General features: G+C 35.7%; 2 protein-coding genes across 2 annotated transcripts; both read right to left on the bottom strand.

Annotated features, from left to right (window-relative positions):
• Positions 1–728: 728 nt before the first annotated feature.
• On the bottom strand, positions 729–2475 carry Smp_037780 (hypothetical protein). The gene has a single exon (XM_018794162.1). The coding sequence runs from the start codon at positions 2201–2203 to the stop codon at positions 749–751; it is 1455 nt and encodes a 484-aa protein (XP_018648602.1). The 5' UTR covers positions 2204–2475; the 3' UTR covers positions 729–748.
• Positions 2476–17426: 14951 nt separating this feature from the next.
• Smp_142600 (putative capicua protein) lies at positions 17427–58843 on the bottom strand. The gene is given in 19 exon segments (XM_018794163.1): positions 17427–18265; positions 18913–19234; positions 21020–21141; positions 23426–23583; positions 26129–26427; positions 27706–27842; positions 28702–28952; positions 31648–31777; positions 34082–34339; positions 38061–38349; positions 40436–40819; positions 46712–46773; positions 49130–49492; positions 50259–50496; positions 50502–50587; positions 52271–52349; positions 54476–55056; positions 58138–58300; positions 58804–58843. Coding segments are annotated over 18 exon segments (4284 nt in total). The 5' UTR covers positions 58286–58300; positions 58804–58843; the 3' UTR covers positions 17427–17888.
• Positions 58844–72089: the final 13246 nt, after the last annotated feature.

Raw genomic sequence — 72089 nt, forward strand, 5'->3', positions numbered from 1 at the left:
TGATTTAGAAAGTTTGTTATGACGTTAATAGATGGAAAACCAGTTGATAGGATGCTGAACGAGACATATACAGTTCATTGATGTTAGGGTAACACACATGAGTTTTCTATTTACTGTATCAAACATATGATGAATTGATTCCTAGAAAGACTATAAGAAAAGTCAGGAAATTATCTTAACCAGTCGTAGCTATCGCCTTTTGTATGATAAAGGATGTTAAATATCGTGTTATTTCAGACTCACGAACTGGCTACATTAGCTCTTTATTAGTATCTGAGTTCCTTATTGCTCCATATTAACTTCCTCATCGGTCATTTATTTTCATATCCCTGTTCATTTCTACGAATTCTTCTTCTTTAGCTTCATTTTTCGTGCTGTTCTACAGTCTTACATCATGAAATAATATCTGACACATTTATAAACGTTAGTTCTCTCAAAAAAATAGGAGTAAAAGGTTGATCATAACGTCAAAAGCTAGGAAAAATAACACTCAAGATACCTGAACACTTTAAATTCGAATTAATTGGAAGTCGAAGTTCAGTCAAAGGCAATGTGTTTTCAATAAGTATATTATTATTAATGTAGTCCGGAAGTTATTAAATAAATTTCATCTTTTTGCATGCCGTGCATTGAGCGTTTTCTTCATTAGCCAATAAATCCAGGTCACTTATAAACTACTTTTGAATAAAGAACCTTTGGTTAGATAAAATATATCAGTAAGAAACAAATAAGTAATAAAAGGTTTATTTTACTTAGAAGAGTTATTAGAGAGAAAGTGTACAGAAGAAATGTATAAAAATACATTACGATAAAGTGATCTTTGAAAATCAAGAGGTACTTGTTCCTGAGATGATTTGAGTAGAGTTCTCGACCAACAAGCATCAAAATGATCCCATAGAAATTCGGACTTTCTTTTGTTAGATGTGCAACTGGTTTTACTGGCTTTTCCACAATCGACATCAAGATGAGACTCATTCTTCTGAATTCCATCAATCCATCTATTTACATTATCAATGTACCATACTCCAGGCCTTATACTTTCATGAAGTGACAACAAACATTCTTGTTTTGGAAACACTTCAACAAATGATTCGGCTCCACGCGGTATACACTGGTTTATTACAGTAACCAGACCATCATTGTCCCTTAATGGGTCCACATCATTGCTTATTTCCTGTATCTTATGTATTATTTTTTTCGTATGGTCATCAAGACAGTTGTCGTTAGTTCTATCCAAAAGGATAGCAGCAAATGGCCATAATATAGGTGACATTTCAGAGGGTACATTAAGAGTAGATGACATAGTTGCACTGGAAAATAGGGAAAGATAAAATGTACCACTGTGGATAAAATCCGGAACACGTTTCAAGGAGCCCTTAATGTTCGATGAATTGTGGAGAATCTCTTCAAGCTTGGAAATACCCTCCCGTGTATTATCATAAATTATGTTATCACCTGAACTAAATATTCCACACTTCAAACTAGAATTCAACTTATTCACAACTTCCTCCCCAGATAGAGATTGAGGACTATCACCAGCATCAGAAACCCAGTGACCTATGGACCAGTTTAAGGCTCGACTAAGTTGTTCAGAGTCTAGTTTCAGTTTTGACGTGGCCGCCCATATGACAGCTCGACTAAGTATTTTTGCTGCCTTTTGGACCTTTGTATGGATACAAGCTGGACAACCAAGATTTTTGCATTCTTTACACATAAAGTTTCCGTTGATCAGATGTAAAATTTCCTTATTAATCACATCTGATACAGCAGATTCATTGAGTGCACCATTAATGGAAGTAATTGACAAAATCCACTTAGCACTTGTTTCCTTATTCCAAAAATTGATTTCGAGAAGTCTTTGGAGAACTCTGGCTGTATTTATGGCAGTAGAATGACACACAAGGTGAATGGGGTTTGAGGGTCCCCATTCTAAATACAGTGGAGGTGTTTTACTATAATCCCTACCCCAGCGGGAATGTCCAAAAAATTTTGAATGTCCTAATCCATAATCCACCAATGTACCGGTTATCTGTGCAAATATTTCGCAAGCTCTGTCGTGATGTGAAGCTATAGGACTTGGGTCAACACATGAAATTGATAAATTGGTGGGAATAATGGAACTGTCTAGTGCACTTTCCCAGTACCCATCGGTCAAGCCCCAACCTGGTAATCCTGGCATCAATATTACTTTGCTTTTAACCATGGGCTATCTTTGACAGGCGGGCGTTTGGTTAAACAGTAAAATCAGACGTATTTTTATACTATGACAGAATGTTGTTAGGAATGATGCTGATAATATTATATCCAATAAAATGCTCTGCATATCAATAAACTAGATTTCCATGATTGACATATCATGTATAGGTTGGTATATATTGCATTGTTCTAATGATTTCTTGAGATGGTTATAAAACAGTAACAAGCAAATACAACCGAATTCGTGCCCCGTCAATAGAGATATTGAAGCGCTGCTTCAATATTCAATGTCTCAAGCTTCTGACTTCCAAACTTTATATGACAGAATTAGAAAAGTATGTACTGCATGAGATCTGCATCTTTATAAGATGGAAGCGTTTTTATCGATGGGGAAATATGATTCTTATAATGTTTCTATCGTTACTGAAGGGAGAATCCCAGTTAATAAATTGTTGAGATGATCACCCTTGTAGTGGCCTAAATCTGGTTCTGTCTATACTCGTATATAATAAATGACTTTATTCCGCGTTGGTGAACAGCGGAGTTAAATAAGTCAAGTACGAGAATGGAATTAGGATACATATATTTTCTACAGTCATTGATTTGGCCAGAGAATCAGAGTGATGAAGCGAACGAAGCAAAAATCATGCGCAATGGAGATGGCTGGGAAGCCAACTCGAGAGCGAGGCAAAAGATGATGCGTATCGGAGATGGCTGGGAAGCCAACTCGATTTAAGCAAGCGTTAATCAACATTTATAGTCAGACAAAAATGAGTGACAGACGTATGATGAATAAGATACGAAGTGTACACATATATGCTCATATAAAAGTATAGCCAAGGTTAATAAGCGAATAATGAACAAGATCAAAATATGACTCATGACAGGCGAATTGGCTTGGCCAGTAGCTAGGATAAAGTATATGGGCTTAACAAATAAACTGATACTACATAGCCCCCTTGTAGAAAATAGCACATTTATAAAAAAATGTCTGTTTTCGAAAAATAACACTGAAGCGGTATGTGGATAACGTCAAAATGTGGGAAAAAATGGTACAATACCTGATAAATTACAGTGTCATGTGAGGGGCGAGCGTATTAAACAAAAGTGTCATACTTATGTGAAAAGGTACATGAATATTGTCAAGATGCGGACAAAAATTGAAATGCTAGCATGTGATTATGAGTACATTAGTAAGCGTACGAAAAAAATTTAACATGCATTTATGTTGAGACTGTCCGGATGATAAAATAACATGTTTGTATGAGCGATTCGAAATATCGTGAAAATAGAATATAACAGTAATTGCTATGTGGTGCTGATTGAATATGAGGATGAAGAACAGTGAAATATGTTCTGATAAGCTGCAGTTGAGTAAATAGAGTTGATTGGCGATGAGTGGATTCGAATTTACACGACTGGAGTTTATGTGGGATAAAAAATAATCCAGCCGTAGGATGATGACTGCGTAAACGGGTGATATTTGTTGCTGTACTAATAATGATAATAAAATGCGAAGTCAGCGTACGTTGTCGTGTGCGTCGAGTTATCGTTAAATATGTATTAGTAGAATGACCAGAGGAACAGGATAGTGACTGCGGAGACGAGATTTGCGGAGTCGTATTCCTTTATGGTCATGCAGCCTATCGTGTTTTGTGTAGTTAGAGGGATATGCGCTCAACCTCGTTTGTTACGAAACCGTATAAAGGCGTGATAAAAATACCAATACATATGATAATCGATGACGGCGGGTGAGACTGACTTGAATGTGACGAACAAGAGTGTATCTTTGAGAGACTAGCTCTAAACTCTATGTTCTGGTGTACAGTGCAATGGGAATAGAAAATTAATAGCAGTAATCGAATAATATTTATGGGTAACGGATGATGCAGCATTCAGCTATACATGTGAATGAATAGATAATATGAACATAATCATTACAAATCGGCTGGTAATGCGGCGTGGAATACTTGATTTGTGTATAGACATTAAAGTATGGATCATCGTGAAACCAAAATTGCTGAAGTTCAGTTGAGGTTGTCGCGTAAAAAGTAGAAAATGACGATTGCTGAGTACCGATGAGATGAATGAATATTAGTTGTATCGAGAACATAAGTTCCTACTATCGGGAGTATGAATCCAAACTTATGTCTATGATAGAGTGTAATATTAGACCGAAAATGACATGAAAAAAATAATTGGAACGAACTCACTTGAATCAGGAAAATTGTACGTCAGTGGATAATAAAAATAATCCAGTGAGTTTTGAATATCATAACGTGTAATGTCCATATAATTATGATTTGTTCGATTAGTGATTCGACAGCGTAAATGCCATAGTTTAACGTTAATACGAACAAAAATAATAATTCCACGTTAGTTGATGATATGAAATTATTGTAATAATGAGCATATAGAGGTTATTCGAATCATAACAGAATATGTCGTCGACGGTTCCATTTTTGGTTTGTGTTCGCTCGTTGCGGTCGCCAATTATGTAGTGAGTTCGTACGCAGATGTTGTCGATTCTTGTCCGTGTTTGTTCGGCGAGGCCTCCAATTCTGTAGTGCCGCGATTCGTTAATCGTTCGTTTCGATAATCGATATAATTCTAATCTTAACGGCGCGTAAAATCAGAAGACAAAGGATAGCAGCAACTACAGTCTATTGTCGAATAACTCAGGTCAGAAAGTTAGCAACACCTGAGCGAATAATAACGAGCGAGTGAACAGGCGAATAAGCGAAGGAAGTGAGCGAGGCGGAAATGACATGCAGTGGAGATGGCTGGGAAGCCAACTCGATTTAAGCAAGCGTTAATCAACATTTATAGTCAGACAAAAATGAGTGACAGACATATGATGAATAAGATACGAAGTGTACACATATATGCTCATATAAAAGTATAGCCAAGGTTAATAAGCGAATAATGAACAATATCAAAATATGACTCATGACAGGCGAATTGGCTTGGCCAGTAGCTAGGATAAAGTATATGGGCTTAACAAATAAACTGATACTACACCCTCAATACCTACAGAACTAAAGTAAACATTGATCCTTCTTTTAAAAGACTCTCCTAAAGACGAAACTGCAATCGCTTCTCGTGAGAAATTTCGAAGTTCAGTTCCCATGGCAACGAAATGTTTACATGGATTGTGTACGGGCTATTTCGTGTTTTAGGATAAATAGAAGTCCTTATAAGTACAAATCGGTGCTAAAATGCATAAATGATCTTTTGTGGTAAAGAAAACTGTCAGTGATATGACATATCAAGGTTATATCTCCTTAATCCTTCTGTGTTCCACAAATTGCAGATTTAGAGCTTTCAGGCGAAGAATGTATACTCTATTTTTTTATTCCAACACCTTACTTACCTTTCGTTAAACACGTTTGAAGAGGAAAATCCTATTCTTAAGGTTGGGAGATATTGTGCGTATGTACTTCTCCAGGTGAGTCATCAAGTAAACAACAAAAGCAGTTCAACAGGCTACGTAAAATTCGGGGAAGAAACCCCAAGTTATCTTATGGTTTATTGCTGCATAATATCATTGGGAAGAAGTACCTAGAATACAATACAAAGTGACGTTCAATCCCTTTTTCAAAGCGGAGATTATGGTACTGTTATCATACATAGACAATGAGATGAAAAGTGTGTAGCTGTAAATAATTCCCTAAAATCAATAACTTTGTAAGTGTTCGACATCGGATGCTGACCACATTAGTTTTAGTGGACCTGTTTAGCTGAAGGCGTTCCGTCATGCATCCGTACCAGATCACGTTACAGCACAGCGTGGGAAACGTCTCCTACGATCATTAGGTAGATTAGATCAATCGCTTCTCGATATATTGATAACGCATCAAATATGTCTTCCAACCTTTTCGCTTCTGACTTCTGATTTTAACTGAGTGGGCACGATTCGATTATAGAAGGTGTTACTGGCTAATATTTGTCACTAATGCTCACTATTTGCACTCTATATTTGCCAACATTCAGAGGGAGAAGGTTTCTACTGTGTTTTGCCTCATATCCTATTCGAGTCTTTCTGACGAGACGAAATACTAATCGGAATTGGTGCCTATCTCGAAGCCTTGGGATCAAATGCACATAGCAGAGTTTGAGAGTCTATAATACAAGGTAACTTATTAAGGAACAATGAGAATAGGAGTGGTCCAAGGATTTACCCTCACAACATCCCACTCATAATTGAGATCGAAGTCATATAGAATAAAATTGGCTCTGTTGGCTTGTGGTCTTCTTCACAGGTATTCCGCAAGCCATGTCATCAAAGGCCGACTTATAGATTTTGGTCAGGGAATCTCATAATAAGCCTAAGAGGCCTATCTGAACAGGATACTTGGAACCCATTCATGGGCCCCGATTCCCAGACAGTCAATAGACTTGTATTACACGATCCAAATGGGGAGAAAGCATATTATGATTCAGAATCTGAAGATTTGTTGAGCAGGTGACTATAAAAAGGTCTGTTTCGAACTCTGTAAGTTAGAATATGATAAAATGTTTGTTATTCATCTGTTGTTAGCTCTGAGTTGAGCCTTCAGTTTTTAACGAGAAGTGTAATAGTCATATTGAGCCTCACTAGTTCTGAAGCAGTAATCAGCGCGAAGATGGAGTTTCTACTTTATTCTGTCTGGTGATAATGTATGCAATACTTATACTGGTAAGAAAGTACAATCGCCAAACACAGCATGGGAAAGTGCAATATGATGTGGTTATACTTGATTCAGATATTCGAAAGACTGTCTTCGGGTATTCACATAATGTCAGGACACTGAAGCAATGTGTTCGAAACCAGTTAAGACTGGTACTGAATGAAAATAAACCAGAATATTTAGAAGACCTATACCTCTACAAAATATGACTGCCACTCTCATTGATAGCCAACGGAATCATTTCCTGTTCACGCTGTTTGCTAATAACTGTAAACCACGAGTTACCAAGATTGACTCTGAACATGAAATAATTTCCTTCGTTGGAGAAGTAACAGAAAACTCAAAATTTGTGGTAGCCATCATCATACCAAAACAGAACCATCATTCGATAGGTCTAACTGTCCGTTGTTTCAATCACAACATGCATTTGGCCATCCACGTACAAAGAGCATGCAGAAAACGTCCTGGAGTCATGTGAAGTCGACGATAACGCTCAAAGATTAAATCGCAGGTCAAAGTGTTCCTTAGCCTACACTCTTTTGCAGCATGTACTAATTTACTCTATAAATAACGTTTTTCTATATCTATACTTCATATGCCGAACACATTTCATGATATTGGCATCTCCACCAATTTCTATACTATAACCAATTGGATTACTTTTTAGGATCCCACCTCTGAAATCCCAACGTTGAATCCGACGTTTGTTGGAAGGCCCAGATTAAAAATCGACAATGAATCTCGGAATGATGCATATTGTGTTGACCACGTTACTAAGACATCGAGCGTGAGTATTTTATTGAGTAGCTACGATCTCATTCTCTTCCATGTTTTTTACTGGTGTTAGCTGCAAGTGACAGAAAGTCAGCCCTAACTTGTCTTCAAAAACACCGGGTGCTAGAAAGGAAACACTCAACACCACTGACTATACCTCATGCTCTTCACTGGTTACAACAAGCTACCTGGCAATTTTTCCGCCGTTGGGTCCACTTTTGTTGTGTCAACTCGGTACACAAGCAGTACCACAGATTCATGGTGAGCAACTCATGCTCTTGGTCCTGGTATATATAGTCGTGTGGTGTGAAAAGCACTCCTTAATTAGACATATATGAGAGAAATACAAGGTCTGACAAACAAAGCCGAAGTCATTATGATCACGTTGTCAGAGCGACCGACGTGGGGACTATCAGAAACGTGACCACAGATGTCAGTGCAGAAATACCATCCACAACTCGAATAGATTGAAAAGCGGAAAACGTTTACTGAAAGCCTCATAACTATCGGCTACAAACAATGGGAAGGAGTAACGAATAACTGTTATGACCAATATTAAGTAAATAACATTAACCGTATCAGAACTTGGAGATCAGGTAAGATACCCAGCGCTATTGACTGGACGTTACTTTTGGCCGAGGCCTTCAGTTCTCTTTTTCTAGGATTCTCACAGAGCTGGATAGGTTATTTTTCTTGGAATTACGGAAGATAAATCAATTCTGAACTACATTTCATACCCTATGATAAGATCTCAGTTTAACATATTCATGGTTTTTATGATCATATTCATATAATTGATTATTCATTTCGCCTATCCAATAGAACCATGCTCCATCCTTTTTAAACCACATATAATCATATTTGACGAAGAATTGCATTTCATACTTGCATAATAATCCTTATATCGTATTTCAATGCTATATCCTACGTACTTTAATTATTTACAAGATCTATTAAGACCTCTACCTAATATTGAAAAAATATATATAATCGTGTATGATAAAGCACTATACTCACTACTTTATGTACTATCCTTTAAATTGTATTTGGATATCATAACTCATTTAACTTCCATAATTACCTGTTCGGTTCAGTGGGTCCGTCATAGATTTTGGTCAGTAATTTTATCCAAAAAGCCGCTTCATATATTTGATCATAAAGCATCATAATAATTTTATATGGCAAAAAGCTTCTGAACTACTTATTTCTGCACCACCCAATTTTAACTAATGCAGGCTTTCGGTTTATATATGTACCTCATACTGTACCCATTTCGATTGTTTGATACTAATTATTGACAGTTCTAAATTACTTTATTATTTAGGGCTATCTTCCCCTGTAAAATATATGTCAAAATTCACACAATGTTCATCTATATGTTCTGTTTTGCCTCCACACATACCTACCAAATCTCTATTACGATATTCCTGCCATTCTCCCCTCGTTTTTGACACCTTCACTAATCCTCACGACACATTCACTCTCGTTTCGAACATAGATTTTGACTTCTGAACTATCTTGGGCCCTCAGCCTTTGTTTTTTAACCTATTTCTATTTCCATCATTTACAAGCTTATATCAGTTGTCTTCATTCCAGACATGTTGAAGACTCTATTGGTAAACAATGATGATAATGACAACTTCAACCATATGGACGATATAAGAAAGTTGCAAGTTGACATGAACATTCTCAATCCGCTTAAGTATCCTACCAACCCTAACCTCGTAGAGACTCCAGATCAGATGAATGACAAATACTTTCCTACATCATGTCGCTTCAGAGGTATTTGAAAGAATAAGACTATCTAGCAATGCAATTGTGTTTAACATAACGGACACAAATGCCTTTAAAAATATCAAGTCTAATCTGATTAGAGGCAGCAATATTGCTCATGTACCTTGTGTGTACACAAGATTAAAAGGAAATCCCCCTGGTACTCACCCACTGGTTCTGTCCAACGTCAACTCGTCTGTAGACGCCAGTGAGTTTCCGACTTCCACTGAATCCATGAAAAAACAACAGATTATCAAAGACATTAGGATTCTTCTAGATAGAACACCATGCCAGTGAAAAGCAGGTAGAGCTGGTTACAGAACACCAGCGTCAAACTCCCAAACGCATCATAATCCTAATGGTCATAAACGTAAGCCCGATTCTAAGAGGACATCCAACTTTGCAAATATACCAACATTGATAAACTCTCCTGAATCTCTTTAGGTTCAAAACCCAGAAGAAAGCAACCCCGATGAACGTTGTGTCCATCCTTCTAAGAATGTTGACTCCGATCTAACTGTAAGTAGTTGTGCTGATGATGAATCGGATAACACCATCTAAATTCCTGTCAGTGTTACACGCAGTTACAGTAACTGAGCAATGGATAATAAAGAAAAAATAGTTATAGCATTTATATAACTGACCATGCACTGAACGTCGATATATTCGAACCTTGCAAACCGTCGCAAGTATGTTTAAAAACACTCGATTCTCCGCAAATTACGAAGAAGCTAAAACAAACCACAAACCATGGGAAAAAGCATATGGAACATGTCACACATACGTCAGGTGTAAAAGTAAAGCTAATTTAAATGACCACTTGGCTGCACACACAGACCTGATAGCCTTCTTGGTCTGTTTGTCAATATGTACAGTATGCCTCCATCAGATGTTATTATCAATAACAATTAAGAGACTTTTTTGTAACGCTGGCGGCTTTTCTGCCGGCAACGGTGAGTATATTACAAATGACGACAAAGTTGTGGAATCTACTTTCTCTCGCAACGCAATTCTTACCTTAGCCAATTCTTCGAGTATTCATGGAACTACAAATTGTGATCTATGCTCTAATCTGCTTCACTATGATACCTCTCAGTTTCTTATTTTTTCGTACAGTGTCCGCTCTCTGTCTAGTAAAATTACTCATCTTAAGAACTTTGTTTTACTAAATCCAATCATTGTACTTACTACGAAAACATGGTGTAAATCATTCATAACTGATCACTCCTTGCATGTAGATAACTACATTTTCTTTCAAACCGATAGAGGTCATGAAATAAGAGGGGATACAATTATCTATGTCTAAGTGTGTAAACTTGAAAATGACTCTTATGATGCTATACATGACTCCACTTGGATTACCGTAAAGTAAGGATCGCAAAATTATCTACTGGTGGGATGCATATACAGACCACCTCATGAGGATATTAATTTTGATAGATTAATAACAAACATATTTTTCATTGCTTTGCACCAACCGCGTACGTTTAAAATCATCAGAGGTGATTTTAATCTGCTGAATACAACATGGGGTTTGACTTCGGTACCAGGTCGATATAACAAATTAGGTGAAACATTAGAACTTTGTGGATGGGTCCAACAAGTCTGAAAACCAACTAGAAGGAATAATATGCTTGATTTACTATTTACAATCAACATAGTGAGGATATGACTAGTATTCTAACTTTACAATTAGCTACCAGTAGCACCTCCTATAATCGAAACCCTTTTGGCCAAACAGAAGTCAGACGAGAAGAGGTAGGAAAGATATATTTGATGCGTTACCAATATATCGAGAGGCGTTCGTTCTTAGCTGACTATTGAAACGTAGGAGCTGTGTCCCACGTCGAGTTGCAACGTGATCTGGTACGGATGCATGACCGAAAGTCTTCAGTTAAACAAGTCCACTTAAACAACGTGGTCAGCATCCAATGTCGAACACTTAGAAAGCTATTGATTTTGGGGAATTATTTACAGTTACAATAGATTCTATCTCATTTCACATCAGTCATGAGTATTTTGAGTGATCATGGAGTTTTATTGAGTAATATTCATTCTCTAAACACCATAAAATTGAACTCTAAAGATGCAATAATGTACTGGAACAGACAGTTTGATCAACAAACCTGGAAGCGCATTAAAACTTTTATTCGATGCTTACCATAAGAACCTAATTTACTACAAATAATATGAACACTGCATTTTCCGATTTATACCACCACCTGACATATTACCTTCACTGCACTGCTCCAACTATTGGCCGTGTGATTTATAACACTAGTAGGGGCCAGACTACTTTTAAAAGAAAGCTGAGGAAATTAAAACACCACTACCACGAGCATAACAACTTGTATGCACTTCAGAGTATACTTAACTTAATCGACAGAAATTTTCATCTAAACACAAGTATTTTATGAATCAAGAAAATAAAGCCCTAGATAGTAAAAGCCCAGAATTATCAATACTTCGGCTTTTAAAATCCCGTGTGAAATCGAATTCTCTTGGCACTACCAACTTCTTCATAGTGAAAGGAAGCACTGTTGACGACCGTGATACTATTTGTGAACTATTCAGTCAGCCTTTCTCGCAATGCTACAACACTGAAACTGAAGTCTTTATCAATACATTCCCAATGTTGACAGCTAGATATCTATCAAAAACTGACTTCATATCCAACAACATCAAACAGGCCATAGCTACCCTGAAAAAGTCTGATGACAGTGGACCTAATGAGATCCCTTCATCATTTGTGAAATATGGTAGTAAATAATTCCCACTATTCTGTTTAAAACTGTTCAACCTGTCTATGGAATATGAAGCCTAATCATTTTTATGAAAAATCTCTAATCACTCCTAGATTCAAAACGGGATCACGTAGTGATATTGTTAAATAAAGGCTCATTAACTTGACATCTGTGGTATCAAGAACCATGGAAAAAGTCATCCACTAACAGCTTTTATCATTTTCACTTTCAGCTAGTCTGATTAACTAATCCCAATACGGGTTTATAACTAAACGTTCATGCTTCACATTGCACCTGGAATTTTTTGATCAAATTACCCAGAGAAGAGATGTTGGTCAGTCGGTGATAATTCTATACTTCGATTTTAGTAGGGCTCTCGACAGTGTCTCACATAAAATTCTTCTTCTAAAACTCTCTTCATTTGGCATACAGAATCCACTGTTATCTTGGCTCAAATATTTTTAAACAGAACGTAGAAGAATCGTCCGCTTTGGACCTTGCTACTCTAAGCCTGCGAATGTAACTAGTGGGGTTATATAAGGAAGTGTGATTGGTTCATTACTCTTTCTCCTTTTTATCAATAATGTGTGTTCTCTCTTTCAATATAGTAAACCTTTTTTTCTTGCCGATGACCTAAAAGTGGTTTATTCATTCTCTTCTCCCACCGAATAAAGCTATATTTCAGCGGTAAACCAAGAAGAAATAAACAAGTTGTACGAATAGACTGTTTCGTGGAATTTCCCACTTAATGTTGACAAAAGTGGATTTATTCACATTGATTATTATTATTATTATTATTATTATTATTATACCGAAAATGTATCTTACCCATTTTTGAATATGATATTTTAGTTTCCAGTAGTTGCAGGCATAATGACCTGATTAAGATTGAAGGTGTTCAAAGAAGGTTCACCAAAGCTGTTTTGGGGTCTATCACCAAAGATGTTAACAACTCAAAGTAGAACCTCTTTGGATCAGTCGTATCAAATAAAACCTTGTCTTTATCTATCGTTTATCTATCGACTTATTCACGGTATTTCTTACTCTTTGGCATCCACCCCTTTGTATCCTATGATATCATCCCATAATCTATACAATAAAAAGTATTCTAGCGATTCCGAGAACCTACACAATCTTGAGCCAGAAGTTTTTTGATATTCGCTACTTAACCATATGGAACAGACTACCAGTGAACCCCTGTTGAAGTGAAATTACGATCCGGTTCCAAAGTCTCCTTGATGATTTTCTTTGAGAAAGTGGATTGTGTCACCTATTGAATATCAATGTCTTTAACAATGATTTATACAAACAAGGTCCATTGAAATTTTTATTATTTTCTTTCTAATCATCTTAACGTCTGAAGTTCGCTTATTTTCATATTTATGATAATAAGCATTATTATGATTGGTCCCTCGACACCGTAGACACTCTTTTTGTCCCTTCTTTTTCTCCTAAACATCCAAAGTATGTAACTAAAAACAAATTATCTTATGTTGCTATTAAAGCAACTAACTTCTCAGATTCATTTTAGGTTCACCAGATATATATATATATATATATATATATATATATATAACACAGAAATTTATATTTGATTATCCTTTGCAATGAATCATGACATTTATAGCATCGTTCTAAATTATTATTTCACAAGAGTTTACACTAATATCAAGTTTTACTCGGTATCCTATCATATAGATTTACGTGTATTTACCCAAGTGGAATGAAAAAATTTTTTTTAATTAATGGTTTAGTTCAAAGGTTGATATTATAGCGCTTGAAACGTTTCACTAGGTTTTCTTTTTCTTTAAAAAATGGTTCTTCCCTCTTTGCCTTCCAAATAAATATTATTCTCAAGTATCCAAAGTTTGTAATTAAGACAATATCTTATGATATACTCAAATTAACTACTCAGACTCGTTTTATCTTCAACATATATATATATATATATATATGACTCATATATATTGTTTATCCTTTGAACTTAGTTGAGGCCTTCATAGTGTCACTCCAAACCATCACTGCGTAGACACTTATTCTACCGTCATATTTTACTGCAGTAATAAGTTATTTTCGTATTCATTTATTCACAATCTTTTTTCCGTCTTTTCTTTCAGTTATTCATTTGGCGATACATACATAGTCGTTTATTCTTTTTCTGGATTCACAAACACGCTTATTAAAATATTTACGTATTTCGGGTTTGCTTCATTTCTCTTCCCTTATTTTCTCCCTTTCCGTCTTCAAAATCAATTCAATATTCTTCGCAATTACACAGAACCTGATTTATTAATATTTTATAATGATAATTTCTCTTTCCTTTCTTTTTCTATTTTTAAATATGGAAAATGTTATGCTAACATTATTGAAACTTGTGTATTATTGTATTTCTGAAGAAACCCGGAATGGTTTCTTCACAACACTTACGTACCTATAAGATGTTTGCGAATAATAATTGCTGAAATTCAAAAACAAAGGAACAAATGGGTAGAACACTTAGAGGAACTCTTGAATAGACCAGCTCCACTGAACCCACACAACATCAAAGCACCACACAAAGACCTTCATATAGATGTCACTCCACTAACGATCGAAGAAATCAGGATGACTGGTCATCAGACAAATCAAGAGTGGGAAACAGCAGTTGGACGGGACAATATACTAGACGAAGTGCTGGAGTCACACATACAAGTAACTGCAAACATGCTCCACACTCTATTCGGGAAGATTTGGGAGGAAGAACAAGTGCCACTGACAGAATGGAGAGAGGCACACCTCACCAAGATATCAAACAAAGGAGATCTCAGCAAATGTGAGGATTAAACACGCATCACACTACTATCGGTACCAGGAAATCTCTTCAAAACTGTTGCTGAACCAGATGAAAGATTCAGTAAACACCCAAATTCGAGATCAACAGATCAAATTCCGTAATGATTACTCGTGCACAGACGAAATCACAATACTACGGATCATTGTTGAACAATCAATTCAATGGAATTCGTCACTATATATCAACTTCCTTGAATATGAGAATGCGTTTGACAGTGTGGACAGGAGAACATTATGGAAACGTCTTCGACACTATGGAGTGAGTAGCTAAGAAGATCGTCAATATCAAACGGAATTCATACAGCGGACTACACTGAAAGGTCGTGCATGGAGGAAAGCTGACGGACGCATTTCAAGTGAGGACTGGAGTCAGACAAGGCTGCTTACTCTCTCCCTTTCTTCTTGTGGTTGACTAGATTATGAAAACCTCCACACCTCAAAAGAACGGAATATAATGGACAGCTTGCAAACAAGTAGAAGATTTGGACTTTGTGGATGACATGGAGCTTCTATCCCATACACACCAACAAACGCAGGTCAAGAGAACCAGTGTAGCAGAAGTCTGTGCATCAGTAGGCCTCAATATACACAAGGAAAAAAAGAAAGATTCTCAAATACAACAAGGAGAATACGAATCCAATCACACCTGATCGATAAACTCTGGAACACGTGGAATCTTTCACGTATCTCGACAGCATCATTGATAAACAACGAGGGTCTGGTGCACATATGAAATCAAGGATTAGCGAAGCAAGGGCTGCATTCATACAGTCGAAGAACACATGGAACTCGATACAACTGTCTACCAATATCAAAGTCAGGATCTTCAATATGAACTTCAAGACAGTTAGTACTAATGTATGGAGTTGAAACCTCGAGAAATACCATAACCATCATCAGAATAGTACAAATATTTATAGAAAAATTGTCTACATAAGGTTCTCAATGTCTGATGAACAGATACTATCAGCAACAGCCTACTCTGGGAGAGAAGAAACCAACGTCCAACCGAAGAGGAAAAGATGTTGGAGATGGATAGAACATACATTGCGGAAATAATCAAACTGCATCATGAGGCAAGCGTTAGTTTTGAATCTCGAAGAGAGACAGAAAAGAAGGACAGAGAACACATTGCGTTGGGCATCGGAAGCAGACATGAAAAGAGAGAATCGCAACTGGAAAGAACTGCCCAGAAAAGAGTTGGATAGAGAATGATAGTGGGCAGCCTATGCTTACTCCATAACATGAGGCAACAGGCGTTAGTAAATACTTTATAATCGAGTTTCTTTTTATACTAAGAGTATATCACCCTAGATTTTAAAACTGTAAAAGGTTATAATACTTAAGATTCTACTTTCTTTTCTTGGATTCTTAATTTGCATCTTATGTGATTAATTCGTATTTATAACTCAGTCATAATTATTCTAAATGTAACTCTTTCGGTTAGTTGATCAACTCTAAGAATCTGTCATTTTATTTCCAATCACCAATTGTTATCACATAGCAAATAAAGTTGTTTATAGATTGGGAGAGTACAACACAACTAAGTAGAAACAATATTGTGACTAATTGATTGGAAGTCGTATAGCAATAAACTTACAGTACGAATCACTATTTCTGGATCAAATCGTTCTTTTTTAATGTTTAAACTTCATTAGAAATATTTCTACGATTTGTTGCCTTCAGTTTATTTATTTCGATTTTAGATCAGAGTGGGTTTTGTGGAGAATTTAGTATTTTCATAGTTGAAATCATGGGTCAATTGAAGCTAGACCATCATCGAAAACCTGGAAGCACTGGAAGGCCGTTTCGTCCCATCATGGGACTCCTCAGCAGTGCGCATCCACGATCCCGCACTCGCGAGATTCGAACCCAGGACCTACGAGTCTCGAGCCGGAGCCCTTAACCGATAGACCACTGAGCCGGCATCCAACAGTGTTAATGTCTAACTTCAACCAATCCACGATTTTGAGCGACCGTTCACCAATTGTCTTCAGTGAGTTGATATCTCTACAACAGACTTGATAGAACTCCACTGGCCACTGCTTCCCACTAGAACTCAAGGAAATATCTCTTGAAGTTAGTCGCTAGTGAGCATATGATTATAGATCAGAGGGAGTTTTGTGGAGAATTTAGTATTTTCATAGTTGAAATCATGAGTCAATTGAAGCTAGACTACGATTTTAACAATGATATAATTAGTTATTCAGTTCTATTCCTTTAGATCACTAATTATATTCAACTCATAACAGATATCAATATACATATTTTCATAAATAACAATAAAATGAGAAAAATAAAGCTTAGATTAATAAAAAAAACACCCCGGTAGCATATGTATATATATAAATGTAATTAAACAAAGCAGTGTATTATAGGAAATATATATATTTAAGTAATAAAAAGAAAAGAAAAAAAGGCATTTTACGGAGATAATTTAATTGCATCCATTTGAATAAATAAAACTTTGGTATAATAAGCATAAAAAGATTTAAGCTAATTTAAATGGAATAGCATAATATAATAAGAAAACAGAAAAAAAGAGAAATCAAAAAAACAAAACAAACAAAAAAAACGATTCGAAAACAAAAATAGTGAAATATGACCATGATGGGTAATGTTACTAAGTAGTGTGTTTATGCAAAACACAATATTAATATTAGTATATATATGAATAGATATTACGTAATAGAATAAATAAATAAACATCAGAAAATATAAATAAATAAAACATAAAATGACAAATTAAAATCCACTGGAGGTTAATATTAGTCAATAAATTTAATAAATTAATGATTAAAAATGAACCCTATTAAAGAATATATGAAATTGATGAAAAGTTTCATGATGGGAAGATGATAACTAACAATAGATTCAAGTATAAAGAAAATAAGTACTTTTAAACTGCTAACGGACTTGATAAAGATGAATTGGTGCCAGTGTTATTGTTGTTGTGGTTATTGTCATTGCAACATCGATTTGTATATTCATGTAGGCCGTTAGTTGATCTAACAATAGGTATAGAATGTTTTGAAATAGTTCTTAATGAACATTTTATTTTTGTTAATTCGATCTCGTCATCATTATCGTCCTCATCATTGTCAGCATTCTTTTTATCATCTAAACAATCATAATTATCTTTGATGATAGTTTTTTGAAATGGATGAGAATCGGTTTGCATAATTCGTCGACGAATTTCACGTATTTTCAACTGTAAAGCTTGACGACTAGGAAAGTAGCAAGCATAACATTGTTGAAAATGAGTAATCACTGGAACTGAATGTAAAATTTAAATAAAAACAAGAAGAAAGAGATGAGAAGTTTAACTTAGAAAACAATAACACACGAGCACACATGAAGAAATATATATTTCCTAACGCTCGAGATTTAATGTCGAGGATCATTTAAACAAGAATAAGTGTTAAATATTTCTGATTTAGTACTATCGAATTTCATGTGATGCCTATAGAATGTAAAAAATTATGTTAATGAAGAATATATATGAAAACTTTACCTGGTAGACCCAATAACCAGCTGTTTACAAACGGTTTGTAGCTGACATCAATTTGTGATGAAACTCAACTTCAATACAGAAACCGCAGTCGTTAAAACTGACCATTGTTTATGAAAAAAACCCATTATAGTGCTAATGGCCGTACAAAAAACGTATAAGCACTTTTACAATGATATGAAAACAATCATTTTTATTATCGTTTTTTTCTCTTAAGAATTTATCATGTATAATAAATATATATGAGTGAAAACCAACTCTGCGATCCAGGGACATCCAGCTGATGAGTCCCAAATAGGACGAAACTAGAGTTCTGGATTCCACTGCTAGCCACTATTCATCCCTGCTTACAACTATATATGGTTATAATTACATATATACTATACATGTTTCATAAGTATAATTCACGTACTTGATGGAAACAAACCATATTCTTGAAATAATTGTAAAACTAATTTACGACGTATATGTAAAACAGATCTTGACTTATTTCCATTAGCTTCAGACAAATGAGAAAGAGTTATCAATGATGAATTTTCATTTGTTTGATGATGAATAATTTTTGGAGCAATTGGATGATTTTTAGATAAACGACCATATGAAGTTGAATTTGATGAAGAAATGCGTAAAGGTGAATTCAACGAATCGGTAGTCCGTTTAACTTCTTTGATATTTGGAAAGTTTGCACCAAAAAATACATTATCTTCTAAAGATTGATTTGATTTATCCATATTCTGTTAATTTAGTTTAAATAAAACGAAAAAATGAAAATTTTAAAAAGATAGATAGTTGAATTTAATATGATATAATTTTTAGAATTGATAAATGTTATTATTGTGATAGATAGAAAATGCTGGTGAGCGGCCTATGGTCCTCCATGGGGGGAGGTAACATGTGTAAGTAAGTAATTAAGTATTATTGTGAATAGGGAGATAATCGTTTACAACATTTGAAGTGAGAGAAAAAAAGAATTCAAAGTTGATATCAGTCAATCATGAAGAATTTTCTTGAAGTAAATTTGTAGGGTAGGGAATACACCATTTAGTTTACCTACGATTGAAAAGGTATGATATCTATCATTTCAAAATATGCACTGTGTTGTGGTTATGTCACCTTCTTGGCGAATTCAGATTTTGTTTATACGGTAATTTAATAAACAAAACACTATGCCTACAACACTAACAAACAATACGGTGCATTTCCAAAAACAATGCTGAATCGTAAAATGAAGCCATCGCTGATAATGCATTTTATTCATGTCACTAACATCTTTGTGACGAAAGCATTCTGTAGTCCTCATTTTCAGAACTACATATATTAATTTTACTATACTATACGACAGTTTTCGACCAGTCATATATACTGTCACTATTCAACGAAGAGACTATATATATATATATATATATATATATATATATAATTCATCTTACATGGTAATAATAATAATAATAAATGGAATAATACCACGATCATGCGATAAGACGAAGATTATCAGAATTACGTGATATATTTGTGCAATATATTTCGAACAATCTGATCCCATATATACTTGTTATGACATCATATGTGAAAAACAAAAGGTCAATTAGACGAAGACAACGTGAAAACTACTCTGGATAATAGATCAGTATTAGCAGAGTAGGTTAAGAATAAGAATAAATTGTTTTTGAACACATAAAAAAGGCTTCAGTTTTCGTATAGCCAAGGCTTCAACAAATCTCTGTACACGTGTACATATTACCGCACATAAATCGATAGGTACAATGGGATGTGAAACAATCGTTTACATGCTGTTTAGGTTTTTCCTGAAACATAGACCTTGACGTTCCCGTAATGATGAGTTGAGCTGCACAAAATTTCCAACTGTTAGATAATTTAAGTCTTCGTTTCCACATGAGACTTTGAGTTAACTTTGAGTGATAGGATAATATAGACTAGTTTTTCAGGTAACAAACAATTAGTAGGTCCATTCATATTGCTACCTTTCCAGGGATTAATAAACCTCAATGAATAACCATTATTCATCAATGTTTCAGACATTAGCTTTGGGTTTCCCACAATAGTATCACTAGTACAAATACGATTGCTCCTATTGAATAAGCCCTTCATTGATCCTGGTTTGTACTGGATTGGACAGTGGCTATGGAAACTAAGATACTGCACTGTCTATGTCGGCTTTAATATCATCCAGCATGATTTTCACATTGTTTTCTTGGTTATCTTTGTTACCCCTTACCTCTTAATTTGTCTACTTGACCTTTTGTTTTTCTTACATAATGTCTTAACCGATATATGTGATTAGATTGTTCCAAATATATTGCGCAGATATACCACATAATTCTGATAGCCCTCGTCTTCTCATCATATTGCCCAAACTTACCAAAGGGACTAGTTGTTTTAAATGTCAAGATCCTTAAAATAGTTATTACAAATTTTTAAGAATAAAAATTGATCATTATACAACATATAAAATATTTAAAAATAGGATAAAAACAATTGAGTAACCAAAATCTACTTACAAGTCTTTTGGGTGACAAATTTTGATGAATATTTTCTGAATCACTAAGATGAGAACTTGGAGAAGTAAGCGTACATAATTGTTGACTGGTGTCTATACTAAGTGTTGGAGTAACTGAACCAGCTAAGATAAATAAATGTAGAAAAAAGATTGAAAAACAGAATAATACGAACGTTTAAATAAACTAATTGCAAGGAAATTATAGTTTAGTGTTAAATGGTTAAAAGAGATCGGGTAGCAAGTTCTGAACATATATATGTGGGATCCCCGTATATACAACCGATAAAGGGCATATTCTTACCATCCATATAACATTACATATCATGTGTAAGATGTAGATTCACGTAACCTAGTGACTACATTGGAACTTGATCCTTAGAATACGATCACAGTTAAAGACTCCTTAGAAATAACACTGGTCACTAGTCAGTAATTAAACATCGAATTGCACTTTAAATATAGCACATATTCACAGAAGAGGAAGTTTATTATTGATTTAAAAATTTCGCTTCTAAAAAACTAGCACAGATTTTACAGATAAGTGGTTGAGCAAACGAGACTAAATAGAGTAGAATGTCTCAAATGGTATAATCGCTTAACTTGCCATTTTTTGTTTCTGTATAAAAATGGTAAACTTTCAGTAAAATAAAGTACTTGTAAAAGCAAGAAATATATAAGTGAAAAGTTACAAGACGATCAGAATCTAGAGATATCATTCAGTGAATGTATCTTAACTACTGTAACTCATTTACAATTATTTAGGGTCACCAAATATTGCTTCCTTACATTTTAGGGACCAACAACAGAAAAAATGTGCTTATGTAAAGTAATTGGATAGAAGAAAAACAGTCAGTCACTTCTTAAACTAGTGCCATATCCTATTTCAAATTATCTTAGTTTGCTCAACATATAACCAAGCCATCATAAATGCAGCAGATTTACAACTACACAATTTACAATTACATACAGAAATCGACTTCTAACCTTGACATTCTTCACCTTCTACCTTAAGGTATGAATAAAGTCAAATCTAGCGGGCATAAAATCTGACACGCTTGAGGATGTGAAATATGTGGTTAATAAGCTAGTGATAGGCATTTCCAATCTCTATAAGGACGAATTATTAGGACATTTCAATCTTTTCCCCTTATTTTATAGTTAAACGCTACTTGGTATTAACATTTTATGTCTTAAGTAATGATTTTTTTCTATTATGTATTCATATAATAAATTTATTACACACGATTTTTATTCATGAAAAATTCCCTCATAATTGTAATTTTATGTTATGAGTGAGTGTTTAAACGAAAAGATGCCGACTCAGTGTTCTAGTGGTTAAGTGCCCGCGCGAGAGACTGGTAGGTTATGGGTTCGAATCTCACGAGGTGGGACCAAGGATTCGCACTGTTGAGGAGGCCCACAATAGGACAAAACGGCCGTCCAGTGCTTCCAGGTTTTTCATGGTGATCTAGCTTCAATTGACTCATGATCTCAACTATATAATGATTTATATATTGGCAGGTTTTTTATCCTTTTTACTCCCTCTAGGACTGTTCACCTCTGAGACAATCACAAAAAATAATTCAAAAACCAAGATCGAAGAAATTCAGAGTGAGATCTTATTTTCCTCATTGTATAATCAATTTAGTTCATCTACAATTATAATTCATCAATGTTCCATTATTTTATCATGTAAACGCTAGATCCCATTCCATATGATCTTTTTGTAACGATTACTACGTTGATATTCTCAAAACTTTTCATTGTAAATGATATTTCTATAGATAATATTTCTAACTTTACGTGATAGACATGTCATTGTGAATAGATGCTAATTAATTTTAGTTCATATTGGGTATGTTTATTATGGGAAATAATACAGAATGATGTAGTAAACAATTGAATGAGTAATTTCAATTGTTGTTACTGCTCGCATAGAGTTGATAAACAGAAATAAATATGAAATTATTATAGTTTAATTAAATGTTGAATGTAGTAGATAGTTACCTATATTGAAAATTTTTTTTCTCTTTTTTTTAAAAAAGAAAAAAATTGATTGAATCAATTATGGAAACCTTTTATTAGACAAATCTTTATAAGAAAAATGATTAAATCTTTGCATGCAATCAATCAATCATACCAGTGTTTATCTGTTTGTTTTTTTAATTTTAAAACAAAAAAAATATGGACTCGTAAACACACATTTTTATTGATTTAAGCACTTAAATTTCAATAATCAAAGGATCAAAAGTGTTTAAAGGTTAGGATAGTTATCAGTAACCTATACAAAATGAATGTGACAATTATCGTGATCGATTACATGAAACTGTACACACGATTGTAAGATTGTAGAATTACAAGAAAACTTTTATTATTATCTGACTGAAACTTGTTTTTATTAACTTACTCTGAGTAGTTTCTGAGTAAAAACAAGGCCCTGCAGAACGTACAGTTAATTGATCGACAGATGTTGGTGATGACAAGCCTTGTGTATCTGAGACGGTATTAGGGTTAAATTTCGGTAGATAAGAAAATCGACGCCGAAAGTTTATTTGAGCTAAAATACTAATAATAATTGGAAGAAAAACGATGGTTTGTGGACAACTAATAGTAGAATTTTGTCAATCGAAACAATAGTTGATATCATAATGACAAAATAACGTAAAAAAGGTAAGTTTGATATAAGAATGGTAACATGTAATCACATTCATTTAATTGTAGGCGAGTGTATTTCATTTAACTCTGTTTTAAAATAAAAATGTATTAGTTACGATTGATCAGCTGATATGTCTCAAAACTGAACTTAGTGACAGTCAGTTATAAACGGCGATATGAGCTGACACCAATATGTATCAATCTAGTTAGCACAATTTACATAAGGATAGTATGTGAGGAAATTAACAAAGTGAAAATCAAAGGAATAGATATAATAGACTAATTTGGAGTGGAAAAATAAACTAATTAAATGTGACTCTAAAAGAACAAACAAGATCGAATAAGATCAAACTCAGGATTTATGCAATTACTTTACTGAAACTGATTTTAATCTATCAGTTAATATCTCCAACTATTTATAGTTATCAATGACCAGGGATACTAAAGAGGGAAGTTTGCGTCTTTCGTCTAGTTCAGTTCAGCAGTTGGTGACTGCAAGTCTTCGTTTAGTTACCACTTCTTACTTTTTTATGACCTACACATATGCTAGTCAGAATTTGACTTGAAAGGAGATGCTAATAACATTTCACAGCTTTGAAACAATATACAGAGAGCTACTGAACACTCAACTGATTCTTTGGATTGGGAATGAACATTTTATTTGTGCCAATAGTGGCTTACGTTTGAAAATCTAGACCAGCTTTTCTTATTTGTGCTGAGATTTTTTTTAACCAACCAGGGAAAGTTGACGGATACTTCAAACTAGGTGAAATGTCAAAACTTCCGATTACTTTCTCTTTATACTCAATGAGATTGATATCATCAGTCTTGAAGTTCTTAGAGGTGTGAAGGCAGAAGTCAATCCCCGGTTGTGGAAGGATATCTCTAGAAGGACCTGAAAAACGAATTAGGTCATCAATTGTATTGACTACTTGGAAGCGTCACTGCAGGACGCAAGAGATAATTGGTTGAAACCAAACATATAAAGTGTTTCTGTGAGTAGTTTTTAATGTGTTAGGCTTTACTGTGGGCATTGAAAACCCCTGTGGCAAAGAGATGTTTGCCATTTTTAGAGCTAACCCACCCCCTTTCTTATGCGAAGCTTCATTGAGGATTCTGGTTGTTTGAGGGAAACATCTTGCAGTGAACACACCCCAGTGAAGTCAAAAATAAGACTTCACCCTCGGATTACAATTCGGTTACTTATAGTTTAACCTCTCCCCAGCCTATCTGGTTAAGACCTGAAAGAACTAATGTTCAAGACTTAGATATATAATTTTCTTTATCTTCTAAATATAAAGCATAACATTATTATTTCATTTATTTCACTTGTACTATATTCTCTATGTTTGGAATGGATGTTATTGCTTCCAGTTTTATTCATTTCATTTCATCACAATTAACCTCTTATTGTATTTATTTTCAATGATGTCAACCTGAGAAAGTATAGACATTTATCCAAGATCATATTCTTTTGATGACTGACTAACATTAGATGTATTGGTTACATTATATTTTGAGAAAAATTGAATTTGTTTAGTGGAATTTTTATAAATTAATCATTTTGTCATTTCTAGATAAAATAACTATAATTATTGATATTTAATTTCATTGAGCTTGTATTATGTAATAGGACTAAGTGGTCTGGTATGGGTTTTACCGTATCACAATTAGATAAACATACACTTAGTTTATATCCAATTTATAATCAGTAAACAATGTTTGATAAATCATTTGAATTCAAATATTATGAAAATTTATGTCTAAAAAGCAAACAAACAGTTTTGATCAATCTAACAAGACAAAGTATTTTATCTCTTTATTTATTTCTAGCCAATTAATCGATATTATATATATACGTTTCATTGGTTCTCTTGTTCTTGTAAAGGAGATCATAATGGTCACACAAAGTATTCACTTTCCAGACGTACGTTCGAGGATAAACCTGTATGAGTATTTAAAAAGAGATCCAATTCAATCGCACCGACATTGGCATCATTTTGTATTATGTATACAGTCAGAGAACTAATTCGAAAGGGATTTGGGTTTGTGCGCGACTTAGGTTTTCATAGTTTACCATTTCAAGTTTGATCTATATTCAAAAGAGATTGTTCGATAACTTATTTGAAAAGTTGTTATTACCAACTATTTGTTTCATTTTAATCTTCTTCATGTCCACCAAAAGTTTAACTGTCTGGAGCACTTATTTTATAAAATGTTATTTAATATTACATTGAAGACAATTACATATCCAATATTTTAAAAAGTTTAATTATTTTTTGGTATCTTCGATGAATTATACAACACTCGTCTCCCTTTATTGAAGGCTTTAATGTGTAAAAACTAGCAATAAGTACCATTGTAGAGCATCGAAAAATGAGATCATTGAAAGGAACAGTCTATTCGCTGAACCGTCTTCATACACATACAATAGTTATTATTAAAAAAGACTCACTTCTCTGTAGTCTCATCAAATTTCCGTTTAAAACATCGATTAGCTGCATCAGCTGAAAATGGAGCACGAGGTGTACTTTTTTCAATTGATTTATTGGATTGTTCAATATCTTTGTTTATGATACTGTAATTAAACACATCACTTTGTAATTTCAACGGAGGAGGTTTTGATTTAGAAGAAACAGTTTGTTGATGATGAGAATTTTCACTGGTAGATGATTGAAATTTATTGTCACAATTATAAATTACACAATTCTCTTCTTTAAGTGAAACAAGTTGATCGTATGAGTTGTTTATCGGCTGCTTTCAAACATGAAAAAGGATAAAATTACTACTAATACAAATCATATCTTGTTAAAATCAAACAGCGATATCTTGGAAACAGAGTAAGAAATCGAAGTCTGAAGTACCGACTAGAAACATCACGAATAATCTGATCAAGTAATTACTAATCTAGGTATTGTTTGAGAAAAATGCAGAAGTATTAGTAAACTCAATCAAAATGATAAGGATCGATCATTCCATTGTAGACCTGGGTTAAGGTGGCCACTGTGATTTAATTGATGGCATTCTGTCTAACAGATAATACTTTAGCATAATCTCACAGTCCGTTAAGTCTGTTAGTGTCTACTTATATACATACAGGTATCTCGAAAATATTGATACTCACTACAAATCAGTATTTCTTGTAACACTTGTTAATAATCGGTAGAATTTGTTTGGATGCTATAATTATCTTCTGAAATTTCTTCAAAATCAGTAGCAACTGAATAAAACGAGATTGACCTCTCATAAGCTATAGGATTCCATAATCTTTGAAACGAAATTAAAATGAATCTTGTCTTTCATTTATTTATTATTTATTTAAACACATAAATATTGGTACAAGGAAGCACCAGATAAATAAGCGCCGCACAAATCTCATTTGATTTGTGTGAGAGCTGTGATACTGCCCAGGTGCCCGAACTGAAGCAGGTGGTTTTCTTAGGGGGGCCACACCCAGAGCCTTTGACCCAAAGGTCTAGTCCACAAGGCAGTGGAGCATCTTAAGGAGATGCAGTCCCATGGTAGCCGGTGACCATTTGTTCCCATTTGTTCCTTCAGGATACTGGAGTCCATGTGCACCATTGGTTTGGAATCAGGGTTTCCAAACTCCCCTAGGTGAACTCGCCGTGCCCACCAACCAGGTTAAAGCGCCGGACATTCGCTTTTTGTCCTCTCAATTTCGTAAACAACACCCCCGCCACGAGAAGGCAGTGAGTAGGACTTCCCTGGCAGAGGCTATATATTCGCGTGGCCGTGAGAGAGCATTTCAAGAGGGAGAGCGGACTCTCCCCACTCTCGGCCGTATCAGGGCATTTGGGGACTGTCTTTCATTTAATACTACGGTTGCCATTATCTTACTAAGGTTACAAAAAGAAACTATCAACATGTAGAGTTAAAATAAACAAGCTTGAAATATATTACTTATCAAATTATTCTATGACAATAAGTCAGTCAATTTGCAAATAATTTTAACAGTTGTAAATAAAAATTAACAACGTAGAATAATTGACAATGAATATTGATCAAACTTACAACTGTAGAATTCTCTTGGTTAGATATATGAGTATCAATATTATTTCCTAAAGAAATTTCATTGAAATATTTTAAGGTTTCATAAGTATTTTCTATAGATTGTTGATTGATTTCAAGTAAAGAGGAGTTCTTCAATTCTAAAATAGAATAAAAAGTAATAGAGATTAGATATAATTGCAACCATAGATAATTACACGTTATAATCCAAGTTAGCACATATCGAAAGCAAAAGTTAGGGAATAAGTAAGGTGATACACTGCTCCAGTAGACTTTAGATCTCTTTCCTAATAGTTGTAATCTGTTTAGTTCTGTACCTAAGAGCGAAACCATAAGTTATTTAGTGCGAAAATATCGATTATAGTTAAAAAACAACTCAGTGACGTCTTCTCATTCATAATCCAATTGTAAAATGTGGTTAATGCAAACAGACAATAAAATATTACATGTTTTTGTCAGTCGATCAAATCGAACCGTCAATAGAGCAGTAGAGCCTAGTGAAAGATCAGGGATCAAGCCAGCTAAATCGTTTCAGACAAACAAAACAACGATAAAGATGTGCTGATCGAGATGCTACACTTATTCGTGTATAATATTAACTGTTATTCTTAATTAGAAGGAAGGGATAACAGAGCGTTGTATGAGAACTGACCACGGAATTATAAAGTAACAACTGATCCATCCTAGAAAAAAGCATAGGAACGATCGATCATTACAAACTTGAAATGATAGATGAAACAAACGATTTTTTTAAGAATCTAAATGAAAATATTCGAAATTTTATGATTCCCCCACCCACTTTTGATCTCTTCTTTCATTCGTTTTTCTTGATAAGCATCAACGAAAGATACAAATTAAATGCAGTTTTAAATCAAGAAAATCTAGAAACTTCTGACAGCTCTATATCACTGGATATTAACACTGTACAAACGAAGTGAACAGTACAAGTAAATTATATTTCATAGAATGAAGAAAAATATAAATATATACATAACATACCTGTAGATGAACAGTTGGACGATAAAGACGATGACGATAATGATGTCGACAACAACGTTGGCTTAATATTAATTGATAGTGGACACAGAAGAGGATTTTCTGCCACCTCAATTAGTAATGTATTGGGATGAACCGCAACTTGTGGTAGTGTAAATACAGAATGAGATAGATCTGTAATTGAATTGAATTTGTTGCTATCGCTTAATGATTGGTTTTGTAGACGATTATTAGAGTTTTCAAAAGTACCAGAACTGAGAACGTAATGTTTGTTTGTTTATCAAAGAAAAGACAATAATATAACAAAAAATTAATCTCTTTCGATTTTTAAATGAATTTGTTTTCTTCAGTGTTGAATAAAAATTAAATACAAAATATCCTGATTAATGACTATCATAAATGAAGGAAAACATCTCTATAGTATATGTCAACTAGACGAAATAACTCAAATATGGAACAAATATAGGAAAGGGAGTAAATCATTTCAAGAACTTTAATTTAATATTCAACATTAGGTTATTTATACGAAAATCAATGGTTTATGCCTATACAATGATATAAGTTGTAATTTATCATCTTATCTACCTATTTATTTTAGATACTTATTTGCAGTCTGTAATGAGGTTGGTGAAATACAATAAACTGATTCTATTCTGCTAAATGATTTTTGAGATTTATATTAGCATTTGTAAAAAGAACAAATAGTAAGAAATTGCACTGGTGTAGTTGTACAAGACATATTAGAAATGATGAATCTAAGTATCTGGCCTAATAGATAGAAGTTCTATATCTCATAAACAAATGCATAGATTCAATGAATATGCTAAATAGGGATTATGTATAATGCGGCACAAAAATCAACTTTTCTGCCTAGACATTTTTTTAAAAAAGGTATACATACAGAAAGGCATTATATAAAAGGTATGTGAATATTCATATCAACAAAAAAACGGACAATGGAAATAAGATAATTTAACAAAATTTCTATAACTGATATTAAGATAGAGAATGAGTTTATCTTTGCTACTAAAACAGACTTTTAGCGATAAAACCTGAAGTTTTCAACCATTATTGATCTTGACTGAAATATGAACCTGAACTAGTCTCTAATTCTTTACAATGTCAGTAGACAACCAACTAATTTTCATGAACTGGTTTTATACATTAAACTAGTCATATTATTTATAGTTGTATGAGTTTAAAATTTGTTACTTGAAAGTATTACATACTCTCTAATTGATCGATTGTTTTATATCTTTAGGGAACAGCAGTTGAATGGAAAAAAAGGTTATTGGTAGGATTTACTATTGACAAATTAAAATTTTTGTGTGAAAACAGCCGTCCAGTGCTGCTAGGTTTTCCATGGTGGTCTACCTTCAATTGACTCATGATCTCAACTATTGAAAAAAAAGTTTTCCCAAAAATCGCATGATATGTGATATGTGTATCAGTTGATTAAAAGGAAGAGGGGTGAAATGAATAGACAAAGACATAGTAAACAAGTGAATGTAAACAAAGAGAAAAATAGTATTAAACTTAAAATATTGACTAACACTGAAATTAAAAATAATGTCAGTTGGAGACAATGAAATTATTATATTTAGACAAAACAATCAGAATTTAAATGTAAATATCCAATCATTATGACAATATGGAAATCCCTAGATGGTAAGTAAGATTTATCAAATATTAACAACAAAATCGAATAATTGGTTGACAGGTAGGTAAAGAGAAGGGGAGAAAATGAAATTGTCATTACAATAGCCCTAGAGAAAGTTAAAGTGACTACATGTATACTCTGTGATTGTTTATATTGACTTCATTAAGGATGAAAAGAATACTTACTTGTTAGTAATATTAAGATTGATAAAAACGAATCAATAAATTCGCTTAAATGAAGTTAAGAGTGGAATAGACTCAAACAACCAATACAGGCAAAGTAGATTATTGGAAATTTTATTGTAAACAAGATCCCCAACAACTTACATTTAACACAGTTGGATTCTGACCGGCTCAGTGGTCTAGAGGTTAAGCGTTCGGGCGAGACCAAAGTTTTGGGTTCGAGTCACATGTGTGTGACCGTGGATGAGCACTGCTCTAGAGTCCCATATTAGGATGAAACAAAGATCCAGTACTTCCAGATTTTCAATGGAGGTCTGACATCGATCAGTTCATGATTTCATTGAAGCTTACATTTAAACTAACAGATTGGATATTTTACATGGCTTGATCTATCCGTAAATTATTTTTGTTGATTTAGAGAATAATATAGTAGATAACTGTCGATCATAATTTTTTTAGTTTTCATCAAGCCTACTGTATAATCCATTTAGTATTGTTTGTTTGAATCTTCCCATCGATGTTTTAGGACTGCAACTGGTCAGTCTCTAATTGGCATATGTGCATACTGTGCGTATTGCCTCGATATAGCCTTAATTCACAAGCATGTATAATCACTTATCATGCATTATGAGGTCATTATCGTTTTTGAGCAGTACGTTTTCACATATTCATTCATAAGAAATGGATCAATTATTTAGTTGCAGAGGATGCACACATAAATATAATAATAACAATAATAATAATAATAAAATCTGGAGTTAATTCTAATGGTAAAAATGGTGATATTATTACGTTGAATTCGCTGATTTTTTCTTCAGGCACTATTATTGCACAATTATAAATATATCCTGAAAGTGGGTAATTCTACATTGGTTTTCGGGAGAACCAGGTTTCTATACGACCTGAACAGCACAGCCCAATCCTGTAGCACAACTAAACAAGTACTACAACTCTTGATGAACCAATACATTGTATAAACCAAATAATGGTACTATTTTGTTTCTTATTTTACAGAACATCAGTAAATCATATATAAATTGGGTTCACCATTAAAAAGAAAAGTTATAGTACTCATCATCTTATGTAATAAACATAATGGTAGCTTACTTTGATGGGTGTTCAGTAACTGATTGACTAATTGAATTACATGTAGAAGTATTTACATTAGAATCTACTAAAAGATTTTTCATTGAATTATCCAGTGGGATTGATTCTTGATCAGGAGTTACTGTCGTATCTGTATGAGATCCAAAAGTTGATAAGGACGGATAATTTGTGTTTATTCAAACGAATACATAAATTCAATGGGAGTTGAACAAAGAAACATAAATTACCATATATATATATATATATATATATATATATATATATATATATATATAATTAACTAATGAGTTATATAAAATTTACCAAAGGATAAAAGCTAAAATTTCAATAACTCGCTTATTATAATGAGAATTTTCGACAAAATAGGGAAATAAAACTTACCCACAGCTTACTAACTCTACTATTCTGGGATAACTCTACTATTCTGGGATATGAACTAACAATTTCATCTCTGTGCTGATAGGGTACGGAAACTTGAACCGATGTACGTACTTACTAGGTTCTACGTTGTGGTTGATTGATTGACAGGTTATAGAAATACTACACTACCACAAAAAGTATGGAATACCGAAGTTATTTCTGCATGGTTTCACATATATCATTTGTTTTCCCTTGGAATTTATGCTCTCAAAATTCACTGATCCTTCCTCTTTCTGGAACTTCAGTTAGTGCAAGGGGTAAGGAATAATATAAATAGGTAACATGGCGTACTTAAATCATTTTTAGTTCGCACAGTCCCATTGAATCAGACTACTTATAAGAGACTTTTCACTGAGATCTAGTCGATAAGCTCTCGTCCTACTTTTAAACTGAACATCATATGTACAACTGGTAAACCACAGGTAATAGTCGTCAAAGCTACAAATATCTGAGAAGTGAACAGTATGGATTTATCTTAGTAGATAGGTAAGGCCAACTGAATAAGTATTCTATGGTCGTGTATGAGAATTTAATAGACGCAGGATATGTAAATCCATAGGATTTCAAGGTTTCAACCAATGACACATGTATATTACTCAATATAAAGGTGTAAATGCTGTTACCTTTAGGGAGTAGTTTGAAACATTTCAAGAGATTTCATACGATCGAACTACTAATAGGAGCTACATAGTCATGAGAGATTAAAAATCTCGTGAAAAATTTGATTATCAGGAAACGACTCTAAAAAATGACGAGAAGAGAATTTGTAACGAGTAAGATGTAGTTATATATCTTTAGACGTGGTCGCAGAATTCAGAAGACAATCCACTGGAGATCGGCTATAAATGCATTGTTCTTAAATAACTGCTTTGAGTATAGGGGTTATCGCTTCTATAAGTTTCCATAATTTATCACTGGAATTAAAATTGCAAACGCCTAAACCCAGGATTACATAAACTAGTATTTGTCTTCCTATAAAATGTAGCTTATTAATGAACTACTTCATATTTGACTCTAAATAACTGTCTTTGTGCCACTTCCAGTTATTTTCAACAATAGTGTTTTAAAATATGGCAGCCTAAAACAATGTTACATTGTACATAATAACTCAATGAGATATTATCTCTGTTTTGAGTAATGTAATTGTTGATCTGAGGCTAGAGTTCATCATTGAGACGTGTTAGCAAATGATTAGAGACAATTAATATTATAATTGAAATTTTAGAGCAAAATCATACTGATTCCTATGACTGCATAACATTTATTAATATTCATGTAACCAGGGGGGATAGATATATTTCTCAAGAATTCAGTCATTATAAAACGGCCATTTAGCAAGACAAATTTATTACAAACCAGTAAAAATAATGGAATAAAAATGTTTTTCTATAATGAACCGATTACCGCAGGTAAACCCGATGTTTAATTAAAAGAAAACAACTTTTCCAAAGGCTTCTATGAACCAGAAAGACTGCTTTAGTCGTATATATACACATATATGTTCGAGGAAGTAAACGTAAATTGGTAAACTAGACAAAGTATTGTGGTGTGGTCTACTTATATCCATACAAGTAGTATATGGTGTTGGTCAGACATAGAATATATTTTGGCAGAAGACCGACGAGGGAAGAACTAAAATGAAGCGCAACCGGTAGGAAAATGCACGAACAATGGAATTAGAGAAGAAACAGTGAAGACTGAGACTATCGGTTGTTAATTTGCAAATTAACTGTCCATTTTATGGTTATCAGAATTTACTGAGATAGTCTGTAAGTTTTACTTATATACATTCGATTGTCCCCAACCAGTCGTGTTCTGTTCATTACAGTATCAGTGAATAGATCAGAAATAATCAGCTTATAACCTTTCACGTAATCCGGTTTGCGATGAGACGAGTCAGTGCATATTCAAATATGAGAAGTAATTTATATATAAATGAATAAATAATTACCTTTAAAATTGTGCTCTGTTAATTCCTCATTAGAATTATTAACAGTCTCAAAATTATCGCCACAGGATGTATTGGATTTGTTAACGTTGACTTGAACGTTTTTAGCATCAGTATCAAGATCCTCAATAAAAAGTGGTGGAGGTTGTATTAAATCATCATTAAATAGGTTATTTTCTTTATCCAAATATTGAACGGCATGTAATAATAAGTCTAAACCATTTAATCTATACTGATCAGAGGATTTTACTTCAATGGAACGATGATTATCATAACAGTTATGTTGACTGATGTTTTCAGCATTCAGATTCGATTGTGACAAAGCTGTGAATGTAATGAAAGAAAATTAGTTCTTAACTTTTAAAATCATATAAAACAGATGGAAATAAAGCTAGGTGGTTAGACACGCAAGGTGGCAAGAATAGAATTTGCATAAAGCTAGCCAGTTTCAGAACTCCGCCAGTAGCACTAATAGGGCTACTGATGGTCCCAGACAATCCCAGAGAACAGTTCTGTCCAAAGAATTGAAGGCAGCCCTGATGTCAAGAAACACTACGATTGTTGGCCTGTGACATTTTATTTATTTATTCACATATATATTGGTACAAAGGGCACCGGATACATATGCGCCACACAAAATAATGAGAATGTGAGGAGAAGTAAGAAGATGTGTATATATAAAAGAAGGAAAAAAAAGAAGGGTAATGATGGGGGTGGAACTGAAATGTACAACCAGAAGAGCTCTCTTAGTTAAGAAAGTTATAGCCACTGTTTATGAAGAAAGTAAAAGAAGGTTACAGCAGGATCGCCACTGGCTTCTATTCTGAGCCATATCTGATAACGTCTCTAGCCACTGTGTTGCACCATCTCTCGGACCCCAACCAGGGAGTCGTGAAGGACCAACAGAAGCTAGCCCTTTGCAGCTTTCTTTCATGCCACGACACCATGTCATACACTGACCACCTCTCCGCTTTTTCCAACCAGTCCCAGAGTCGGCAAATAATGCACGACGTGGAAGTCTCTGGGACGACATTCGTAAAACATGTCCAAGCCAACGAAGTAGGTGTTTCAAGATGGTGACACCAATTGAATTATCGTCTCTGCGCCCGAACACACGATGCCGGACCTCTGCATTACTAACATGGTGTTGCCACTGTATGTCAGCAATCCTTCGGAGACAACGATGATCGAACGCAGAGAGTCTTCTGACATCCTCGACTCGGAGAGGCCAGGTTTCACAAGCATAGAGCAAAACTACTCTCACCGACGCGTTGTAGATCCGACCTTTTACAGCCAGACTAACATCACGAAGGCGCCAAAGGTGGCACAGATTGGCATAAGCCGCTCTGGCTTTCATTATACGTGCATCAATCTCATCACTCACGCCACCACCAGCACTTATGTAGCTACCTAGATACACGAACTTCTCAACTACTTCAATCTGCTCACCATCTAGGGTGAGTACAGGATGAGAATCCTGCCAGTCTTCTAACATTTGGCAGAGGGTGGAGATATGATCAATATATCTTCGACCAGAACGAAAACCAGCCTCCTCGGGTTTTGAAATATGTACGAAGTATGACAGAAGCTAATAGTTTGGACGCGATTGGAAGTCGACTTATCTACCGATAGTTGTTAAAGGAAGGACGTGAACCCTTTTTAGAGATAGGGACAACTATAGACTCATTCCATGACGTTGGAACACTCTCTAGTTCCCAGACCTTTGTAAACAACTCAGTCAGTTCCTTAGCCAGAAAGTCACCACCAACTTTAAAAAGAGCCGTAGGTAAGTCATTTACGCCCAGTGATTTGTAGCGCTTTAAGAGTTAGAGTTCCTTGCGGACTTCTACCTCATTTATTGGGGCAGTCGTCACCGGCCATGGAGGGCAGGACAATCTGATCGATGTTGCCGAAGCAGCAGGCCAGTTGAAATGCCCTTCAAATAATTCTATTGCCTCAACATACACATGGAAAAAAGCAAGACCCTCGAATACAACACGGACAACACCAAACCAATCACATCTGATCGATAAACTCTGGAACACGTGGAATCTTTCACGTATCTTGACAGCATCATTGATGAACAACGAGGATCTGATGTACATATGAAGTCAAGGATTGGCGAAGCAAGGGCTGCATTCATACAGTTGAAGGACATATGGAACTCAATACAACTGTCAGCCAATATCAAAGTCAGGATCTTCAATATGAACGTCAAGACAGTCCTACTGTATGGAGCTGAAACTTCGGGAACTACCATAACCACCATCAAAGTAGTACAAGGATTTATAGAAAATTGTCTACATAAGATACTCAATGTCTGTTGACCAGATACCGTTAACAATAATCTACTGTTAAAGCAAACAAACCAGCTTCCAGATGAAAATGAAATTAGAAGACTCTGGAAGTGGATAGGACACATATTACGGAGATCAAGCTGCATCACCCGGCAAGCGTTAGTTTTGAATCTCGAAGAGAAACAAAAAAGAGGAAGGTCAGAGAACATATTGCATCGGGCATCGGAAGCAGACATGAAAAGAGTGAATAGCAACCGGAAAGAACTGCCCAGAACAGAGTTGGATGGAGAATGCTGATGGGTGGCCTCCGCTAGGGGTAACAGAAGTAAGTGATTTGGTTTAAGAAGTAAAATTTATCCCAAAACAGTTCTGTTGTCTATCTGTGACGGAAATGATTTCTGTTTTCTAATAAATTGTTATTTATGAAGTGTCTTAATGCATTCATAGAAAATATTCTAAGAAAAAAACAACAAAGAAAAATTGACAGAATAATCTTTTTCAAAAACTTTGTCTTCATGATCTACTCTTATAAATCTATATAAATTTTGTATACCAATAAAATGGATGTGAGACGTCAATTTTTTTTATTATTTTTAATTGAAACTGTTTATCATCTACTCTTTGTTTTTTTGCCTTTACACAGTTGCACAATTTACTTAAGTGGACAGATATTGTACTATTATCTACAGATAAATGTATTGTTTTTTGAACAAGTTTGTTTGAAAAGTTTTGATTAGGTATGTGTGTGTTACGCAATTTCGAAAGGGTTGTTATTTTATGAGGATACTACCACTGGATTTATATAAATTTACAAAAATAAAATATCATGAAATACAACTTAATCTTTTTTGTAAACTTTACAATACCATCACAATGTACTTGTTCAGTGTACAAAATAGTATAAACATTCATGTAAATGTCAGGTGATATGTAAACTACATAAGTATTACATATATTTTTGAAATACCACTTCTTCAAAACAATATCAATTTGATCCCAAATACAGTATAGTCATTATAAATACTATAATAATCACCATTATTATTGTTACATTCGAGGATTTATGGTATCACCTTAGACCGACGAATGAAACAAAAATCAGCAATGCAACGACATGAAAAGCTAAACTGTTCCTTTGCGCCCTAGCCTTGTTAACCAGGGGAAGACCAGATTCAGCTGGAAAAATATATAACTTCACAAGTAGTCCGGAAGAACGAATAAAAAGCACTCGGTTCATGCGTAATATATACAGTACAAAAGTGACCTTAAAAAGCATCACAAAAGAGAAAACAAAGCAATGACTTTTAAGGTCCTTCCAGGTGGGCAACACAAACTTAAGGTAAAAATGGGCACTTTTGGCGCGGAAATGATAAATTCAAATTTTAAAAATCAAACTAGAAAAATGAGAAGTTTACCAAGTGATTTCTGAGGATCTAGCGTCCCCAATAATCAGTTTAACATAGATTCGAACGTCACGAAGAGTAACAGTTTTTCAAGATTGAAGATATGCCTTGCTCATGATGAGCATGAAACTTATTTCTAGGACATCCTACTAAGACTGCCTTCAACCATCAATTATCCGAAAATAGTGTAAAAAATGTTTAGTCATTTTGAGTAGTGGGTATATTGTAACTTGGTTGATAGGATTTGATTAGAACTACAGATTAAACAAAACTACATAACATCACATGAATTTTATGATAGATTATATAATGCATAAAATCTATTGAAAGGAACTATATACTTACCTATAGTTGATTCATTATTTAATGATAACTCATTTAAAGCTGAATTTGTTAAAATGCCGTCAGATTCATTGATCTGATTACTGGTAAATGAACATGGATTTAGTTTATTTTCAACTGATAAAAATTCATTCACCAATAAATTACTAGAATCAGTCAGTGATGTACGCGTTTCTGGATGTGAATTACAATGAGTTGGGCATCGTTTCTTAATATTTCCACCTTCTGACCTAAGTCTTTGTTTAGAAGACCATTTCCAATTTGGAAATGATTGAAAGTGCGCAGCTTTTAGCTAAATATGAAAGGGAGATAAAAAAAAGAGTGGTATAATACAAAACACTTATATTAAAATCAGCAAGATTGTAAATCAAAGTTTACTCAGTCGGTTAGTAATCATTCGATAAGTGGGTTATAATTACCGTATGAACATTTCCTTTACAAAGTTATTACAGATTAAACTCAACTTCTTTATCTCAAGTTATTCAGTTTGTTTATCATTCTATTTTGGTCTATTCAATGATATTCACAGTTTAATCATGATCGCCGTAAGAATACAGTTAGAAGTCCGCGCTTAACGTGAAACATTTAAATTCCTTAAAATGTTTATTGAAGTACATCAAAAATTGGAAATAACGATCTAAATATTACGTAAATATCCATAGATATTAAGAACTGTAATTGACAAGTTTAGATTGACATATATGAATGCTGAGTTGATTGATTGGAAATTACCGTTTAATTAATGGGTTTAAGTCTGTGTAAACGCCAACACTGAGATGTAGTTAAATCATATCGATGAATTTCGGATAAATTGAAATGCTGCTCCAAGTTTCTACTGCTAGTCAAAATCCGAACATATATTTTTCAAAGAGCTATAAATTTATGTGTTACCAATTTATTCAAATTAAAATAGGGCATATTACATGTAAGGACAATTTATTCATTAGCCAAGACAGTTTTAGGAACTTCAAATATCATTTGAAAATTTCAAGTGAAATGCAAAATTGAGAATAATGAACTTCAGTGAAGAATTCCAATGTTGTTGGAAAACTTCTTTTCGGGAAAATCCATCGAATATCAGAATAACAAATATCATTAATAATAGTAACAGTAATAATAGTATCAATAATAATAACAAGTGGTATTATGGAAATAATTAAAACAATTTGAAAATTTACTTAAAACCTTAGTTAATTAAGCTGATAAGAAAATTGATTCTTTTGCTTATTAAACTGACTTGACGAAATAAAAATTATTTACATAACTTGTATAATATTATGAAATTATCAAACAATTTAATGTCGTGTTGTAATTTAAAGACACTATAAATACAATACACAATAAGTGTTTAAGACGTAGTAAACTATGTGACAACTAATTATTAGTTGTGTTTATATGGTATTGTAGAATAATGGTCCACAATAATAATTCGGAGCTCTTGGTCACCGACTACCATGGGACTGCATCTTCTCACGATGCTCCACTGCCTTGTGGATCAGATCTTCAGGTCAAAGGTTTCGGGTGTGGCCCCCTAGGGAAACCACCTGCTTTGGTTTGGGAACCTGGGCAGTATCACCGCCCTCACACAAATCAAACGAGATTTGTGTGGCGCATATGTATCTGGTGCCCCTTTGTACCAATATTTATGTGTTGAAATAAATAAATAAATAATGCTCTCCTGATTTGAAGTAGTAGCGTCTATTTGTGATCTTTACACGTTAAGAAGCTTGTTCTTTGTGGTTCTACTATGATAAAAAAAGTCAGCCGGAAAGCTACAAAACTGAAATCAAATAGTTTGTCTACGCTATTGGATGACAGTTGGGGTAGCAATTCCAGGTACGATGTAAAAGTTACGCTTCAAGATATCATGTAGCTAGACTGCTTACAAAAATTTTGAGAAAGTTTACTAGATGTGGGAACATTTCTATAAAATCAGCAAACAATACAGATGTTTATTTAATCTTGAGGTCACACTTGTTGCTCTCTTTGGTATATCAGGGAGGTAAAATCTTTCACTATGTTGAGAGTTAAAAAACTATCAATATCAATCCTTTACCTATTTACCTATTTTACAACACTGGCTTGGAACCAAAATATTGATATTCCATTAAAACTACAGGGAAAATATATGATAACTGTTACGAATTTATCCTGTGTCTATAGATCTGTCAATTTTTGTTTTAAGCAACTGAAAATAATAGATACGATAAATAGTTAACAGAATAAGTACATTATTCAGTTAGAATAATATTCATAACACTTAAGAGTGAAATTAATTCTTTTGGATATCTGTCCTCTCACAACAAAACAGAATCATCAAATAAAGATTATTATTTTAAAAAAATAAACAAAGATAACTCATCATATCATGTGCTTACTTCACGAGCCAATTGTTGATAAGGTGCTTTTTCTGATGCATTTAAATGATACCACCAATCACCTAAAATTTGACTTGCTACACGATTATCTTTATTTGGATAAAGACGATGTACTTCACTACGATGTCGCATAGAAAATATAATAAAAGCATTCATTGGACGACGTACATGTTTTCTATCTTGATTATTTTTATTTAATATTGCAGACAATTTTAATTTTTTATTTATTGAACATTCGTTGGACATTTGAATATTATCATTTTTAGAAGTGTTTAAATTAATTACAGGAGTAGTAACATTAGATTGATTATCATTATTATCAAAATCACCAACAACATCATCATCATCATGATTATTAACGTGGCCGCTACAATTTGGAGTCAACTTTGAAAAATCAAAGAAAATAATTATTAGTAAGAAGAATAAATGCTCAAAAATATTATGTTCATATTTTTATTAAAACTACAAGAAATAAACTTTCCCTTTTATGATAAATCTATTGAAAGATTATCATAAGAGTATGATGAAATAATCTATATATACTACTACTACTACTTTGCTGTATTTCTTTAGAATTTGATGTTTTAAGAAAAAAAGAAAATTGATTAAATGAAACAAAAACTTCATTCAATTAATTAGCAAATATGAAAAGAGAAAGACTGACTGAATTTCACTCTAAACGGATACATAGATAAAATATTAGCACTGTTATTCAATTGACGATTAGAGGCTTTTGAAAATAAACTGAATTCTAACAAAACATTTATTAGGTATAGTTGAGTAAAATAGAGCATTTTAATATGCACGTTTTTTTTTCTATAGGAAATAAAAATTCGATGAAAGTAGGAAATTTTCAAGCAAACTAGAAGGAATACATGAATAGACTGAACCAATGTAGAAAGAGTGAAGATATTTATTTTATTGTGACTGACTTTTGCCTTATTCATCTTGCACTTATAGTCAGTACTTTTATATACCTGAGATTTAGATGGGAATTCTATATTTACCTGTACGGCTGAACTTATTAATCAGGAATTGTATTTACCAACACAATACCTTGGGACAACGAACCTAAAACATTTACCGCTATACTTTATCCATTAAAAACATAATATGTTAATAAACCTTTTTTGTTTAGAATCTGAATATAACATCCTGACTCCTCGAGAAACAGTTCCATTAAACCTATCTAACGCTAGAAAATATAGCTATGTATGATGTAATTGGTCCCCTTGATAAAATTCAAAGCCATAGCATACAATCACACAGACGTCAGTTCAATATGACTCAGAAATCTAACCTGTCACTACTTGAAATTCGTAGAGCCCATTTGGTACGACAAATGCAGTTTTCTTTCTGTCTTGAGGTCGTACTTCCACCTGCCAATACCCGAATGTAAGATATCTAAGGTTAAAAACTAGCAAGCACCTTTCATGGCGTCTAACGTAGCACCAATTCGTGGAAGCGGAAAAAGTCGCGTTTCGTTATAGCATTAAGACGAAGGTAATTTAAACATAACCGAAGGGAGGAATCTTTTTTTTTACTCAAACGATTGGCGAAGCCCAGCGTGATGATGAAGGTACAATAATCTCCTTTTCGAACATCTCTTTTATCATTGAGTCCAGCTGTGGCTGATAATACACTAGCACTCTGTGTGGTGGCTGACGTAGTGACATGTGGTGGCCTGTGCAAATGGAGTGCTGTACAGTAGTCATCCGGTTTTCAGAAATATTCTACCACAATTGTGACAGGATACACAGGTTTGGCAACGGTTTGGCTGCAGAGCTCGGGAATGTGGTCATAACCGATTCTGGGATCAAGGTAAGACTAGGTTTACCATTTGTCTTCATACTGTGCTATCGTGCACTCCAGTGGCTTCATTCATTTCACAAGCCAGAAGGTCAAGTGGCGCGCTGGCAGGAGTGGTTGCAAGAGTTCGACTTTATGTGCAAGTATCGACCTGGAAGCCGAAATTCAAACGCTGATTCTCTTACTGTATACGTTAGCACAGCCCCTAAGATCAATTGGTCGTCTCTGAAAGCGGTGGACTCCGATCTGCAACTTATTTACCAAAGACAACTACATGGAAATAATAAGCCATCTACGGCAGAGTTAAAAGATCGTCTCTTAGCAACGCGCCATTTTTGTGCCAAATGGAGCTGTTTGAAACTGTATGGCAGCACATTATTTCCAGTCAGTGAGTCGAAACAGCCCCCTGTTGATAGTACCACGCGTCAAAGTTCAGAATATTATGGATTAAGTGCATCGTGAACTCGGTCACTTGAGAAAACGAAAGACCGAACATGCTATTGCGGGTTTCTTTAAGGCTTTTTATTTTTGTGAGGTCAGTTAGGTGTTGTCATTCTTCCGTCAAGTTAGCGGTACTATAGTTTGTTTTATTTCCTGTTGAGTTTCATTACTTATTCAGGCAGTTTTGAGGTGTTACTTGTATTGTAGTTTAATCCTTTTCGGAGTAAGTGTTCTTCTATCACTGTCAGAGGTTGCTTTGATAGGTTGACTACACAGTTGTTTGTGTTTTCTTCCGTGGGTGGTTTTGAAATATTGATTAGTTTTTTCTTTGTTCTCTGTGTCATCTACCTGATATCCTGATCGCTGTTGTCAATATTGCCAAAGGTTTTGATGTCAGTATCCTCTCTGGCTTCCTTTGTTGGTTATCCATGACATGTTGGTATTTGTGGATCCCGTAAAGGCAGAAAATGGATCTAAAGTTCGTGCTGATGATGTTGTTCAGTAAAACGATGAAGGCTCCACGACCAAATCATCGAATTCAGAGAACAAAGCTCCACCTAGAAATTGGTCAGTCTCTTATTGGCATATATGCTGGTTTTCTGTACCGAAGTGAAAATCAACTCTGGGATGCAGGTGTACATCCAGCTGACGAGTTCAAAATCGGATGAGACGCTAGTTTTGGATTTCATTGCTAGCCACTATCGATCTTTGCTTATAATTCTTATGACTGGCGATATCGAGACAATCCTCACAGGATACACATATACCAAAAAGAGACTGATCAATTACAATTCTAAACGTCAATGGAATGATTCAAACAATCAATACAAGAATTAATGATGACTATAAATTATAAAAATTTTCTTTCATTGAAAAAATCTATCTGAAAACTATAAACTGATTTACATGAATACAATAAATAGAATATTTAAGGAAGTTGAATTTAGTCGTGAAAAAAAAATCTAATTTATTTTACTTCAGTATGTTTATAGCTAGCTCTATGTTATTCACTCTCAACTATATAGATTATCAGAATTGATTTGAAACTATATGTTCTAGGGATGAAATGATAAATGTGAGAATGAATAAATTAAAAAAAGAAAAAAAACAAATTAGATTGGTTAAAAACCTCATTATCAAATGATTGGACAAATTCCTAAATAGATGCCTCTAGAACAAGAATTCATCTATATTCTTCGTCATAAATAAATAAATAAGAAATGCTATCTTTTCAATATTCCCTATTGACAAATTCTATTCTAGCTTCAATTGACACATGATTTCAACTTTGAAAAATACTGAAATCTCCACAAACCTCCTTCTAAATTCTATATGAGTCATTTAGTGGGTGAAATTGAAAAGTTTGTGTCTTGTTTACCATAATATAGATAAGAAGGATATTAGAAGACAGACAGAATAGAAAAAAACAATACCTAAACAAAGGTTAGTATGTATAGCAAACAGTTTTTCTTTTGATTAAGTGATAAATAATCCACTGACAATAGGTCAAGTATTTTTTTGTTAGTCTGTTTATTTATTCATCATATCGGCAGATGACGTTTTCAAACTTGTTTCTTTCTTGGATTATTCTTTTAAGGTAATGATTATTTTTACATTATCTTACCTATTTCATAAACTTGGAAAAATTTATAAGGGTTTATTTCTTTAACAATCAAAATATTTATGAATTCATAAGAGGAACGAAAAAGATCAATCAGTGGTATTGTAGATAGTCTAGTTAACATTCTAAACACTACCGATTAAAGACTACTTCAGTATGAAGGTGAATAATACAAGCAGTGGTCTTGAGTTCTGTTAGAGGTATGAGGGCAGTTATCACTTCCTGGTTGCCCACACCGTGGCCCCCTAAGAAAACCACCTGCTTCAGTCTGGGCACCTGGGCAGTATCACAGCCCTCACACAAATCGAATGAGATTTGTGAGGCGCATATTTATCTGGTGCTTCCTTGTACCAATATTTATGTGTTTAAATAAAATAATAAATAATAAATGCCCACACCGTGGAAGGGTTCTTCTAGAGGTACTTGAAAAGGAAATTGGGTTAGAAGTGGTCTTAATGACCTAAGAGCGTGACCGCAATGCCCAAGGAACAACTGCTTGAGGTCGGTCACACACGACCCTTTTGTGGATAGTTTTTCCGTTAGCTCCGTACTTGTTGAGACCTTACCGCCGGAGACGGAAATCCGTGGGATAAGGCGAGGTGTGCATTTTTAGGGTCGACCTTTTCTAACCCCACCCCTCCTTGTGGAAAGGCAGCATCGCTGTTATGCTGGTTGTCTGAAGGAAACACCTTACTGCTGCCACACCTATGTACACTCAGCAGTACGACTTCGGACCTTGGGTTTGCTGCTTTTAGTCTTACCGCTCTTTAATCAACCTCCCTGGTATGGTAGGACCTTGAGGAACGATTGTTCCAGCCAGTATAGCTCGATTGGTTCATCACGATAGGTAAGCCCGAACACCACGTCAAGGTAGCAGCAACGGTCGAGTTAATACAAGCAACCAGTGATTCAACAATAATAAGTCCATGTTGAAACCTGTAGGTTTTATGTATGTTGGTACAATAAAACAATTGGTATTTCTGTATGATCTTCAATTTCTTTCTCAATTACAACGGTTGCACATAGAACGTAATGACTAAAACAAAACTTGAAGTTGATTATTAGTGAGGGCTTTTAGCTAACATGTAGCAGAATTAGAGCAGTAATTCAGTGATTTCAACTTAACATTACATAGTGACGAAGGTTATTTCGGATTAAATAATCAATTTTGTACAAATATCTCGATATTTTTCAAACTGAAATTGATCTTGAATAAGTTCGAAAAAAAAGAAACGTATATCTTGAATATATTATCAGATATCGAGTTAGTCCATATATTTATCAAGTAAGTATGGATAACTTCTTATAGTGTGGTTAACTGGTCAGATTAAAAGATTCTTTTATGCTTTATATTTTCTTATTGATTTACAGTGACATGAACGGAAGTCATTTAGTCTTTGCAAACTGAACTATTACACAAAATTTATTGCAGAAGTTAAAAGAAACAAAATGTTTTCCGATTATTTTGAAACTGTTTTCTTCAGAATATATGGATATTATATCTTATAAATGATTTTGGCAATAGCTATGTAATTATTTCAATGAATATATATATGAGAGTAATTTATGGATAGCACAAATACGAGTTCCTATGATCACATGATTTAAATTAGAACATGAAAAAAAATATCCATAAAAAACTATGAATTTTTCAGCATTGTATAGAATCGGATGTGGAATAAATTTTAATAATGACATATTATCATTAAGAAATCAATTAATAAACCACTACAAACTAAGGATCAAGTGATATCGACTTCAATTTATTTTGAAATTGTTTTGCTAAATCAAAGCTCAGAAACTTTCCTGTCTAAATCGAACCATAATCCACTTTCATAGGTAAATATTTGTTCTTTAAAAACGATTCTATCAAATATTCTATCGGTTTATGAGTCTAAAATTAGTAAATAGATTATTCGGTTAACAATTATCACTATAAAGGTGTCCGACGTGAGTATGGTCATTCAGCTCTCTATACAGTATCCCTTCTGTTTTCACTAGTTTAATTAGTCAAGTATTAGAAGAGTAAATAGTGGCTAAATCACATCGCAGATTATATCGGAATGCAATACATTTTATAAGACTAGATGCCATATCTTGGGGTGAGATAAAAGAAACAGGACTAAGCTTATCATTAAGACATGAAGCTTTTAGTAGTGAGTTTTCCGAGGAAGGTGAAGTCGGCGCAGAAGATGTCCAGAATAACAATGAAAGATATGCAGTTAAACCATCTAGCTCGAAGAATTCAATACCACTAAAAATATCAATTTGAGCTAAAAAATTTACTCAGCATGGAAGTTAATGCTAATCGTAAGTTTTCAGTCAACTACAAAGGTTTGAAATAGACATATATACATGAAAAAAGTAATTATTTTATAGATATATACTCTTAATAATATACTTACTACTGGACTGGACGTCTCACGTGATACTTGCTTACAGGTCCCCTCAGAATTTTCTATACAATCTGGATAATAATAATAATAATGGTGAGAAGTGTAAAAGGTGACTACTAGGCAAATTAGAAATTAGAAATTATTAGGGTTTTTTATACAATTTATTTATTTGTTAAAAATTCTAATAAACAAATAAGATAGATTAACCAATTAAAAAAAGATGTTGAAACTAATAACTGATAACCAAATTAATCAAAATTTTGCAAAATGTTCTATTATCGTTTAGAAGAAAAAAATAACTATTGACGATGAAGAGTCCAGTTTGAATGTGTACCAGTTCATGTCGTCATACTTTAGACTCATATTGGACGATAGTTAAAACGATAGGAAGCATAACAGTAATAATTATAATGATAATTCAGATTGCCCCAATTAGAAATTTTGAGAAAGACAAATGAATAAAAAAGTGAAGAAGCCATAAATGAAATTGAGCAAAGTACAACTCGGAGAAGGCAATCTTATTTTCGACGTTATTTAGTAAAGCTGTGTAATCGTATTTATAGTTATTTTGCACATAGCAGTTTAAAAATACAATCAGTTCCTTACCAGGACTAATATATAGGTTATACAATTAAACATAAAATCGATATCCAATAGATGATGGTGAGTCAATTTAACAATGTAGTTATCAGTTAGTGAAAACATTCATAATAAAATAGAAAGGTGTTGTCTTCATCAGGTTCAAGGATTCCATGGGTTTTTTAAAATGTTTTAAAAAGTGAAGCTAATCAAACAACTATAAGAGGGGAAAAGTGTGATGGTCAAGTTCAAAGTAATACACTCTCTATTATTTGCAGTGAGGTAAAAACAAGAATGTATTTACTCTATTAGAATAGATTTCAAGTCATAATATCTAATGTATCGTTATTCTAAAAATCCTAGTAACCCCCGAATATGGATAAGAGTTAAGTATTTTGAAGTTTGATGATATCTATTGATCTGGTTAACTTTATGTTTGTTGAGGCGTAAGTAAGTAGGAAGTAATCTATGTGTACATTTGGTTATTTAATAAATTAAGCATTTCTGATATACCAACAAAATCACTCCAATGTATTTTTATGTAGTATCTTGAAAGCACAGTGCTTAAACAAGCGATTAGTAAAACGACGAAATAATCCAAATATGTTGACGATACGTTTATTGTCTGCAGCAGTAAACAGTATGCAATCCACCTGTTAGAACTCTTCAACAATGCTCATCCCAACATACAATTTACTATGGAACACGAAAAGAATGACATATTCCACTTTCGTGATATTGCCATACAACGGAGGGAAATCGGGACAGCTCAACGTTCGATTTATCAAAAAGTACTTGGAATGGTCCTTACCTGAATTTCAGTAGTTTTTGTCCAACCAGTTAAAAGAAAGCGTTTGTCAAAACACTGTTTTATAAGGTAAAAAGAATATGTGCCACCGACAAATTGGAAGAATTGATGAAGGTTGAAAAAAACCTAAGAGACAACTGCTACCCACAGAAATTTGTTGAAACATATAAAAAATCTAAGGAAAATAAGATGGATGTGACTACAGTCAATAAAAAACCAATATCTATAAATCTCAACTTCAAAGGTGATAACGTTGCAACCATAATCAGCAGGAGGCTTAACACTGCATTAGCCGTAACGTACCCGACAGCCAAACTATTAATTCTGTATAAAACATGTTCAACAACCTAACCAAAGGTCGAAAAGCACCTCTTTCTTGTTAACGCCAACTATGTTTATAAATTTATGTGTACCTGCCAAACAGGCTACATTGGCCGAACAGAAAGGAAAGCATATCTTAGATTTTTAGAACATATTCCAACAAGCCTTAGAACAAGAGAAAGATCGACTTTAAAGTGTAATTACTAAACATGTCTTGGATGCAGGACATCAGATTGATACCTTTCAATCTTCCAAGGTGGTTAGTAAACAGCCAAACTCCAGTCTTCTGATGTTTGCTGAAGCCGTTGCTATCAGAAATCAAAAACCTGATTTATGTGTAAGTAATTTAAACCCATTTTGTAATTACCACAGGTTGTAAGCAGCTGACGAGAACTAAACAAAATAAAATGAATTCATGCTATCTTGCTAAAATCTTTGTTCTTGCTCTTTTCAAGATGATAAAGGGAACTATGTGTATGAAATATGTAAAATGTCTAAAATTTTTACTAGAGAATTGAATACTCTGTTGGTGATATCTGATGTGTACATTTTTTTGCATGTAATGCTTCTCTATTGAGTTTACTCGTAATTTGATATCGTAGTTGAGGTATTTCAGCATTCGTGAAGGAAATTTGTATGGTAAACACGGATGTAACGATTTGCTTTTACAAATTAATGATAGGAAATCGCAAAATCAAATCGTTTCACAAACTACTCACCTGTTTCAACAGATTGACCAGACTTTTTAATATCTACAAGATTGCAGACTTGACCTAATAAAGGTATTGAACATTTGTTATTGTCTGATTCACGATGACCAGGGCTTTTCTGACTATTATCACAGTATTGATTACCACTACTGTGACCTTTGTTAAAATTACTATTTTCGCTTTCAGTTGTAGTTGGATTATTCCCAAAGTCTGATGAATTATTCGAATTAAATCTTGGTGTATCTTGTTTCCTTAAAGAGGGTTCCCCTACAGAAATACTATCCGTGAGAATAGGAAGTAAAGCAAGAGGAGTAGAAATCGGAGACATTTGTCCAACGGAAGCATTAAATAGTAACGGTGTAAATGCAGAACCTAAAAGTGAAATTCGAAGTATATTGTATAGACTTTTTTAAAACTTTGATAATTAAAAGCATTTGACTGATACTGAAAATATAAAATATAAATCGCTAGTTCACGGAAGCAATAAATTCAAGTAGCTAAATTGTTAACACTCTTAACTGTTTATAGCGAGATATACAAGGTAGGATATAAAGTTAACAGTATAGGGTTTGTGCTTCATAGGAATACAGAAAGATGAACAGAATACAAGACAAAAGTGAAGAATTCGGCTATGAAGGTATCAAGATGTGGAGTAAATTAAATAAGGAGTGTATCTATAGATTAAGAGTTGTTATTACTACTCTAGAGTCATTTGTTTCTAACAATCTCATTACCTAAACCGGTTGGTTTCACATAGCTTAGACAGAGAGTTAATAATCTTATATAATAGCAGTATGTCTTTATCGAGTTATACTTATCTATCAGCTGACTATCAATGTTTGGAATGATTTCATCAGTTCTAGTAAGAAGAGCCAACCTGTACAGTTAACAAATTTGAGGATGAAACAGCGAGTTAACGGTTTTATTGAATGAGGAACGGGCTATAATACAAACATTAGTGAGATGATAGTGTGGATTATTGGGTTCTTTCAATGACTGAATAGTATTGTTAACTGTAGCATTTTTCGTAGTCATGTTTAGTATGAAAAATGTACCATATGCATACAAGAAAATTATTGAGAAATTACTGCACAGTGACATGGTAAAAAGTCAGCTTAAAGGTTTATATGAAGCTTACTCGGAATAGGCATTGAAGTAACTTGTGCACCAACAGTGGCAGGTATAATGCTTGAGTTATAGCGATCATTAAAATGAATTGAAGTCAATGGAAGCGAGAACACTGATTGTTGTGAAACGGTCGTCGTTGTCGTCGTCAGTAGCGACGTAGTCGTAGATGATATGACCGCTTGTGTTGCACTCGTAGAGGAACCCATCTCAGTTGTTATAGATGCTGACTTACTTGTTGACAGAAAAGGAGTTAGCTTGTAGGGCGCGAAAATGGAAGGAGTGAGAAGCAGTGATGGTGTCGATGAGGATAATAAACCGGTAGATGTGAATGAATTCCCCCTTATACGGTTTGATCCATTTTCTCTAGGGATACGTGATGTTCTGTATTTCGATTAGAAGACTCAAAGCCGCCACAGCAGCGGCATATCCCATTACACGCATTTCCTTCCCCTAAAGTTAGGATAAATTTGTAGATAGAGACTAAATATTATATATATAACGTTTTAAAGAATCAGTATTTAGGAGTGAAATATTCATCAGTTGTTTAAAATAATCTAAAAGCACATCAAACACATCGTCAGTTCCGTTGCTTTTTTTCATGCAACACGTTTACGTCTTACGGCTTTTTAATTCAGATGAATTTTTGGTCCTAGTATTGGTTATACAGCAACCGAATTCTGGATTTCCAAACAAAAAGGCCAAAGAAAATGGCACAATGGTGATCCAACAAAACATAACGAATCACATGAGCTACAGAGCGTAATGGATATACGAGAGAAAATGAAGTCGTATAATCCTCCTAATTGAATTACGCCCTTCATTTCATGATACAAAATCCATTGATTGAGGGTTTTTGTATAATTTTGCGGCATAATGTCCATATTTTGTTGATAAAGACAAACTGCAGTCTGGAGTAATACATTTCACATAACCCAAATGAAAAACACTAATATCTATCGGAATGTGATTTACATACCATGGTACAAACTCAAGTTTCTTATCAATTTCAACCATCGAAGAATATCAGATTGCTAATCGGGGTTATCAGAGCTTTGAATAACCAGTCAGTCAATAAAAGATCTAAGTATACAAATAATAGTAGCATGTAGTGCAAATATGTGCGATTTTCAACCAAATTAGGTGAAGTATTAATTGTAAAACAACTCAGCACTTTACACTGACGACTATTTCACTAATCTAGAACAATAAATTTATGTAAACCTGCTATGTCAGGATGAATATTAAGCAAAGTTGAACATTTGGAACGGTCCTATCTGAATTTATTGTTTATATTTATGTTATATAATTTTATTAAGTACTTAGACGTATATTTTTGTATTCCTCTACTTGTAAGCTTCGGTTCGACGCATAAACTATTGTTGAATGTTTTACCTTTTCCAAATTATTATTTTATTATGGGTCTACCACTCAGCCGATATTGTAATTTCCTAAGTCTGCTGATGTGTGGTCAAGAATTTACTCTAAATTAAATCCAAACTGTATAATTAGACGCTATATACCTAATGAGTTGTTCTCGATTCTCATAATCGGGCGACTGAGCGAGTGTCGGTAACTGCATTATGGACAATGGTCATTAGTGTTACTCTCGACTGTTATCTCACATTTATCGTGCCATTGATTAGCCGGTCATCGATACTAATTAGATAGATAATCTAGAAGAGTTAATTAATGCTCGGACAAGATTAATATGACCGCCCTCATGTCCTAGAGTTCGATCCCACAGGCGTCAAATAACTAAACAAGAAAATTTATTTATTTTCACTGGCACATTAAAACTAAAAGTGAAAATCTCTCAATAAAATTCTGAATAATTAAAAGCTTCATAAACGTGGTATCTAAATCAAAACTGATCCATAAAACTGGAATCCTCATAAAAAGCAGTATAGGTAATGATAGTAAGAAGAATATGTGTGTACGCATTTAATTTTGTGAAAGAAAGTCTTACTTTCATTGAAAGATGACGTGAACAAAATCCACGTCGTTGAGATTCTTTGGTACAACCTTCTCGACTACATAAACGGCGCCATTGTTTCCCATTGAATTTTTTCCTTACACCATTAGGTGTCTTGACTACATCTCCCTTAATATTGCACAAGTTAAAAGTAGACAAGATGAAGGAGGTTATAGACAGCAGACCAAATACAATTTATTCAATTTATGATTACATTAAATATTGTTAGATAGTATTTATTACTTACTTACTTACTTACTTACTTACTTACTTACTTACGCCTGTTACTCCCAATGGAGCATAGGCCGCCGACCAGCTTTCTCTAACCCACTCTGTCCTGGGCCTTCTTTTCTAGTTCTATCCAGTTCTATCCGCCTGTAGCTCCTCTGGGGGTTACTGCCGGTCCCAAGCCCGGGTAAAGGAGGAGGGTTGGGCATGGGGTTAGCGACCCCATCCCGTAGAAAGTCAACTCGCTAAAAAAACGCTAACCAGATAGTATTTATTATTATCACTTATTTTCCATTTAATTTACTCAGAATTGACTTTTATCAGATTAGGTAAATGTAATCAATATTCTTATTAAATTTTACAAAGTGTACTTTGTTTTATGTATTATCGACTGTCATTTAATTATCATTTACTTGTGCTGATCATTAACAAAATATAGAAATTTTGTAAAAACCACTGGTGAAGATAACCTAATTTTGACTGGTTATGAATGTAAGCGTTCAGGTGAAATATTGAGATGCTTAAAGGTAACTGATCTCAATGGTATAAAGAGCTACGCATAGAGAAATAGATTTTAAATTATATGATAACGATTTTAGAGCAATGAAGAATGATGAATAAAGATCAAGTATGCAATGAGTACACAAAAGAAGCCATATTATAATAAGTCTTTTATAGACACTAGATTTTCTTAAATTACTGACCATCATTTGTGGTACGGTAGCTGTGAAATCGTCTAATGTCTGCAGGTTAAACGTGAGACATTCTAAAGGATGTAAAATTATTCTTGTTTTTGAAAAAACCTTTGTTAATACGAATATTATCGATGCTAGTGAAATTACGATACTAATTTTCAAAAATGCGACATTTCAGTTGACCAATTCATTGCACAAAAGTTAGGTTAGACATAATCTTTAGATGCTAGAACCAAGAACAAGTAGCCTTTTTAATTTACAACAGCAGCTACTCATAATAAGTTTGTGAGTAGTAACAAAACCTATATATGATCAAGACAGCACACATACTAATTATGTAAGAGAAGCATTTTAAGAGAATGAGGTTTTTTATTCGAAAGAACACACCGACTACACTGACAATTACCATATTGTTAACAAGTAAAAGTTTTGAAGATATCATAGAATTAAAATTTGATGAGGAAAAGGTTGGTACGGTGCTGCACTAAGGAATTTCCAAAACGACATTGATGGTAAACTCGGAGAACGATGATTATATTTGGCAACCCTACTTAACACCACAGTTAGTTTGGAACAATGAAATGAAGTGGTAATGTGTCCGTGTTTTACCCTAAAGAGTTCGTATATATAGCTTTTTGGAATATAAACAAAACTTCCAGACGCATTATCTAATCTAGTTCATTGTACTGTCCAGTAAATTGAAGGTAGCCTGGATGTAAAGAAATTTGATGATTGTTGATCTGGAATAGTTAAAGCAACATGAAAGTGTTTGGTGGAGAGAAAAAACGTGATCTTGAACTTTTAAACTGTTTCAGTAAAACATAAAATGATGGTTTTATACAAAATTGGAAGTTTCTTATCAGGAGAAATCTGTGCAAACGTCGATACAACTTGTAAACGACCAGCCATTAGCTAAATAATCATTCAAATTTGATCGTATTTCAGTGAATAATTAATCAAAAGTATCATCACACTTTCTAAAGACAATTTTTTTTTCAAAGAGGTGAAAAGCAACAGTAATAAAAGTGATGGTTTGGAAGGATATTATTATTAAACGCTATTATTCGTTGATAAGTAAATTCTATATAAGTCCACACAGCAATTACGCACAGGTTACGTTTTTCTTTAGTCCTATAAATAATACGGTATTACCGAATCAAAGTTGAGAGGGGTTTTAAACCAACAATAAGACGAGTAAAATTCAGACATTCGGGGACGGAAAACCTAAGTGTGCAGAACTGATAGTGAGTAAATTCAGCTAGCAAGCTACTATCAAACAATCAGACTATTAGAACTTACAAGCGTTATTCATGATGAAAAATTCGGGCTTACTTTCTTAAACCTTTGTTGTATATTTACAGCTGTCAATGCAGCTGCAGGGGAAGACCCACTTGCACCGGGTGAAATCCACTTAGAATTGGGTGGACAGAATTTTCCGGGATCTAACAAAAGAGATGCATTACCCAACGGGATAATAGAGGAATTTGAAGACGGAAAACTTTGGTACAAGCAATTTTTATTCGATTCCATATCAGAATTTGATATCTCTACATTGTTATAACCACTAATGCCGCAAGTGCTGACAGTATTTGTAACAGTTGGAAAAAATGAACTCGTTTCAGAATTACAAGTGGCTACAGAAGAGATTTGAGATTCGAGAGTGCTTGAAGTTTTTAGGTTCTTGTTTTGCATTTCAAGTATGTCTGAAGTACGCTTTTTTAGTCTTCGCCAGTGAGAGGGTGACTGATCTGTATGTGGAGTTAAATCTAATCTAGATGCCGATTGTATTAGGCACAAAGAACCGTTGTTGTTGTTACTGTCGTCATCATAATATGTAGATGGAGTTGGAGCATTTTGTACTGGCTTAGGACTTGTATCGGCACAACAGACATTGTCTTTACAAAATGGAGAGCCTAAAAATTATGGAAAAGTAGAAATAACAGTATTCACAATCGAAATAAGCAATAAACAAAAGATAAACAAATTTTCACAATATTCACATCTCTAACGAATAAATCTTAATAAGCATGAAATCCATTAGATAGCTTATACTAATAGAGTAAACGTTCTGAGTTAATATTACAGAAAATTGTGGTTCATTATTATACTGGCTTTGCAAAATAAATCCATAAACGATCGACTTTTATTTATGTAGATAGATAGATTGTAGCAAATCAGAGCAATGTTGATGCGAATCTTGTGATCATATTCCTATCAAACTAAAGAGACTGTATCAAATTTACAGTCATTGTATTCAAGGGATATGTGACAATAAAAATGGAAATATACACGTAAATAAAATAAACACGTGAGTTACGCCTGATATACTGATCGGTTAACTAGAACAAAATAGACAAAACAAGTAAAACATACTTTGACCATAGCAAATGTTTGTAAGAAATAGCTCAACTGTTGTGTTAGTCGAATGATAACCAAGTCATAATAAATTAGTCTGATTGTACTATTACGGTAATCTAGAGTAACATCTTTCAGATCGAATTTTACCTATAACTTAGATTACCAAGAAAAATCCATTGCATATAATAATTTAATTGGTTAATCATTTATATTTTGTCTGCTTTTCGATGTTATGATTGGACAATAAAATGCTGAAAATCATGTGATATAAATACTAGTTATAAAATCCCTAGATTAATGAATATCGCTTTGTTTTATTATGTTACGTACAATACAAAGAATACTACCATTGTCATGATTAAAATTCGGCCATTAAGTAGTTAGAAATGGCCTAGAAATAATCATATGACTTTTGTCTGGTAATATTAACGAGGGAAATACGTAGAACAAACTATAAATTGTTGGTGGAATTGATTGGTTTTATCCACTTATAATGTTGTTCAGTGGATCAGCAACTCGATATAAAAGTCTTAGGTGAAAATAAATTTTGTGAGTATAGTCAAGACTATGTTGGTTGTTTTAGGTTAGTTCTAACAGTTAGGTGGTTTTTTCTATGTGGCCTAAAACGAAGGCAAATACCACCAATGGTTGTACTATGGCTGTACAGTCACTCACTAAATGATTGACGACTACTATGAATCTTTATTGACTGAAGTGAGTGCAGTATGTGGTGAACATCTCAGCTGCAAAAGCCTGACTTGGTAATTGAAATATATTAGAACTGGAATATGTTTGAGAGCTAACAGAAGCTAAACAGAGACATTTCATCAGTCCATAAAGTCATTGGCCATCGGAGCCCACACGATAATTATATTTAGTGGATGCATATCCTAGGTAAAACAGCTCACAATCAGTTGCGGTGAATTCATACATTTATTAGCCACTTCTACTTATTGAACTCAAATACCACTTCATACTCTTAATTCCTCTACCTTTTTCCGCCTTTTAGAGTCATATTTTCTATGTTTAGCTTTTTACTATTATCAACACGATCATTCTACTACTGTGTTTTAGAGATTGTTGATTTTCTTTTCCTATGTTGGTTGGATGAGGAGATTTAACTCGATACACATTTACTCTAGATTCTTTATTGTTTATGACCGATCGAGATATACTGTGAGCTGTCTACTCAACAAAGATGTCATTGGACTTTCATTGTTGTTACCTAATTTTGTCATAGATAGATACTTCTACATATGATCCTTTCATCATCATTGACCTACCTTGAAACATTCTAATCAACCACAAGAATACTTATAACAACAGTCTGTCTGTATTCAGTCATATTTCATACAAATATTTATGGTCGTCCAGCCAATGATGAAAGTTATTTGAAGAGCAATCAAGTAGTTTTCCAGAAACATTTGAAAACTACCTTAACTGGATATTTCTATCAAAATCTAATATACCCATTAAGTTACAAAGCAATTATTCCGGCAGAAAATCATTTTCACGGAGTTCATTTACAATACTGTTGGTCTGTACGGTAAGTCTGTAAGGTAACTTTATGTTTAGTATAGTAATAAGCTACTTTTGATCAAAAAAATTAACTACACAGTCTCAAATAAATAGTTGTGAAGACATATTTATTTTTTTATCAATAATAACCCACGGATACGTAAGATTTGTAGCCACAATAAGTAAGTTAATTAGAATTCACTCAGTTTTACTAACTCCTTGGTCTGACCGCACTAGGTAAACGGTAAACATGTTTATCGTAGATTGAGTCAGACTACATGTTACATTGAAAACCAAATCCCATCTTAACTAAAGCTGATTTTTTCCGTGAAAGCCAGATAGTTGGATCGGAGACTTGTCCTAGCTACTCATGGGTTGTAATGACTTTATTTGTAGCAATCAGCTACGAGTTTAGACTTTATTAAACAGTCAACTAAGTAATCTAAGATAATCTTACATCTGATTTATAGTACAAGAAAGCCTACTAAAATACATCTATATAACGGGAAAGATTCACATCTCAGGGAGATGAATATTCATGAATTTCGTTTCCTAAGACTTAGTTGTAAAATTATCAGTATTTTATACTGAACAACCATTGCAAGCTTTAGGAGAATTTCATGTTGATTTTTCCTGGAAGAAAATGTCACATTAAGTTTGATGAAGAGTACTGGAACGACAGTCTTATGATTAAATTAAACAACTGTTAATATTAACCTGATTGTGAACTTTGTTTCTTTGAATGCCAGCAACATTTTTAGATGATTTATTTATAGTCTACAAAACCTTGTGAATCATAACAATGGAGTTCAGAATTTGCGAGTGTGCAAATGAAAGTGGTTAGATAAGATTTTCATGAACAGACTATCAACTTCTGACAAAATATTGGTGACTTTTGTAACTTTTTTCTTCGTGAACTGGCACTAAGACAGACGATTAAATTATCTCCACTCATACATGTTATGTTTTTGGAACCTCGGATTTCTTGTAAGTTTTGTTAAGAACCAAAGAATGGGTTTTGGATATTAACATTAGACATCAGTATTTTCTTGCCAAGATATGTCAGTTTAGGCATGGATATAAAAGCAATAAACAGAAACAAAATGAGAGTTACGTACTTTCGTCTTCAGTCTTTATAGAACATATGGAAACGACTGTATCTCCAAAATTAATATTTTTAATCACCTGACCTCCGTCGGTAAATTCATTTGTAGAAACCACTGCACCAGTTAGTCTGATGTCTGACGGTAAAGAGTTTGTGTCCATAACGTAGATTTGAAACTGACAGTAAACAAAGAAAAATTAAAACGAACTGAAAAGACAGGTGTTGTAGGTTCATTCTCATCACTAGAAAAATACTGACATTTTACGGGAAAGTTAATTGTGAATCTCAAAATGGACATGTCTACGTTTTCGTAGAAAACAATCCCAAAACTACCCATACTCTATAAAAGATGCAGAACATAGACACAACAAACCAAGTAATTATAATTTGTATTTTAAAGCATCATACTGGATGCATAGAGTTCGTACTGTTTGGTTATGCTTTTTCGGTTGTTATGAAAGATACACCGAACTTAAGCTGTTAGCAAAATCAGTAGATGTCTATTGTTACGTTCGAGGAATGGTATAGTAAACTTAATCAAGACAAGTTGAGTGTAGCATAACACAACTACGACAAAACAGCTGAGAAGTGACATACGCACTTAAATTTTAGTATAGATAGATAATGATATAACTATTAAAATTCAGGAACGAACGTACAACCAGACCACTGAACTTACAAAGAGTACATGACCTTCGGAAATAAACTGAGAAACAAAATTGACCACAAAGACTATATTGCGATTGGTCCAATATACTTTAGGTTGATTCACAGTGATATATACAAAGTTTTGGTATAATAAGCATTTGTTTTGCTAAAAGTTAAACTTCTTTATACACATTAAAATGTACATTTCCTTTAAAATTAAACTGAAAAAACATTTTACAACCCACTCACCATTTCAGTTTCAGTTTGGAAAGGACAGGAGGCTTGATGGCCTGTGTTAATCCTGGCAATGATGGTCTCTCAGCTGATCCAGCTTTCTTTTAAAAGAGTCGACGGATGGAGCCTCAACCACGTGCTGAGGTAATGAGTTTCACTCGTTGATGATTCGATGGGAAAGTCGGTAGTCAGCTGACAAGTAATTCGTTCTGGGTTTGTGAACTTTTCTGGAGTGTCCTCGTAAATTTTCTGTCTTGGGAGATAAGAAAAATGAGGGCATATTAGGTGGAAATTTATCACTTAGCAACTTGAAAACTGTAATCAAGTCGCCTCTGATTCTTCTATATGACAGCGGGAATAGGTTTAGCTTGGTCAGTCTAGTACCATACGGGAGCTTTGCTATTCCGAGAATCAGCTTAGTTGCTTTTCTACGAACCCTTTCCAAGAGTTCACTATCTTTTTTTAGGCAGGGGCTAGCTGCTTGTATGCAGTACTCAAGTTTAGGACGTACGAACACTGTATACAAAGTCAGAAACGTTTTAGCGTCGAGATGCCTAAAAGCCCTGCGTATGGACCATAAAGTCCTAAAACCTTTGGCGGCTATTGCACGGTAGTGTGCAGTAGTTTTTAAATGTTGACTAACGATTACTCCTAAGTCACTGTGTGTCTGGACAATAGGTAGCTCAGTATTATTTATCGTGTATGTATCTGTACCCTGGTGGCCAATATGCATCACAATACACTTGGAAGTATTTATCGGCAATTGCCAGGTTTGGGACCATTCAGATAATTTCTCCAGGTCATTTTGGAGTTCTAAGCTACCACCCTTACTTTGTATCGCTCTCCATATCTTGACATCGTCAGCATAGAGCAAGACCGATGAACGATAGCAGACGAGGGAGGTCATTTACGTACAGGAGGAATAACACTGGCCCCAAAACTGTACACTGGGGGACTCCACTAAGCACAGTTTCCCAACTAGACAACTTGGAGTTCACCCTTACTCTTTGTTGACGCCCAACTAGTAAGTCTTTTATCTACATCAATAGATTACCTCCAATCCCGACATTCCTTAGCTTATATAACAGCCGGTTGTGTGGAACTTTGTCGAAAGCTTTGCTGAGGTCGATGTAAGCTACGTCTATAGGTAACTTTTGGTCCTTAAGAGCGCACCAGCTTTCACGAGCGACTAATAAGTTAGTGAGACAAGAATAACCTGTGCTAAAACCATGCTGCTTTTCCGAAAGGATCCGGTTTTCATCGAGATACTTAAACATCTCCTTCCGAATAATCTTTTCTAAGATTTTAACAACCACACTAGTTAGGCTGATGGGTCGGTAATTCTCAGGCTTATGTTTTGTACCTGTTTTGAAGACTGGACTTACTATGGCGTTCTTCCAGTCTTTTGGTAGACGACCCTGGGTTACGGATAGATTAAAACATACACTTAAAGGGTTCGCAACAAAGTTAGCTAATTCCTTTAGTAACCTAGGATGCAGTTCATCGGGTCCAGTGGATTTACCTATGTCAAGCTTAACTAGCAGACCGAAGACATCGAGTTCTCTAATGGTCACGCTGTCCAGTGTTTGTGTGGGGGGATTTTCATGGACTGGTAAGAAGGGTGTTTCTATGGTATATACGTTACTAAAGTATTTAGAGAATACTTGAGCTTTGCCAAAGTCGTCCTCCACTAGTGATGAGGCAGTACTGTCTCCCCATAGTGAAGGGTAATTTCTTCTTTTTCTCCTTTGGTTTATATAGGAATACAAGCGTTTAGGGCATTCTATGGATTCCTTAACGATTTTCTCTTCGTACAGCTTTCTGGACTTACAGAGGGTCGAGGCACAGGTATTCCGAGCTTTTTGATACTGAGATTTTGCCTCGTCAGTCCCCAGTAACGTAAATCTATCCCCTATTTTCCTTCTTTTACGGAGAAGGACGCGAACCTCCCTACTGAACCACGGTGGGGAGTTTCTCGGCCCCCTAGGTGTAGTCCAAGGGATGTAGGGGGCGGTTACTTTTGAGTACAAATTCCGGAATACGTCCCAAGCCGTTTCGATTGAGGACCCTGGGTATATTGTCCAATCTACTGATGATGTTGAGTGCATGATGTCTGGTATGTTTGCTTTCCAGACGTTAGGTCTGGATTGAGCTGAGGCGTGCTCGTGATCGACAGTTATATGGAAGTCAAAGGTTAAAACTGCATGATCACTTTTGCCTGGGAGTGGCATGCAATCCAGGTTTGCAACGTCATCCTCATAGTGAGTCAATATAAGATCTAGTAAGGATGATGCAGAGCCCGGGTCGTACCTAGTTGCTTCCTTCACGTGTTACACTAAGGCACATGTGATAACCGCACTAACTAGTTCCTGTTCGAAGGAATTATCTGGTGATTCAGTCCGCAGATTTCCCCAGTACACCATGGGTGCATTAAAGTCTCCTAGGACTAGACATCGATCACTTCGTGACCAAGTGTTGAGACTGCTTAGCAGGACCTCATTCACCTCACAGCTTGGACTGCGATAGATCAAACCAAGCAGCAGCTCCATCATCAACGATATGGAATCAATCCTCAACCACCATTGTAGCGGTAAATAAATCCTCAGGATTAATAGTTCTGCAAATCTCTGACGCTGATGCTGACCTTATTAGCTTTGCTGGACACACCTAGTTGAAGGTACTCGGTCACCCCAGATCTCGAACGGGTATGTCGTGCTACTCACTCCTAACAACTACTTACCAGCTTAGATTAAGCGCTTCTCTACATATTGACAGCCTTCCAAATATACCTGCCAACCCCTGAATTTCTGATTTCTGATTTGATTGGGTTCGTATACTCTGACTATAAGGGTTGTAGGGTTAATGAAATATCACTGAGCCCTAGTCAAATCATCTGTCTTCGACGGAGTTTTGTTCTTTGAACTGGATGGTTTGGTCGTGAAGCTTTCATCGTTCTTCTGAACGACATCGTCAGCACAAAATTCCGATAGAAGTTAAATCACTGAATGTCGAATGGTTCGTCCATCCCCATCAAGGTTGAGGACGACCAACGTGCGTCAGTTAGTCTCACGCCATGAAATGGCCCATGCGGTGGTAGTCACACTTTCATTTGTACCACTCTAACTAATATACTTCTGTAATAACATCCTCTGTGTTGTAAGGCCTTCAAAGCTCCATACACCATACTGAAGAACGCTTTTAACTTCAGTTGTCAAAAAAATTACGATATGTTGAACCATTTCCTGCGTTCCGACCGAATAATAAAAGCTCGGTCGTTGCAGTAGGTCCGGCAAAATATCACTAGGGTTTAGCCCTACTGTTCATCATGCTTAAATATTTCAAAGTTCCACTGCGAATTACAAAACATCGAACGGTTTACTGATCTTGTTAAGTTCAGCAGTGACCAACTCTTAATAACCATTTGTACATCATGGGTTGTTCTGTGATGCAGTCTCCTTGCAACATACTTCTCTAATCCTTCCTTGCCAATGTACTCTACTGTTCAGGCAAGATCCAATCTGTTCTATGGAATCAGCGAAGTAGCTGCCCTACTTGATAACATAAAATAGTGGCCCAGGTTAGGTGATGGCAGAGAAGTAAGACTCTAACATAAGCTAGAAAAGCATATAATTTTCATGTTACTCTTGTACGATCACCAACAGCACTGGTTAGTTAGAGGATCAAGGACGTTTTCAGGTCTTTGCAAATGAATACATTGGTTTGATTCTGTAAAGTTGATCTTCCATGAATAGTATTCTATATTCTGACGGTAATATATTTGTCAGTAAAACAGTGTGGTGTCTAGTACTACGTCGAGCCCACGCGGGTTATTCTAGCTTCCAGACAAACTAAGTTATTCATTCTCCTCCAGTCATATTTTGACCCTGTTTATTATTCGCTTATCAACCTAAACTATTTTCATATGATCGCATGTATGTTAATTGCCTGACCTATTCATCTAGTGTCTGTGGCTTACTTTTGCTACGACTATAAGTATTGAGTAACGCTTGATGGAACTGAATTGACTCACATGCCTTCTCCGATCCGTTTCTCTTGGCTTTCTGTGCTTCGTTTCTCTGATCGTCTGTCTGGGTCAGCGGTCGTATGAAGTATACGTATCCAAAATCCACTCGCGTATTCGACTTATTTAGCTCCGCTATTCACCGACGCGAGTTATGTCGATGATTATACACGAAGGTCGTCGAAATATTTATTTCGATAGCACTCATTCACACGATCCAATTGAAGTCAAATACAGGGCCATCAAAACGGTACTTGTTTTTTTTATACTCATTATCTTTATGCTTTCTGCAAGTTTCAAACCTTAAAGACTCACAACTGACGACAATATATGTTAAGTTTGTATGTGACTTGGCAAAATAGGGTGCGACCCTTCTATATATCCCAGAAAGTCGGCTTTGTAGTTATTCTTTATACTGAAACTTTGTTTCGTAACAACTTCATCGCGTTTTGTAATTTCGGATGTAGTTTTCACTTGAGTTTCCGCCTTGGCTTTTTAAAATATTCTCTTTCAAATTCACATGTCCAGTGTTACTGAGCAGCATAACTTTCCATGCGAATTTCAGTGGAGAAATGAAGCAGAAACTATGACGCTGCTTCTGGTAGATGAACAGTCGGCAAAGCCCATTGAAGAAAACTACCTCTTTCGTGGAGTATAATGTGTTAGCTTGAGACAGTTGGACAAAACATCTGGGGTCGAAAGCACCTTTGAATGAACTATCTCTGACACTGACGTGCATTGTTCTACTGGATATGATAACAGGAACGGAGTTCATGGATGGATTCTCAAGAAACCATCTACCGGACCGAGCGTTATGCGCCATAGTTAATTGCATGTATTCGTAGCGGAGAGCATCAATGCATAGGGCATCACAAGTAGACACACTAGCCCATTTGCCATTTTCATGTCCGTTGAAAACCTCTAAAGAAACTACATCTCATCAGCCCTCATCTGCGTGGACTACATTAAACCACGCAGAGCAATAAGACGCGAAGGCGGCTCAAATGAGCTCCAAGGAGACTTAGTTTTACGGAGACGACAAAAAATAATGGCTTCGAATTCAACCTGAAAAGATGTCTAACGATCCTATTTGGAATTGCCGACTACATCTTATTAAGTCATAGCTCCACCAGAAGCTCGTTGAAGATCTGTCTAGATCTACTGTTAACAGAAGATTTGGACACCAGCAACAACTATCGGGGAGGTTCAGTTAATGTCTATGTTAATATTCACCTAGCTTGAAGACATCTTGACATGTCGACTCCTGAGTTTTCTCAACACTTTGAAGACATACATCCACCCGCATCTCTAAACTCCTAACATTGTTGCATCCCTTCTACCCAAATAGGATGTAAATCTCGCAGAGAAGGCAAAAGGGAGTGCATAAAAGTGGATCACAGTAATCAGAGGTCAGACTTATGAATACTGACTTCATAACCTGGAGTAGTATTCAATGAACAGTTCCAACAAGAAGCTAGATAACGATGTGTGTGCCGATGGTTTGTTGTCCCCAGTGTGGGACTGCGGTTGACTATACGCATTTATAAGGAAAGACGCTGTGCACTCATCGACATGTCTGTATCACAGCCTACAAGTTCCCCATTGTTGTTTGTCATTATAATTGACCCCCACACTATCTTATCGACAAGAACCTTCTGTCGTGTACCGTTTTTTTAAAAATCCGTCCAGTTATTTGTTTTTCTACCTAATAAATCAATTGGCAAGTTTATCTATTTGTTTTATTCTGACTCTCTGCTCCTTCATGTTGTAATTATAACATTTGGTCGGCTACCCTGTAGTGTGATGGCTTTTGGTCCTCGTAACCTCAAGGGCCTAGAGCAAACGCATTCATTTATATCCAAGATACATGGACCCTCAAACAACTGTCAAATTCGTTAGGATTTGTGTGCATGCACCTGTAGTGGATGTCGAGTCGAAGACGGACTATGATCACCACTACAATTCGTTTACGCGCCCAGAAACGACTTGGTTCCTTTGATAGCTCGTAAATCAGAAGGCTTTATTAATCCAGATCAAGTATATTTATTGGCGATCTCGTGGTATCGAAATAATACCGAGACGTGCCAAAGAGTACAGGCAAAATGAGCAGTGCGTGGGCAAGTTCGAACCAAACAAGGCGGAGAGCGAAACAAGAAGTGAAACTGATACAGTTAAACAAATACAGTAAAACAATCTCTGGTACAATTGGTTACAATAATAATAATTGTTTCCGTTATTCCAATCGTGTTCTTATCGAGACTGGCCGGTCACTACAGGAGCCCCCCGCTAGAAAGGGTTTACACTTTCGATACGTAGCGGTTTCGTTCGTGGGACTGATCGCGAAACGTGCAATTGTAGGACGAAGGCGTTGGCAGAACAGGAAGCGATCGTTGATCCTTGAGTTGCCACCAAAAGTCTTTGACGTAGAACGGTACCAGAAGGAACGTACTGTGTTGATTGTTTGGATTAGCATGCTACACCAGAGTGGTTTGTATCCAGAATCTGAAAGTTGCGTTCGTAGAGGTCCGGACCAGAAACGCTGCAGACGTAGGACGAAACCAGATTGAGCCAAGGAACCAGATGCGACCAGGATAACCATGTTCGGGACCAAATGTATACTATACGTATTTGGAGCCAGAGAGGTCGACTGAGTGCGTTGACTAGAGCGTGGGTGATCAGGCCAGCTTTCGCCAAAGTTGACTGAGGTCGACGATACCGTAACAGCGATGGTCGGAGGCGTAGGCTCGGGGTAAACAAAAAAATGAAAGAAAAAGAGAAAAGTGTAGCATTCGTGTAGTATAGGGGTAAGGTCCTATACTGTATCCGCTGCTGGTTATGAGGTTAGTCGCGAAAGCGTACGGGTAAGCATACTCGACGACCGGAACGTGAGACGGTAGTTTCGTTCGAACCTCGTGAGCCTGCAATCTCATCCGCAGTCAAGGGCGGTGTGGTCTGCTGGTCTGGACGTGAGACGGAAGTCTCGTCCGTAGACGGGGTAGATGACACGTGCTGTTGACTGGGACGTGAGAATGTGGTCTCAGGTGCATCTAGCGTAGGATCCGAAGTAGATGTAAAGATCCCGCTAGGAGCTTTGATGGGTCTAGCATTGGGTCTCGGCTTATCAGGTAGGGCACTGTCATCGACGTGTGCTGGCTTGAGACGATCAATGCTGACTATTTCGACGCGGCCACGTCGATCAACCTTGAAGGTCTTTTCGTGACGGGAAATCACGTGAAAAGGGCCTTCGTAAGGCTGTTGTAGAGGTTTGCGTACCTAATCTACTCGTATGAAAACATGTGAACAGGTAGATAACTCTCGAGGGAGAGCGACCTGTCGATGTTGTATACGAGTTGACACCGGAGTCAGTGTTCGCATGAATGCAGACAGTCGTTGGACGTAGTCTGATTCGCCGAACTTAGTGCTGCTCCGTGGTGTGAAAAATTCCCCAGGCAGACGCAATGTCGTGCCGTAAACAGGTTCAGAGGCGGAACATTGAATATCTGCCTTTAAACTCGTTCTGATACCCAGGAGAACGAGCGGTAAGGTTTCGTACCAATTGTCGTTTTTGTGTGCTCGAAGAGCACTTTTAAGTTGGCGATGAAACCGTTCAACTAAACCGTTTGATGCTGGATGGTAGGCGGTAGTGCGTATGCGTTCCGTACCAAGCAGTCGTGTTAGTGAGGAGAATAATGCGGACTCAAATTGTTGTCCTCGGTCAGTCGTGACAGTCGAGGGACAACCGTACAGAGCTATCCATCGTTCTACGAAGCGGTGAGCGACTGTCTCCGCCGTGATAGACGTGATGGGAATAGCTTCGGGCCATCTTGTGAAACGATCAATGCACGTGAGTATGTGATCATACCCGCGCGATGGTGGTAATGGTCCTACAATGTCTATGTGAACGTGATCGAAGCGAGCATCAGGCGTAGCGAAAGTGCAAATAGGGGCAGCTACGTGCCTGTGCACTTTTGATCGTTGACATTGTAAGCATTGCTTTACCCACATACGGACATCTTTATTCATTGATGGCCAGACGTATCGTGCAGCGATGAGGCGTAGTGTGGCTGCGATACCAGGATGAGATAAACCATGAAGGGCATCAAAGACGAGACGGCGATAAGCGGAGGGTACGATGGGTCGAGGAAGGCCCGTGGAAGTATCGCATAGGATAGTACCTGAGCTAGTAGCTAGGGGTACTTCCCGGCACTGAAGGGACGTAGACTGTTGTGCTTCCGTGCATGAAGTATCGTTTGCTTGGGCGGTGGCCATAGCAGGTAGATCGAGCACTGGCAAAGTAACTGCATTCAGTTGGATACGTGATAAAGCATCAGCAACACAGTTCGACTCGCCTTTGACGTGACGAAGGTCTGTCGTGAACTGAGAGATATAGTCTAAATGTCTGCACTCTCGTGGTGAGTAGCGGTCAGACTTGGTATGCAGAGCATACGTTAAGGGCTTATGGTCGGTGAATAGGATGAAATTACGACCTTCTACCACGTGCCGGAAGTGTTTGATGGCGCAGTAGGCTGCTAGCAGTTCGCGACCAAAAGCGCTATATCTCGTCTCCGTGGGAGTGAGGCGTCGTGAGAAAAATTCGAGGGGCTGCCAACTACCGGAGATATTCTGTTGCATAACGGCTCCTATGGCGAAATCCGATGCATCAACCGCTATACTAAGCGTGGCTGATGGGTCAGGATGCACGAGAAGTGTGGCTTGAGCTAGGGCCGTTTTGATATCTGAAAATGCAGTACGTGGGGCGTCATTCCATTCCAGTTTGCGTGGATTACCGCGAAGTAAATCGGTTGACGGTCGTAACTGTTCTGCCGCGTGCGAAATGAAGCGTCGGTAGAAGTTGACCAAACCGAGAAATGCCTTCAGTTCCTTGAGTGTGGACGTACAGTGCACTCCATTATCGTACGTACTTTATCCTCACAAGGTAAAATACCCTCATGCTTAATAACATGACCTAAGAATTTTATTTCCTTCTTCCTGAGTTCACACTTGTCGGGGTTGACCATTATTCCATTATCCGAAAGGCGCTGGAATAGTAGCGTTAGGTGCTGATAATGTTCATCTGCGTTTGATGATGCGATTAGCAGGTCATCAATATAGACGTGAACAAAATCTAGGTCTCGTACGATGCTATCGATAAACCTTTGGAAAGTTTGAGCAGCATTCCGTAATCCAAATGGCATTCGTAGGAACTCAAACAGACCGAAAGGAGTCGTGATGGCAGTTTTCTCGATGTTTTCGAGAGCGACTGGGATCTGGTGATATGCTCGTACCAGATCGATCTTGGAAAAAATTGTCGTGCCCTTGAGTGATGCCGTGATGTCATATATGTGGGGGATGGGATAGCTATCGAAACGTGTAGCTGCGTTTAACGCTCGGTAGTCTCCGCATGGTCTCCAACTAACCCCATCCTTTTTCGAACCATGTGGAGAGGTGAGGCCCAAGGACTGTGAGAAGGACGAATAATACCAGTAGCTAGTAAATTGTCGAACTCACGTTTGGCGAAAGCTAATTTGTCCGGTGCCAGTCGGCGAGGTCTTGCCGTGACTGGTGGTCCGCGAGTGACTATGTGGTGTACCACACGATTGGTCACCGATAGAGTCTCCTCGAGAGGTTTAGTTAATTTGGGGAATTTCTGAAATAAAGCGTGGAATAAATCGTCACGCGAATGAAATACACCTGTGATTCGGTACGCGTTTGTGTGGGCTTTAAAGCCTATAAAGTTGCTGTTCGACGAAGTATCAATTAGCTGCAGCCTACGTGAATCAACTAGCAATTCATAGTGCTGTAGGAAATCGATACCGAGTATAGCTGTGGGAACATCGGCAATGATGAACGTCCACAGATACTGTCGTCCGTTGCTCAGGTTGACCGTAAGTTGTCGTGTACCATATGTGGGAATGACTGAGCCATTCGCAGCGCGTAGTCGAAGCATAGTGGCTTGAGACTTACTGTTACCGATAGGTATGACAGAAACTTGGGCACCCGTATCCACAAGGTACCTAGCGTTAGTGCGATAATCGTGCACGTAAAATAAACGGCCAACCTGAAGTGAAGTGCCGGCGAGTACGGCCGCATTTACTCGCCGGCTCAGGAGTTTCCCGCCTTGTATGAGCAGGGAGCTCGACAATGACGGGCACCGACCCCGAAGGCACGGTGGAACCAGCACCAACTCGAACTCGCTTCCGAAGCCGCCTTCTGGCGTGGCTTGGAAGATGCCCGCTTGGGGCGAGTCGTTACGGCTTTTCGAGATTGTGACCTCGGTCGGGAGACGTAGGGGGTTGGCACATTAGAGCGGTCTCGGAAACTGAGACGAGTATGGATACATCTGTCCCTATCCCCATGAGCCGAAGGTCGTCTAGCATCGAAATCCATGTTTGAATGGGAAGTAGAGGCAACAATATAGTTGTCTTTGGCGCTAGCTCGTGCTAGAATTTTGTCTGCTATGAGGGTCACCTTGTTGAGTCGAGTTTCCTGCAAGGGATTGCAGGCGCGTGAGGTGGTGGCTCGGCTTAGCATCACCCATAGGGTGACGTGCTAAGAGAGTCCTCAATCGTTCCTCTCTTGATGGGAGGAAATGTCGAAGGATGGCATCCTTAAGACGGTCGTAAACGTTCGGAACGTTCGGATTGAGGACAACCTCACGAACAGCGGTTAGGTGATCCTCGGGCAATGATTCCAAAGCATAGGCGTACTTTTGCCTTTGGTTGGTTATGCGGCGGATCTCAAATTGAGATTCCAGTGCCGCGAACCAGACTTCTGGATCATGAGGGATGAAAGGAACCGGTCGAAAATTAATAGCCTGTACCTCGGAGTCTATAATATTTATACTATTCTTATCGTTATCCACCATAGTAAGTTGCCAAGATATTATATATTGAAAATATCAATACGAATATATGCAACAGAAGTGGATAGATAAACAGACTCACCGAATTGATCTGGGTTGGAAAAATGGCCAAGTTTGAACTGTGCTCGATGAATTGGGTTACCAGTTGTGGTTCACCAGATATTGTGCGTGTTCCAAATAGGGTTCACCAGTTTATAGTGAGTATTCCAAATACGGCTCACCAGTTTGTAGTGGATGTCGAGTCGAAGACGGACTATGATCACCACTACAATTCGTTTACGCGCCCAGAAACGACTTGGTTCCTTTGATAGCTCGTAAATCAGAAGGCTTTATTAATCCAGATCAAGTATATTTATTGGCGACCTCGTGGTATCGAAATAATACCGAGACGTGCCAAAGAGTACAGGCAAAATGAGCAGTGCGTGAGCAAGTTCGAACCAAACAAGGCGGAGAGCGAAACAAGAAGTGAAACTGATACAGTTAAACAAATACAGTAAAACAATCTCTGGTACAATTGGTTACAATAATAATAATTGTTTCCGTTATTCCAATCGTGTTCTTATCGAGACTGGCCGGTCACTACACACCAAACAACGTCCATCTCAACACAGATAATTCATTAGCCACATACAGTATTACTAGCTCTAGCAAATTCAGATACTACAAGCATCGAGGACAGTGGTTTCCATCAGGGGGAGCTAGATAATGCACTTAAAATCGTACGCTCTCAACTTCTAGTTTCAGTTATCAAATTTTATTGATGTTACCCTTGTGTTACTACTGATTTTTTATCCATTGTTTCGATTATTAAATGGAAGGGCATGCTACGTGCTTCCCAAGTCATTGGCTCACTTTTTCTCTTTCTTTCCAAAATTCTCCACAGGTTCCATCTGAGGTCGAAGCCAGTTCCTCTGTTGTACTGCTGAGGAAATGCACTACAACCCTTAATAATCTGAATGTTCTGTCCGGTTGTCTGCCGTTCATTTTCATCTGAATTAGGCTCAGTGTGTTCCAATGGCCGCTCTGTACTTTACGCGCACATTTCGTTTTATGGCCCACTTGGTCAGCCGAAGAATTTCTCCTCTTATTGTAGTATGTAAATCAGAATTCCCTATTTTATTGTTTTCCATCTTGAAAACTTACTTCAGTCTTTTGTTTTTTTGGGTTTTGCGGTTTTCAGACTTGTTTGATATAATTATCATAGTGTGAATAATATATTACTCGGGACGAGTTTTATAAAACTCTGTTCTCCGGTCTCAGTAGTTTCTCTGGAAACAAGCAACATAAGTTCTTGTTGCTATGTAAATAAATCTCGTTGTGTGTTTAAATATCTGGGTTTCGTGAACAAAAGTGCTTGTCATCCTTCGCTTTCGTATTCAAAGACGAAAATAATACAATGATTTTCACTATTCTTTAAAATCAAACGAGTTGTCTTGTTTTTTGAGGTCATTTGGCTTATATTTACTGGATGACAATCACATTCCTTAAAAAGTATTGGTTAAAGTTTTGTGTTTGCAAAACATTCAAACACGAGATTATTCCCAAGAAACTTGGTTCTCTTCCATTTCCAGTTCTGAATTCTCACTATCTAAATCATCAATGGATAGTAAGTATTGTCTCGTACCAATGCAATGAGACCTGCTGTGCGGTTTTTTGAGAATAATGGTGACCCAGATTATTCCATTCGGAATAGAATAAGTATTGTTTTTCGTACTGAGGTTTACTTTAAATAAGCTGAGCATTTGATATAATAGTAAAGTGATTCCTGTTTAGTTAGTGCGACGTAACCGACATAGTTGTAAAAGTGATTTCCGAATGGAGAAGATAGGGACCTAGTACCCTTGCTAATTCAGTAACCGGATCTTGTGGATTAATGCGACCGTTCTACAAGATTGACTTTATTATCTACTACTCAATCTCCCCACCTTATCGAAATATGCTTAACGGTTGAGTCTGTGTAATTCATTCTCTGTTTTGTTTCATACATGGTACAATAGCTTAGTCGTTCAAACACGACTCATCCACGTGTTTGAAGGTTCTTACCTTAATTACTGGACTGCTCTATCTGCTATCGGTTCAAATGATTCTTTATTTCGTTATAAAGAAGTGCAATTACTTACGGAACTCACGTACGGTTAAAGCCATCAGCGTACGAGTTCTTAAATCATTATTGGTAACCAGATTACTGTCTGTAGCATCC

Source organism: Schistosoma mansoni, chromosome 1 (genome assembly GCF_000237925.1).
Source record: "Schistosoma mansoni strain Puerto Rico chromosome 1, complete genome".
In the NCBI taxonomy this organism is placed as follows: Eukaryota; Metazoa; Platyhelminthes; class Trematoda; order Strigeidida; family Schistosomatidae; genus Schistosoma; species Schistosoma mansoni.

Excerpts from the sequence above, each read along its gene's own strand:
- Smp_037780 (XM_018794162.1), bottom strand. The coding sequence starts at position 2,203 with ATGGTTAAAAGCAAAGTAATATTGATGCCAGGATTACCAGGTTGGGGC.